The sequence below is a fragment of the Dromiciops gliroides genome, chromosome 2, assembly GCF_019393635.1.
Source record: "Dromiciops gliroides isolate mDroGli1 chromosome 2, mDroGli1.pri, whole genome shotgun sequence".
NCBI classification, from domain to species: Eukaryota; Metazoa; Chordata; class Mammalia; order Microbiotheria; family Microbiotheriidae; genus Dromiciops; species Dromiciops gliroides.
In genome coordinates, this window is record NC_057862.1 from 205,804,044 (window position 1) to 205,876,132 (window position 72,089).

The 72,089-nt window shown below is 35.7% G+C and overlaps 1 pseudogene; it reads right to left on the minus strand.

The window, feature by feature from the left end:
• Positions 1-2,868: 2,868 nt before the first annotated feature.
• Positions 2,869-50,077, minus strand: LOC122738580 (annotated as a pseudogene).
• Between the last annotated feature and the right edge of the window lie 22,012 nt (positions 50,078-72,089).

The following is a 72,089-nucleotide window of genomic DNA, read 5'->3' on the forward strand; positions in this document are numbered from 1 at the left end:
CATTTTTTGAGCAATGATGTGACATTGTCAAATCTATGTTTTAGCAGTATAGATTTCACAGCTATGTAGAGAAGGATGAATTGGGGAATGGATGATGGGAGCCATGGAGATCAATTGGATGATTATTACAACAATCCAGATGAAAGTTAAATGGGTCCTAAAGCTATGTGACCTGGGAGAAATTATTTAACCTCCCTGGGTCTCCATTTCCTCATCTGTAAAATGTGAGCTGTGACCTTTGGTGAGTGATTTACTCCCACTGGTTCTCAGTTTCCTCATTTGCAAAATGAGATGATTTAATTAGATGAACTATCAGCTAGTGTACAGAAACATATTCAAAATAATAGACATTATGACCAACGTGTCATCATAGAGTTATAAAATTAGTAGAATTAATCATATAACTAACAAATACAGGAAGTTCTTGGAGTTGGGTTTTTCATTTTTTATTCCTTATTGTTATGAATTTGATTTTTGTATTGGCACATACCTTTTGTTTCTTTATTATAGGGCACTTCTGTTGAAAAGAATTTCTTCATGCAATATAGATCAGAAACTGTTCTGTAATTTATAACCTTAGAGAGATGTCTGGGACACTAAATTTTTCTTCATTTATTTAAGGTCATACAGACAATGCATATCAGAGGTGGGATTTGAATCCTGGTATTTCTAATTATAAGACTGACTCTCATTCCCCATGCCACACTGCCTTGCTAAAATATTTTATAGGAGAGAAAAAGTCATGACATCATGAAAAGTATCTTTCAAAGACTCCTGACAACTTAAAAAAGTATTTATTTTGAGATACCATTTTAATATCTTTGATATTTAATCTTTCATTTCAAAAAAGTTTTAAATATTAAAGGATTTGTCAAAATCGGGCTAACAATAAAATGTGTTATTGTTTATTTTAAAATTGCTTATTATTAAACATTAATAATGCTTAATGAAGTTCATTTCTCTATTAGTTGTATTCTCTAGTCTCTCTGCAATGCCTCCAGACCATATTAGTCATTATACTTTTCCTTTATGCCCTTCCAGATATTCTCTTTAGAGGGGGTATCCTCTTGCAATCTGGGGCAATGAAAAGAACATTGGATTTGGACTCAGAAAAGCAAGACTTGCATCCTGGCTTTGCCACTGACTAGTTCTGTGACATTGGGCAAGTCTCTTCCCTTCCCTGCCTCCTCGGTCTGAAAATGAAAGTTGTGGATAAGATATCTAAGGTCCCTTCTAGCACAAATAAATCCTGTAAGTCAATTGAATATATGTTCCTCAGATATTATGTTCCTATAATGAAATTGTCATATCATTCTTAGGCAGTACAAGACTGATAGTTGATAGTATTCTCTTGATAGCTCAATTTCCCTAGCCAAGCATCAAAGGATAAAATCTCCAGACTTGTCTCCACTAGCAGTAGTAGCATGCAAAACTCCAACTACAGAACATGTTGCCAATGACCTCAAAGCATCAGAAGAAAAGGCAATTATTATAGGCAAGAATGTATTAGGTTGCGCATCTGGATACTAGGATTTTAGTCCTTCCTCTGCCACTTATAAGCTAAGGGAACCTGAACTAAGATTCATCTCTAGGCCTCAATTTTCTCCAATGTAAAATGAGATATTTAGGTTCCATGACCCTTTTCCTTCAGATTCACAGAATTTAAATTCTGAAATTACTTCATCAACTATGTAATCCAACTGTAAGATATCTGTTAAGTGATTATCCAGCTTCTTCTAAGACCTCCAAGCATAGATGAAAGTCTTTTAATGTGCTTAATTTGACCCAGAGGACATACTATCCATTAAAAAAACAAGGTCACTGGGGCAAGATATTTTACATTTATTTATTTTATTTAATTACAAAAAGCATGTCCAGAGGAAATACCTTTGGGAAAATTGATAATTTTGCTTGCTCAAATTAGCTACTAGTATTATTTATAAAGGGGTCACATTTAAAAATTTTGCAACACGTATACCTCTAAAGGAAAATTGTCCCTTTTTACTGCTTTGCAGATGTCTAAAAGTGCTATTTGTAGGAATGAGCAAAAAATCAAAATTAAATCTATACTAATCTACAAATAGGAGACAAAATATTTTATTATCTTCTTGATTTATTTAGAAAGCCTAAAATAATCATCAAATAACAAAAATGTGACAAGTCATATTCTAACAAAGTAGCAGGAGAAAAAAACTACAAAAAAGTAAAATGCAAAGGTGATGCTAATCAAAAAAGGATTTGAGACAAATATAATTCTTTTTCAAAATAACTAAAAAAACCCCATGAATTCTCTGGGAGTTATATATCAAAGATACCTAGATATCTTCAGGACTAGATTAAAAATTATTACAAAATACTTTACAAATAAAAGGAAGAAAAATGATATACTCATTGTTATACTTAGATTGAGCAACATAATGAAAATGGTCATTCTAATGAAACCAATTTAAAGATAATGTTTAATGTAATAACAAGGTTATTTTAATTAAGAGTAACAACAATTTTAGGCATCTCATTACTTTGGCCACAGTTCATTAAAATGAGCAAAATGGGAAGAGGAATTTAAGGACTAAAGACTGGAATACTAACACCTAAACAAAATTAAGAGCTGCTAGATCATTGCAAACTTTAGCAAGACATTTAGAAATACTACCACAAACTTCTTCTTCTTCTTCTTCTTCTTCTTCTTCTTCTTCTTCTTCTTCTTCTTCTTCTTCTTCTTCTTCTTCTTCTTCTTCTTCTTCTTCTTCTTCTTTTAGTTTTCAGATTTCAATGGTTTTGAAAAAAATCAAGGAAAAAGAAAGATGCAAAGCAAGCAAGAAGGCAGATAGGCTGACATTTTCATGTTAGAAGTGGGCTTTAGGAGAATCAAGCAATGCTGCTGACATTAGATGCAATCCTGGGCCACAAGTCAGCACAGTCCTTGGCAACAGGCCCAGTGATGGCTGAACCTTTTGTCTCACCTTTATTGTTTACTATGATCCCTACATTATCTTCAAAGTATAGGAACACACCATGTTTTCTCCAATATGACTTCCATTGCCTTATTACCACTGCTGGATGAACCTTCTTCCGGAGCTCTGGTTTCCCCTTTTTGACTATGGCTATTACCATGTCTCCCACAGCAGCTGCAGGAAGCCCATTCAATCTTCACTTAATTGCCTTCACAGAGATTATGTACAGGTACTCAGCACCTGTATTATCAGCACAATTGATGACAGCTCCCACTGGGAGACCCAATGAAATTTGGAACTTGGCTCCAGAAGACCCACCACATCCTCGCTTAGATATCTTGGCTCCTGGGAAGGAAAAAAGAACAAAATTATTATTCTTAATCAATAAAGGGAGAATGATAAGAAGTTCATCTAGAAAGGCTAGCAAAATGGGACCACTATAACATTCATCAATACGTGAAAAAAGCAACCTTTAAGAATAAAAGGACTCAAAGACATAAGAGGAGACATAAACTGATGTTTTTGAAAAAGGAGCCAGCGAGGAAGACAATTAATATTACAATGAAGAAAGATATTTCTGTTAAAGAATGATAAGAAAAGTCAAACATGATAGTGGAGGAGAAATAAATTATATTGAAAATGAAATTGTTTGAGAAGAAAGAAAAAGAAGATATTAATATGCAGTTTCAAATGAATTGAGTTGAAAGTATAATTTTCTTTAAGAATTATTTAATTCTAATTATTCCCTTGTCCCATGATTGAAACAAGAAACCTGACCAGAAAAAAAAAATGGATGGGGAGAAATTTAAAAATAGAGAAAAGGAAAAAAATAGACACAAAGAGTAAAAATGAAAAAAAAAGGTATTTCTAGCAATTAGGAGCCACTTAGCATAGGAACAAACAGATATTGAAGGAATAACCATTTGATAGTCTTGCTATATAACTCATATTCATAATTATTATTGCTGAGTCAAGAACAAGGCTGCTTAAATTATCTCAATCTCTAGTTCTCTGACAAGGTAGTTTACTGATTAAAGCCTATTAAAATAATTTCCACCAAAAATGGTTACTTAAAAAAAATGTTCAAACTAAATGGAATGAGCTTCAGCTTTATGAAAAAAAAAATCACTTAAGTAGAAAATCTCACTTCCCATGAGGTCTGAGAAGCACAGACATTAATTCATCTGGAAAATGTCAGGACAGAGACTAATGTTAACTTACTGATCCCACTAAAGCTATTTCTATTCCAATGGCTGTACTTACTGATTGGGTAATTTACTACACAGTAAAAAATTGTAGTGGGAAAATATATTTATGTACACACACATGTGTATACATATATACATATATATGCATGTATGCACACACACATATATATATATGTATATATATATATATATATATATATATGGAAACAAATGAATAGAATGAATACATGAATAAAGAAAGATTCAGGAACTATATTATTCTTAACATATTCCTAACCCAATGCACCATTTGAAAGAAGCATCAATCTGGATAATGAAAAGTTATGGCCCCAACAATAACAACCCTGAAAACATCCTAAAATATTATGATATTAAAATGAATCAATATGCATTTTTGAAAATGTATAATCCAGAAGAGGCACAAACCTGGCATAGTAGATAAAGGATTGCTCTTGAAATCAGGAAGATATGAGTTTATATCTTGCCTCTGACATATACTAGCTATCTGGTTAAAGAGAAATCATTGAACCTCTTAGTGCTTCCAAGCAGCTACCTAATATTATAAGTTATATGTGACTTGCACATCTGCATTAATGGTCAGTACTTTCACACTGGGAGTTCACTCCAATGAAGAAAAGTGAGGCCTGAACAGAAGAAAAAAATTAATTGTTCCATCTTGACATGCCCTCATTGTCAACATCTTGAATTTGAAATTTGAAAAATAATATACTCTCATAGTTCAGGCATATTCCTGTGTTGCTTATCACAGAGTAATGATGAAATCTTTCTTATATATTCTATGCTTTTCTTTCATTGCAAATTTAGAATTTAGAAGTATTTATTAGAAACAATAACAATAAAAATTATTCTTCCCACAAGGTTAAATATTTGTTTTATAAACAGGCTCTACATGTTCTTTCCTTGGCTTACATAATCCAAATACTCTGTTTGAAACATTTACATTTTATAAACCAACTAAAAGCTCAATTTATTTATTTTAAAATGAAGAAGGAAATATTGAGATGTCATTGTAGGCTTGTCTCTCTAATATCTGGGTATAACAACTATCCACCACAACCTGGTTCTTTAGTGACTATTTCAGTCAAGCCATGATGTTGCAGTTTTTGTGTATTTCAAATATTAAAATACGAGCCATCTCCAGGAAGAATTTGCATCTTGATATATGAGCATTAAACTGTTTTAATGAAACTAGTGTGCTACAATTTTTATTAACTGCATAAAATGCCAAATGCTTACTAAATATCATTTATATTGCTCTGTTAATCTTAATAAATAATGATTGCATTAGAGTATCAGCACTTTTTAAGAGAATATGAGATCTGCAGGGCCCTTAATTTAGCTAGAAAAAGATTGCAAAATCATTAGATGTTTTGAAAATATAACTGGAATCTTACTTTAAAGACACATAGGAAAAATATTTGAATAGACACTAGTGACTTCTCTGTTCATTAGCTTCAAAATAAAGTAGGAAATTCACATGGGGTAGGCACCATGGAATAATGGAGCAAAAAGAGAATACAAACATAATTCATAGAAAAGGAATTAAAACCAAAAAGAAGACCATTATCCTTCTCCTTAATAGTCACTTGTAAGTCTATAGCTTCCTCAAAGTTCTAGGAATAAATTTAAACTGGTTTAAATGTACATAAGCAATCATTGGTAGTGTTTAAACTTTATTTTTTTCTCCTTTGCATATTGAATTAAGGTCTCTATTTTCTCTATTTCCCTGTCTTTCTGTCTGTCTGTCTCTCTCATAGAGCCCAATCTCTAGAACATAAGTCTGAACTTTATAAATAAAACACATTATTCTGGATAGGGATAACATAACATGATGGTGAAAACCTGAATTTATAGACCCTGAATTATGACTTTGAATTATAATTTGAATGTTGTTTATCCTAGGCCATTAATTTTATATTGCATTAATATTGGTTTATCAGGTAGTCAGCATAAATTAAAGACTGGAAAGAGTTATTAAGCACAGGCATGTTATTCTAGGTGCAATAGTGGATGGTGTTAGCCCTGGAGTTAGGAAAACCTGAGTTCCAATCACACTCTATATGTCCTAGCTGACTGGCCCTGGGGAAATCACTTAAACATTTGTTGACTTAGGTCTAGGATTTAACTATTTAAAGTCAGAGAGCTTTTTGATCTGTATGGATGGTAACAACACACGTGCTAGAAACTCTCCAAGTTAATGAAATCAGAGATCCTTCACGCAAATTGTTTACATAGGTTATACTTTAGTTTATGTATAAAAATTTAAAAAGAAGATAGTAGTTACTCATTAAAATAACCACTTCTCATATCAACTATTAAAGCCAAAAGGGTTTTTTCAGTTTATGTGATCTAACAGTCACATTTTTCTGTTTAAGTTCAATCAACAAACTTTTTAAGCACTTAATGTGTGATAATCACTGTGCTAGGTATTGAGAATATAAAATAGAAAGAAATGAAAAGAATTAGTTCTTGGTTTTAAGGAAATTGAATTCTGCTTTGGGAATCAACATCTGTAGAGAAGAATAAATATGAAATATTTACAAATTTATATAGAATACACCCAGGAGGGTTAAAGTATTAAAATCCAGAGGATCAAGAAAATACATCAGTAGGAGATGGTGCAAAAGCTAGATATAAGCTACATATATCCATGTCTAAACCGACATTAACATTAACTCATATTAAAAGGAGGAAATTATAGGTCACTTTCCCATGTTTGCTCACTATTTCTTAGGCTCTTCGTTATTGTCTTTTTTTTTCCCTTTTATTGAAAACAAAGTAGAAATGAAATTATCTGAACTATACAGAGGCCTAGTTCAAATACAGTGTCCCAAAGGTCTCTCAGAATATTTAAGCCATTAAAGTCTAAACCTGATAAGATACCTTTAGGACATTGTGTATATAAAACTTAGTGTCATCCCCCAGTTGATAAATGTACAAGTATATGAATGCAAATTTAAAAATATCACAAATCAAACAACCATGTGAAAATTTGCCTAATAAAAAGAAAAAAAATGCAAGTTAAAACAACTGACCATTAACCTTACAACCAGCAAATTGACAAAGATGACAAACAATGGGAATGACTAGTTAATGCTGTAGGTGCTGTGAAAAGATGGGCCCATTCAAAATGTCTTGTTGGAACTGTGAATGAAATCCAAACCTTCTGGGAAATAATTTGGAATTGTGTGAAGGCTCTTTATTCAGAGATCACACTTTTAGACAGGGAGGATGGAGATAGAAAGGTTTCATATGCATAAAAAATTATCATAGTAATTTTTTCATCATAGCAAAGAGATACAAAAAAAAGTAGATGCACACTGATTGGGGACTAGCTAAACAAATGTTGGTACATAAATGTAATAAAATATAATTGTGCCTTCAGAAATTATGAATATGAAGAATGGCAAGAATATGGGAAGATATATGAACTAATATAAAGTCAATAGAAGCAGAAAACAATGATTACAATATTGTAAAATGAAAATAAAAGCCAACAAACAACCGAACTAAATAAAATGAAAACTATATGTAATTATAGTGAACAAGAGTGCTTTGGAGAAAAGAAGACAAGAGAATGTTTACTTCTCTTTGCAGATATGTTTTTGAGTATGAAACAATGAATATGTTGTCAGACAGAGTTGTTGTACTAGTTTTGTTGATTGCTTTTATTTTCATTTGTAAGAGGACTTTTGGTCATTCATCGATAACCTAAATTGGAATTAACTATGTGGGTGATTTCAGAGAACAGTTTCTGGGAGATAAGAGAACAGTAAACCAAGGACATATTATATTATCCTACCACTTGAAAACCGGAGTACAAACAGTCTCTTTTCATTGGATGGATGTGAACCAAGGTCTTCCTGACTTCAGGATCTGTGTCTTCCCCACTGTACCAACTAACATAGAATACAGTCTTGGGACCCTGGTTTCTCACAGCTTCAGTGTTGGGCTAGTGCCAATATCTAATCTGCAAGCCTATACTCCAAGGTCCCAAGACCTGCATTTCTGGGTCAGTGACCTTACTTCTTGCACCTAAACTAAAAAAGGTAAAACAAAAAAGACCAAAATCAAAAGCTCATTTCTCAGCTGAACTAGGGAATGGGGAAGGTTGTCCATAGGCCCATCCCCATATACTATGATATTTATTCAGAAAACTGCTGTGAATGAAGAAACTCTTCAGTCCTGGTATCTGCTAGAGAGAACAACTATAGCTCAGTTATGTAGCTTTAAAGACTTGGGCAATTCAGAATATATAGCCAATGGAAAGAGATTGCTTGTGCCCATCCAAGTGTTAGACCAGTGCTGAATGTCCATATCTTACCTAGTCTTCCAATCTTATAGAAGCAGGTCCCTAATATCTTGGTAAAATAATTATTTCCTTGAGCTTTATCTTGAGATGCTCCATTGGCCTAATCTACTTCAGGGTCCCATTGATCACTATGGTGTTATCTTTTGGCTAATTACTTAAGAGGAAAATGTGAAAGGCACAACTACATGGAAAAAAAAATCTGTGCAGTGAAATTCCTTTTCTCTAGGAATTAGATTTTTCCATTATGTTGTACTATTGTTTTGTTCAAATGTTTATAGTAATTTTAAAAAAATTCTCCAATATAAAAATTTTAAAAAAGAATCAGATTTGGGCAGCTAGATGGCGCAGTGGATAGAGCACCAGCCATGGAGTCAGGAGTACCTGAGTTCAAATCCGGCCTCAGACACTTAACACTTACTGGCTGTGTGACCCTGGGCAAGTCACTTAACCCCAATTGCCTCACAAAACAAAACAAAACTAAACAAAACAAAAACCAAAAAGGAATAAGATTTCTGTTTTTAAAATAACTAAGGTTCTGAAACCTTAATCATTGCTGATAGACTGAACAATATTTGAGATCATTTTTTCATTCAGCAACATATTTGCCTCAACAAATACACCTATAAATGTATGGAATAAGTAAGTTTTTATTTTAAGACTGATAGGTTTTTCTCAATTGCTTCTGTAAACTGAATCAATAAGCTGCCAATTAAGATAACTCACACCATTAAAAACTGCTTTTTCATCAAGTAAGGAGTTTGGGTCTGAATTATATGAACTACTACTTCAATTCTCTACTTCATTTTGCTTTTCAAAGTTTTTTTTTTCCAAACTCCCCAGAGTTCTCTTCCACTCCTTCATTACTTTCATAATATTAACAGCTACAGAAGAGAAATCTTTGCTATTATGCAGATCCATTTACTCTAAAGTTATCAATATCCTGCATACCCTTGAGTAGTAAGAATGAACCTTATACATGAGCAAGTCATAAGCAAATATCACTCAATAAACAAATGATGGTCAGAATACATATTTGGAGTAAAGGAAAATCATAGACAATTTGAGGTAGCTTCCCCAGGAGATAATAAGGCATTGGCAAGCCCATTTCAATCTCATGTCCATACTCTTACCATCCAGCCACTGGCTAACTGCTTTGATGTCTGTCTTCTGGTTTTGATTTCTTCTCCATTATTGTACAAAGTAGATCAAAATCAGACAATATGTCATTTGGAGTTATCAGGGTCAGCCTTATTCTATGTGGAAAAGATAACAGAAAACAATTGTCAATAATTTGGCAAAATGTGTAAAATTTTACATCTTTGATTGGATTTTAGCCATAGCAACATACCACCTCCACCACAGTGTTATAAAATTTGGAAACAGATATCTAACAGAAGGCTAACTGAGATTATGAAGAGACAACTGTTTGGCTCATTATAAAGTCAGATGTGTTCTTTGGCATTTGAGTGGACAGCAGAGACATTGACATTAACACATGGCTCATTAGGAGTGAATTTGAGCTTGGCCTTTTGCTGCACTTAAAACAAAATATCTAATATACAAAAGCATCTCCTTGAAAATGCCGATACGATCTCTTAAACATACAGAGCAGTGATTGAAAATGAAGTCACCGTACCTCTAGGCATTAGGCCATTAAAAGCCTAGTGCCTATCTTAAAACTCATAAGGAAAACAATGAAACAGCAAAAGATCATGTTCATTTTATCTTTCTTGTTCATGGTGACAAATACACTGACTTTTCTTGTCCCAGATAACTGTTTGTTATGTTCTAGGGCAGGTGGCCTTGTAGTGTCATTGTTGTGTCATGTTTCAAGTCTTCCATCGTAGTTAAGGGTTAGTAACCATTTCTATTATGTCTAGATTTTAAAACTCACTTGTTTCCATTTGCATCACATTGGAACTTGAGATATTAGGTAGTCACAATATTGTGCATGTTCAGCAGAACCCTCTTTGATGTTTAAAGCAGGATGACAATGTCTTTTGAAAGACATTAGTAAGCAATGACCACTTATTACCTAGAATGGCTTGTATAACTTAGAGTGTTAATCTCCTTTTCATTTTACTTGCTTGCTTGTTCAATTATGGGGAAAGTATTACTTTAGGCACACTAATTGGCTACTAATTGTATATGTGTTCATTTCAATTTTGACAGAAACTTAAGGCCAGAAAATTTAAGTGACTTCACCAAGTCAAAGAAGTAATTGGTTATAGAAGCCAAATTTGTTTTTTGGGGTTTTTTTTGTTTGTTTTGTGGGGCAATAAGGGTTAAAGGACTTGCCCAGGGTCACAAGCTAGTAAGTGTCAAATGTCTTCAGGTCAGATTTGAACTCAGGTCCTCCTGAATCCGTGGTTGGTTCTTTATCCACTGCACCACCTAGGTGCCCCCAGAAACCAAATTTGAATCTAAGTCCTCAGATTCCATATCCAGTACTATTTTTCTGCTATAGCAAACTGCCTCTCTATCAATCTGAATTATTTCCATTGACTTTAAATCGTTTCTATTTAGCACAGTTGAAGTCAAAGCCCTATTTAATTGATGCTACTATGAAATGGAAATGAAAAAAACAAGGACTAGTTAATAATTTAATTATATCCCAAACATATAACTTTTCAAAAAGTTAATTTACAGAAATCTATTTATCTTTCTTGACATTTACAATGCAGATTACTTATTTTATATATTTAGAGGTTTATATGTTAAGGCAAATAGATTTTTTTTAGTGAGGTAATTGGGGTTAAGTGACTTGCCCATGGTCACACAGCTAGTAAGTGTCAAGTGTGTGAGGCCGGATTTGAACTCAGGTCCTCCTGAATCCAGGGCCGGTGCTTTAACCACTGTGCCATCTAGCTGCCCCGATTTTAGAAGGAATCAGGACATCTATCAGACATTTCACAGTCAACCAGAAATGACTAAATAAGCCTTAATAGTCCCAGAAAGGGTATCCCAGAGTTGACTTTTTAAAATAATATTTTTTTAACTTTTAGATGATTAAAAAAGAAACCAATGACAATAAACATTTGAACAAAGCAACAACAACAGAATCATAAATAAATCAAATTCGTAGAAGCAAGAGAGTTCAGTGTTAAATTTGAAATGCTATATTTAATTCCCTTGGTGTTCAACACACTAGGTGTTTCTGAACAAGGAGTGATATTACATACTGCTTGTGATGCAACCCTAGGACAAAGGTAGGTTAACCAAGCATAGGATGGCATTTTTACTTCTCAAGTCACACAGTTAGTAGAGAATACTTTAAAATTAAGGCTAAATTTTCTTATTCTTTTGTTATGTTCCTGTTTCTAATGGCACATGTTGACATTAATTGAAAGAAACTAAATTGAGCCTAAAGGAAATCAGAAACAGTCCCCATTTGGTTTTTTTTGTTTCTTCCAGAAGACTTGTATTCCCAAAGTTCATATATGTCAGTAATTTGGAATTTCATATTCATTTTCCAATATAAATAGCATTACAGATAGTGGTTACTGTACCAAGTCAGTGCATAAAACCAATAATATCACTACTTAAGATTCATTCTAATGTTTCATTGTGGCAAGGTGACCTTGTGTTTTCAAAGACTATACAAGAAAAGTACACGTTTGGTCAGATCTTACCCAAGCTGGAAAGGCTTCAAGTACTGGCCCAGCAGGTAGACCCAGCAATGGATTCTGTGTCTGTTTGAGGAGGAGTACTCTAACAGGGTTTCAAGGGGATTATCACCAAAAGGTTGGCCACCAAATGATGATTTATTTCAGCCACAACTCATGAGGATTGTAGAATTGCTGTAATCTATACCTAAGGAAGAAATACCCATGTGGTGTCTCAGTTTCTCAATGTTTATTTTGATTCCCAGAATAAAAAAATCATAAACAGGCTTGCCTTGAAATCCCCAAAACATTTATTAGGGATAATATAAAAATGCATACACATGTAAAACTCAAATATGTGTTTATATATAATATTTGTATATCATATGTGTGTATATATGATGTGATATATGTATATATGATATGTGTATACTATTTATTAGGGATAATAAATTAATATACATGTGTATAGACAAATTTATACTATTATTAATAAATGTTTTATATATTAGATATGCATATATTCACATATTTCTGCATAGATACACTCATATATGTACACATGCACATGACAAAAACTTATAGGAGCATGTGTATGAATGCATGGATGTATAGATATTTGAAATAAATAGGTTTATAATACTCTGTCCATGTATTTTGAACTTGTTGATTCAACTTAATTGGATCAATGGGGGATTTGGAGAAAAGAATTTTCTTTCCTTCTTCATTGGTTGAGGCCTATCACTGAAAGTTTCATTTAACCAACTAATTTTGCCATTAGGTACAATAACTGAATGGGCCTATTATGTCTTTACAACAATGCAGATTGGCATTTTCTGTGGAACTTACAGTTTTTAAGAGCTATCCATAGCACTGAGAAGTGAAGTGACATATGCATTCAGAAAGGCAGTATGTGTCAGAGACTGAATTTGAATACAGATATTTTTTGCTCCCAAACCAGTTTTCTATACCTCACAGCACATAACTTCTCTATAATAATGGCATGAGTCATGTGAGCAAATGCTTATTGGTAAAACACAATGTATGAAAAGAATATTCAATGTTGCCAATGAACTTCAGGAAGGCTATTGGAATTCAGCTTCATAATGACTTGACAAAGGTGGGATCACTATTTTGCATGACACAAGATGTTTAGATTCACTGATATCAAACTGAATGTAACACCACAGAAAGATAAACTAGAATGGGAGGAACTTGCACAAATAAGGAATATCTGGGGGACTCCTTACTCTAGATGGAAGATGCAAGAGCATCAATTTTACCAGGTCACATGAGAAGTATAATTGTAATGCCATGAAAGATTCTTTATGTTGATTGAAAAGTTCATGGCTTTTCATTGAATCAATTTAAGAATTTATTAAGAGCCTACTATGTGGAAAAGACAGTGAACTCTCAAACTCATGACACAATTGCCTCAAAAACAACCAAATAATTCCATAGGAAAATGCCTGGAGCAGCAAAACTCACAGAAGAATGTGCTGAAATCATCTTCTAACCAAGAATGGCTTGGAAGGTCAGAAGAAGGAGGGAGCTGCTGTGCTGATACAGGAGTGGAGCCTAACCCCACAGTCACCCTGACACAGATCCAGTCCCAGGAAGGCCTCACCAGTGAAAGAAACCCCCACAGCCTCTGAATCAGCTGAAGCGCCAGGGTCATCTGGAACTGAGCTCACAGTCTGCTGAGAGGGCTGAGCCCTAGGCAGGAGGGAAACAACAGGGGTCTATGCTGGTGCTGAGGCAGAACTTGCGTTTTTCACCCCTGCTGGGAACCAGCACTGCTTGAGTAGTAGTGGCCCAGGTGGGGGAGGGGCACAGGCTCGTCAGAGCTAACAACCACAACACACAAAGGTGGTTGGTTAGCAAGTTGGTCTAGGGTCATCTTCTGACCAGGGAACAGGCCAGGAAAGTGAAGAACCTGATCCTCCTTTAATCATACCACCTGGGACTACTGAAGCTTGGAATACTGAATCCTGGAAACAGTGCCACACTTTAAGGAGCTAAAAGTCAAGTAAAAGTAAGGCAAGATGAGCAGACAGAGAAAGGTGAGGACCATAGGAAGTTTCTTCAGTAACAAAGAAGACCGAGGTACACACTCAGAGGAAGATGTTAACATCAGGGACCCTATATCTAAAGGTTCCAAGAAAAATATGAATTAGTCTTTGGCCATAGAGGCACTCAAAAAGGACTTTGAAGATAAAGATAGAGAAATAGAGGAAAAAATTGAAAGAGAAATGAGGGTGATGCAGGAAAGACATGAGAATAAAGTCAACAACTTGAAAAGCCAAATAGAAAAGTTCTCTGATGAAAATAATTGCCTAAGAATTAGGATTGAACAAATGGAAGCCAGCGACTTTATGAGAAACCAAGGCATGATAAAGCAAATACAAATGAATAAAAAAAAAAAAATAGAGGGCAATATGAAATATCTTCTGGGAAAAACTGGTCCAGGAGAGATAATTTGAAAATTATTGGTCTACCTAAAAACCATGATCAAGGAAAGAGCTTAGACATTGTAACAATTGGAATGACGCCACCTGCTGGAAACTTACTGTCGCAAAGTGCCACGATGAGGTGAAGGCCTCTGAGGGAAAGCCATGTGGTCAAGGTCCTTAGTGTCAGGAAGTGACCTTTGCTCGTGAGTACCGTCTATCAAGGCTACCAGCCAATCAACTTGAGGAGCCTCCCATTTCTGGGAGGAGGACATGAAGTAGGAAGCGGGTACTGGCAGAGGGGTTCTGTCTCTTTTGGTTCCTGACCTCGCCATGGTGGGTCAGATGATAGAGTCTGGTAGAAATAGTTAGATTTTTACCTTTCTCTCTGATCCTAATGCTCTTTAATAAATACTTAAACAATTAAATACTCTTGCTAAATCTTATAATTTATTGGTAACCACTCATTAGATTTTAGATAGATTAGCTAGAATTTTAGCCCCTTACAACATCATCTTCCAAGATATTCTTAGGGAAAATTGCCCTGAAATTCTAGAAGCAGAAGCTAAAATAGAAACTGAAATAATCCTCTGATCACCTCCAGAAAGAGATCCCAAAAGGAAAACTCCTAGGAATATTATAGCCAAATTCCAGAGCTCTCAGGTCAAGGAGAAAATATTGCAAGCTGCCAAAAAGAAAGAATTCAAGTACTGTGGAGCCCCAGTCAGGATAGCACAAGATCTAGCAGCTTCTACATTAAAGGACCGGAGGGCATGGAATATGATATTCCAAAGGGCAAAGGAAATGGGATTACAACCAAGAATAACCTACCCAGTAAAACTAATCTTAATCTTTCAGAGAACAAAAATGAGACTTTAATGAAAAAGAGGACTTTCAGATATTCATGATGAAAAGACTTGAACTGGATGGTAAATTTGACTTTCAAATACAAGACCCTAGAGAACCATAAAAAATTGGAGCTGGGGGACATACCTGGGATCTTACAGTGGGTGACTGTCTTGTGTCTGAGGCTGGGTTTTGGCTGGGATTCCCCCTGGGTCCAGGGGTCATGATTTGTCCACTGTGTCACTTAGCTAGGTGATGACATTTTTAGGGTTAAATTGAGGGGTGAAGGGAATTCACTGGGGGAGGGGGAAGGGCAGAGGTGAAATCCTACATGAAAGAAAAAGGAAAAAGCTTATGGAGTGGGTGAAGAGATGGGAGAGGAGCAGGGCAGTAAATGAATTTTAAACTCATCACAAAAGGCTCAAAGACCTTAAACTCATCAGAGCTGCCTCCAGGAGGGACTAACAGACACACCCAACTGGGTGGAGTAATCTATTTAATCTGGGCAGTAAATGAGCCTAGCACTCATCAGAATTGGCTCAAAGACCTCAATCTCATTAGAATTGGCTCAAGGAGGGAATAAAATACACACTCGATTGGGTGTAGTAATCTCTCTAACCTTGCAGAAAAATTGGAGGGGAAGGAGATAAAGAGAGAAGGGCAAAAGAAAGAAGGGCAGAGTGGGGGAGGGGAAAGACAGAAGCAAATCCCTTTTGAAGAGTGATAGAATGAAAGAATATGGATAAGAGGATAAATATCATGGGGAAGGGAATAGGATGGAAAGGAAACAGTTAACAATAGTAATCATGAAAAAGAGAAAATGGGGGAAAATTGTACAAAAATATTTATATCCGAATTAAGGGAATGTCCATCAATTGAGGAATGACTGAAGAAGTTATGGTATATGGTTGTGGTGGAATGGTCTTGTGCTATAGGAACTGACAAACAGGATGATCCCCCAAAAACCTGGAAAGTCTAATTAACATCAATGTATAGTGAAGTGAGCAGAGCTGGGAGGACATTGTGCATAGTGACAGCAGTATTGTTCAATGAGCAATTGTGAATGACTTAACTACTCTCAGCAATGCAATGATCAAAGACAATCCCAAGGAACTAATGAGGAAGCTTACTATCTACCCCCATGGAAAGAACTGATAAAAAGAACACTAGTGGATTGTACATATGTAACCTGGTTACAATCTTGTGGAGGGGGGAGGAAAGGGAGGGAGGGAGGGAGAAAAATTTGGAACTCTAAATCTTATGAAAATGAATGTTTAAAAGTACCCTTACATGTAACTGGAAAAAAATAAAATAAATGTTTATTGCTTTAAAAAAAAAGCCTACTATGTGCCAGTCACTCAGCTAGGCTCTGGGGATAAAAACATAAATAGTAAAACAATCCATTTATTCCTTAATGTAGTAGATTCTACTACTAATATAAGCCAGCAATTTTTTAAAAAACAATTAAAGGCCTTATTTGCCTAGAACGGCAGGAAGTTAAATGACTTGTCCATGATCACATAGTCTATATAAGTGAGAGGGAGAACTTGAACCAAGGTCTTCCTATTTTAAAGCCATCACTCAACAAGTGTGCACATATGTACACATGTGTGTTTATATATATTTGTGTGCACACACACATATACATGAACATACACTAGATATGTATATATGTTTGTGTATCTGTGTGTATATATACATATAAGTGTGTGTATACACATACACATATATATGTATATGTATATGTATATGTATATGTATATGTATATATATATATATATATAGAGAGAGAGAGAGAGAGAGAGAGAGAGAGAGAGAGAGACAGGATAAATACAAATAAAAATAGATAAACCTATAGTAGTTATAGTGTGTAAGGGAGGAATTGAGGGCATCAGGAACAATTTCGTGTAGAAGATGGTGGTAGAAGGAAGGGAGGGGTTGTATATGACTAACTCATGTGAGGAGGGAATGCATTCCAGAAATGAGGGAAATAACAATATAAAGGCAAAAAGAGATAGGATATAGAGTGTACAGTGTGCAAAGAAGAGAGAAAACCAATATGCCTAGTTCTGCAGAATATAGGTAAGTAATGTACTATGAGATTGAAAACACATGCTAAGGCTAGCTTGTAAATTATTTTTTTTTTTCAGGGAAATGAGGGTTAAGTGAGTTGCCCAGGGTCACACAGCTATCAAGTGTCTGAGGTTGGATTTAAACTCATGAATCCAGGGCCAGTGCTTTATCCACTGTGCCACCTAGCCGCCCATTCTAATTGCAATTGGCAACATAGGATTCGATCTCCAAGGAAAATCTGGAGCTAGTTGTATAGTTCTGTGAATAGAGATAATAATTAGAAGGAATAATTAAATTCAAAACAGTAAAGACTTCACCAAGAGAAAAAAGTGAATGAGAAGTGTTTAATAATTCTCTCTCTCTCTCTCTCTAACACTATAGCCCTACATGTGTACAATTACATGAGAAAATTATAAAAAATAAATTTATGGAGCAGCTAGGTGGTGCAGTGGATAAAGCACTGGCCTTGGATTCAGGAGGACCTGAGTTCAAATCCAGCCTCAGACACTTGACACTTCACTAGCTGTGTGACCCTGGGCAAGGCACTTAACCCTCATTGCCCTGCAAAAAAATAAAAGGGAAAAAAAAAAGAAATTTATGTTTCAAGTTTTTCATCCACATGTAGCAATGGGGTATCGTGTGGCTCACAGTGAAGCAGAATAGACATCTTTAGGTTTTTTGTTTTTTTTTTCCCCATATCCTTCTTCAAGGGAGACTTAATATCCTGTCAAGAGGAGAAACACAATGTTTGGGCCAGAAGTTTCACTACTCTGTTCTCCCAATTGTGGTAAAAAGTTTTAACAGTCGGTTAGATAATGGAGAGACGCCAGTTTTTTTTAGGACCACCCTTTTGGGGAGGAGACCAACAGCGTGAACTACACACACCAGTCCGCCTGCGACGCACGCCAGATTGCCTGCTGAGCACTTGACTTCCGGGGTGCGAGCTTAAAAGGCAAGGAGAGAACAGAAGTGGGGCCTTTTTTCCTGCTCCGCTGGTCTCCTGGCTGCGCTGCACAGACAGACACGGACTGGAGTTTGACTCGGCCCGGCTCTCGGTTAACAGCACACGCTTGACTCGGTCTCTCTCCCCAAAGGTGGCCTTCCGCTTTTGGTGAGTTTTATACGGAATATAGACTAAGCCTAGACTTAAGACGATTTGTATTGTATTTCTACTTTCCTATCCTTCTAATCAACATCACCTTGTGACTACCATACAATAAAAGCTCTATCTAGAAAACCAGAAGCTTCTTCCATTTACTAGTCTGGGAGATAAATTAAGGGAAAGGTTAAGTAGGGTAGATTTATGATCTAATATCCAATTTTAATCTCACACAAGAAAGAATGGGGTGCTGGGCTAAAATTATATCTACCTGTTTCCTTGAATGTTATTAATCTAGAGATGTAAATTTTAGTTCAGTCTAAATGCATTAACTCTGGGGAAAAGAGGACCCCATGCTAAGTATTCAAGTCTTGACTTTCTTCCCATGGAACACTAGTTTCACAATAAATACACATATAAGTGTTCAGTTATCCAACTTGGTAGTAAAACAGAAAGCAGATAAATTCTACAAACAAACAAACAAACAAAAAAACAACAAAAGTCAGCTCTCTAAGAAACTTAACATTCTAATGGGTAAGCCAACATGTAAATAATCAAATAGATGCACATTACTTATAAAGTTGATGGAAGGTAAACTTGTAGGGTTAGTCAGTCAGTGAACAAGCATCCCTTAAGCAAGACATGGAATCTAAAAATTGGAAGGGAAGAGGTAGAGCTTTCAAGCAGGAAACACTGCCAGTGTAAAGGGAAAGGAATAGGAGATAGAGTATGTAGTACAATCAATAACAAGTAGGCTATTATGGCTAGATTGTACAGTGCATAGAGAGGAATTAAGAAGTCTGGGTAGGTAGTGGGAAATCAGGTTGTGAAGGACTTTGAACATGCAGCAAAAAGGGGTGGAGCCAAGATGATGGAGGAAAGGCAATAATTTCTTGGAGCTCCCCACACAATCATGAAAAAACCTCTAACTAATGTCATAAGACAATTCCTTTAGCAGCAGAACCCAAAAACGGATTGCGTGAGATCATTTTCCTGCCAAATACAGATTAAAAGGTCAGCAAAAAAGTTCTGTTTTTCTGGGGTGGGAGTGGAGCTCAGCCCTCTGGCAATGCCATGCATATCCAGCCCTTTGATGGCATAGACAAAGATCCAGCCCCAGGCAAGCCTCATCAGAGAAACAGACCCCTAGAGCCTCTAAATAGATTGCAGTGGAGGCATCTTCTGTAACTAAGCTCATGGTCTAGTGAGAAAGCTAAGAAAAGAGGCTAGATTACAGCTGTCTCTGCTGTCGCTGAGGTGGAACTCGATTGTTTTGCCTGTGCTGGGAATCAGGAAACAGTCTTGAGTGGTGGCCCAGGCAGGGGAGGGACGTAGTCTCCCCTGAGCTAGCAACCACAGTGAAATAGATTTTTTTGTTTCCTTATTAAAGAACAAGGAGGCCTGGCATTACTTACAGACCAGAGCACAGGCCTGGTGAATTACATAACGTGCCTCTCCTTAAATCATACCACCTAGGACCCCCTGAAGCTTGGGAGATTGCATTCTGGAAGTAGAGCCCCACTTTAACAAGGAGTTAAAAGTCAAGATATAAGCTAGCAAAATGAACAGACAGAAAAGGATGTGGACCATAGAAAGTATTTTTGGTAGTGTAAAAAAAAATTAACTTAACTCTAATCTGTAAATTTTATAACTGTGGGCTACTGAAAAATTATATGTATATGAAAATCATATGTACATGAAAAATTATAAATGGGCTGTAAGTCCTGCCATGGCCCATTAAAATGTAAAAATATTTTAACTAAATGGTGGACTTTTGACTGGCTATTTGACTGCATTTAGCTGGTAAAGCTATAGCTGGCTATTAGCTGCCTAAGCCAGTCTGCAAGGGCCTGTTCCTTCCCCCACAGACTGATAAGAAAAAAAAAAAAAGGATTAAAATGCCTATTTTAATTAAAGCAAATATGGGGTTTATTTAGGTGAATAAACTTAGAGCTAAATGTAGAAACAAGGATGACAAAAGTAAAATACGACCTGTCAACCTTTCTGTCACCTCTCACCTATGGGTGTGCTGGCCGCTGCCTCTGTGGCCTGCAGCCACACCTTGCTCAGACAGGTTTTCCTTCAGTCCTCTCCAACTTTCTCAGTCCCATGCTTCTTTTAACTCAAAAGCCCCTGCTTCACTGCTCCACTCCTTTCTTCTAACTCCAAGCCCCCTTCTCTTTGTTGACCCCCCCTTTACGTCTTCTCTACTTGCTCTCTCAGTCCCCCTTTTTCCTTCTCTCCTCTCCACTGTGGCGACCCCCTTCTTCTGGCATCTCTCTGCCTTCTCACTAGCACTTTCTCCATCCCCTCTTTCTGTCCTGTCACGACCCCGAGCATCTCTCTTCTTCTCTCACCCACCGCCCAGTATCTCTACTTCCCAGGTTATATATATATATATATATATATATATATATATATATATATATATATATATATATATATATATATATATATATATCCCTTCTCTGCCCTCAAACCTTGGGCTCCCTACACCGCCACACACACCAAGCCAATTTACTGGCTGCTTAGTGCTGCACTGGGGGTTCAAGTGAGCCTTGCGTACCATACCCAGGGCTCAAAGGACCCTTACCCTCCTGCTCTTCACCCTGGACCTCAGAACAGGACATGCCCAGGGCCGCTGCAGGTGCTAGCTAAGCATTTCTGGGGTAGGTGCCCTCAGGGCGGAGTGTGTTGGGACTTTCCCCAGCCGCCTGGGGGGCTTCTCAGCTCAGACCGCTAAAGCAGAGCCGGAGGGGCACCAACCCATCTTACACAGAGAAAAACCCTGAGGGCCTAAGGCTTTTTAATCTCACCCCAAAGGCAGGGTCTCCAGATCACAATAAATTCCCACAGTAGCAAGGAAGATCAAAATACACCCTCAGGAATAGGAAACACAGTCAAAATTCCTATATCCAAAGTTTCCAAGAAAAAGATTAATTGGTCTTAGGTCATAAAGGTTTTTTGTGTGCTATGTTTTGTACAACTGCACACTTGTAACTTACATTGAATTACTTGAGTCTGAAGTGGGGCATAGGGAGGTAGGAACAGAATTTGGAACACATTTTAGAAATCGATGTTAACAATTTGTTTTTACATGTAAGGTACAGAAAATTCTAAATAAATAAGTAATAAAAGTTAAAAGATTTTAAAAAGTACAGCAAAGAAACTTATATTTGATTCTGTGGGATACAGGGAGACAACTGAAGTTATTAAGTCAGGAGGTGACATGGTCAGACCTCCGCTTTAGAAAAATCACTTTGGCAGATGTGTGGAAAATTGATTAGAGTTGTGAGAGACTTGAGGCAAGAAGACCAACTGGATGAAAATTATAACAGTTCTGATGAGAGTTAATGGCCTGAATAAAAGAGGTATTTTGAAGGTAGAAACAATTTTGGTTACTAGTTATCTATGAGGGGAACATATTAGAAAAGAGTTGAAGATTGTCAAGGTTGCCAATCTGAGGGACTGGGAGAATAGTGGCAACCTTGACAGTGATAGGTAAGTTGTAAAGGAAATAGAGGGGAAGGTGTAAAGGTATTCTTTTCTTTCTTGGTCAAAGTTGTTCAATATTATGAAATGCATGATCAGTTTCTATCCTTCATAGATGCAGAAACTCACAACTATTTTTAAATTTAAATTAAAAACATTTATTAATAATCATCTTGAACAGTCCAGCAAACTGCATTACTGGCCTTGCCCCACAGCATCTCCTGCCAAGGGCCAGTGAGAAACAGAAGTATTCATTTAAGAAACATCTTCCCCCAAAGCTGGGGGAAAGGTAGGGAGATGCAGGTGAGAGGGACCCAATACCCTCTCCTAATATTGAGAAGAACAGGCTTCCGTTGGGACACTTCATCTACCAGAGCAACTCCTTTCCCTTCCCTTGGAACTTAAGGTCACCTCAGAATGATGGAACCCTGGGAGACTGGTGTCTAGTACAGCAGGTGGAGCAACATCCAGGATGGGGTAAGCATGAATGTGCAGGTCTCTGAGAGCTCTAGCTGTGAGCATATCTACATCAAACTATGCACCGGGAAGCTGGGCATTGCCATGAAGGTGTCAGGTGGAATCATGTTCTGGATCATCTTCATCATCGGCTAAGTCACCGACTACTATATCCACCAGTGCAAGTATCACTTGTCTGAATTTGCTGGATACCTTTACCAGGAGCCCTCCATCTACCCAGAGACCTCTTATTTCCTGGCTCAGACGACCAGGCCAGGCTGGCCCCTTTGGGGTACAGAAACCTATAGATGTAGATATACACACACACACAGAGGCAGGGACAGTCTTTTTTCAGGGAAAGAGAGAGACACATACCTAGAGTGACAGACACACAGGCACATGCTGCAACAGGCACTGTACAAAGAGATAGCCATACATGGAGACATAGACTGACACAGAAAAAGACAGACACTAACACAGACTCCCACACACTTCTCCCCTACCCCAGGATAGAATTCCCAACTAAACTTTCCACATCTCAGACTTCCCCTGCCATATTCCACCTGCAGGGAGAGTTACTGAAGCGCAGGACTGCATCTCCCACCCAGCTCCACATTGGTCACCCTGATCAGATGACCTCTCCTTTGGATTTGTGGCTTGACAAAGGTCTGAGAAAGATAGGAGAGGCCAGGACACAGTTCATTAATCACTGCAGCTTCTAGGGTTCCATTTCACCCCAGCCCTGCTCCAGTAACAAGTGGTAGGGGTAAAATCTACCTCCCATAGGCTGTGACCTCTCCCCCGCTCCCTGCCCTGCCCTGCCCCTTGCCATCAATTCTGATTTCAACAGAAATTTGTTGAGGGAGATAAAGGCAGTGGACCACTTATTTCCAACAAATTTTTAACAGTCTTTTTTATCTTCAGGTTTATCAATTTCTCCTCTAATTTTTTGTGGGGGCGGGACAGGGCAATGAGGGTTAAGTGACTTTCCCAAGGTCACACAGCTAGCAAGTGTCAAGTGTCTGAGGCCGGATTTGAACTCAGGTCCTCCTGAATCCAGAGTCAGTGCTTTATCCACTGTGCCACCTAGCTGCCTCTGCAATTTTTTTTTTTAAAGAGGAAGCATCATGTATGAGAAAGAGGTACTTGGTTCAAGTCCTGACTATCCTATTTATGTTGTGTAAACATGGGAAAGTTAGGAAAGTCACTTACAATCTCTGGCCCTCAGTTTCCTCAAATGTAAAATGAGACTAGATGATTTTGAAGGTCCCTTCAATCTCTAAATCCTTGCTTCTATGACAATTGTTCAACATGGAATCCTAGCAAAGCCAAAAATTTCTCATGGTCCCTGGGGGTCAGTGGGGAAATTTATAGCCTTAACCCACAGCCCTCTAGGGTCCAGGGTCTTCTCCTAGACTCACAGGTCTACAGATGTGTGCCTTTCATGTGTGTGAGGGGGTCTCAGACCTTTAGCTCTGGAGCTACTTTCAGAGGTATCCCCTCTAAAGTTAGTCCTTTGCCCCTTCCCCTGGATTTGCCTTCAATTGCTGCACAAAATCCCAGGGAATATTATCCCCTGGCCTGCCCTGAAGGAAAAAAGCCCCAGTGAATCTGAATTGGGGCCCTGATATTTCCAATGGCCCCTGGACACAGGGGCCACAAAGACTATCAGAGCCAGGAGAAAGCAGCTGAGGAGCCATCCCTCCTGATCTGTAACCTCGCAAAGAGGCAAAGACTGAGCCATGAAGGACTGGGGTGTTCTGGGGGTTGAGGCCTAGCCTCTATGCTCCCCATTCTCATGTCTTTCCAGACAGGCAGAATGATATAAATGAAAATAAGGAAAACAAGTCCTAGACTGGAAGGATTCTGTAACAATTGGAATGACGCCACCTTCTGGAGACTTACTGTAGGAAAGTTCTGCCATGAGGAGAAGATGTCTGAGGGCAAGCCATGTGGCTTTTCTTTGGCATCAGGAAGTGATATTTCTTGTGGGAGGAAGAGGGGATGAAGCTGGCTTTCTCACTCTTTTTCGCTAGGTCTCTTGTAGAGAACGGAGCAGAAGAACTGTAGCTCCCTGAGATAGCTAGATGAATCTAGGCCTTTCTCTCTCTTCACACACACACACACACACACACACACACACACACACACACACACACACACACACAGATGAGAATATATAATAATTTCAGGGGCAGCTAGGTGGCGCAGTGGATAGAGCACCAGCCCTGGAGTCAGGAGTACCTGAGTTCAAATCCGGCCTTAGACACTTAACACTTACTAGCTGGGCAAGTCACTTAACCTCAATTGCCTCTCTTAAAAAAAAATACAATATATAATAATTTCAAAAGGGGATTTAAAAATAACAGCTAGTAAAATGTAGTCACCTTTTAAGATTTATACATTTTTCCTTGATTTTTTTGACTGAATTGAAATAGAACATTGCTTTTAGTTTTGTTTTTAATAGAAGAAAGCATTAAGACCTACTCGCATACATTATAGTTAGATAAACTTTTTTGTTTTCCTTTATCTTCATTAAATGAAAATAGGTTTAGGCTAAAAGAATGAACAAGCAGTTTTTAAAAATTTAATCAGAACAAAGAATCAAATTTTCCTATGTAATTATTTTCTTTATGGGTCTCTGTATGTAATGTAGAAACTAATAGTAAATAGATATACAAATATATGTGTTTGGGTATTTTTATGTGTTTGTATGCATACTTATTAATCTGTTCTCTAAACATATTAGAAAGGGGTTAGAAGGTGTTTCTCAGTTCCATAAAAGCAGTGTTATAAATGTGAGATGAAGATTGTCTATAGATCAGTCAACAAGTATTTAATAGCTATTCAATATATGCCAGCACTGTGAGATGTGCTGAAGATACAAGGAAAAATGTAAAATACTCACTGCCCTCATTAAGTCTACTTTCTAATGGGGAAGATGAAATGTAAAGAAGTAGATATATAACAGATTCAGAGTACACAAAGGGTAAAATCAGAGGGCTAGGTATTAAAATTGAATCTTGAAGGAATAAAGGGAACGCAAGAGACAAAGGTAAAGATTTTCAGTCCCATGCCTACTCTCCCTTCAGACATGAAAGACAGTGTGGAAATTTATTTTGATTTGGGGACCCTACCTTTAGGCTGAGATTAGAAAGCCTTAGGCACTCAGGGTCTCTCCCTCTCCTCCTCAGCTTTAGCTGAGTGGAAAAAGCCCCGTGGGCTATACAAGACACCAGGTCAGACAGCTGGGGGGCAAAAATCCCCCAGCTCCCTCCGACCTGAGGGGAGCTATCTAAAAGATAGCCTGTGCTGAGGTATGGGAAGTGGGAGTACCCCCCCCCAACCAGCTGCAGAGCTGGCAGGAGGATTAGCTTGGTGTGTGGGGGCGAAGGAAGCCCCGAGATTTGAGTGGAGAGAAGAAAAGGTATATATAGACCTGGGAGTGAGACAGGAGGGAGGAGACAGACTAGATAGACAAGATTGAGGAGGGGCTGACTAGAGGGGAGCACGGACAAGGACAAGGACGGAGGAGAGTTCGGTTTGGAAAAGGAAAGATGGGGCTGACAAGGTTAAAGGCCTTAATACAAACCAGGGAAAGTGTAATGTGCCCTGAGGCCGGACGGCTAAGGAAGGCCCTTATTGTATTCAAGAAGTTTGAAGCGCAACAGGTGGGAAAGAGACCACAGGAAAGCAGTCAGGTTGTACATTTTATTTCCCTGTATTCCTAATTTGAAATAGTATCTCATAAAAAAAAACTCTGCTTTGATTATTTAGTAAAGAAGCTTCTTAATACTTTGCTTATTAACTTGGGAATGGAGCAGTATGGTGGAACTTTATAAACAGCCTACATTAAATTAACGAAGTCAGATAGCCAAATAGTCAACAGTCCCCAGGTTAGTCATCCATACCATCAGTCCCCCAAAATTAGCCCTAGTCATCAAAAATTTTTCACAACAGGCAGTACAAAGGCATGAAGATGGAGACATACTATCAGGTCAGAGGAACAACCATTAATCCAGTATGGTTGGATGGCAGACTTCATAAGGATTCCAATATTATATACATAAATATACATATACATATACATATACATACACATACACATACACATACACATACACATATGCATACACATAAATATACATATGTAAAATATAAAATATATAAAAGAGTGAAATTATCTGAATGGTCCAGTTTGTGAAGAACTTCAAATGACAAACAAAGGATTTCCTATTTAAATTCACATGGCAATAGGGAGCCATTGGAATTTATTAAGTAGGAGAGCAGAGGGTGGTAGCAGTAGAGAGTTATTATATCAGACATTCAATTTAGAAAAAAAATCACTTTTGCAACTGACTGGGAGAGGGATTATTGTGGAAAGAGATATGAGGCAGGAAAAACACTTATTAGGCTATTTCAATAGTCTAGGTGAGATTTTTAAGAAGCCTAAACTAGGAAGTTAGCTTATGTAAATGGTGACATAGGAACATATTCAAAAGATGGAAGAAAAAAGAAAAGATCTGACAATTGCTTGGGTATGTGGGGTGGCTGACTGTGAAGAATCAAAAGCAATTCTGTTGTAGAGAACCTGACTGGAAAAATATTGGTGCCTTGGGGAATTATAGGAAAGTTAAGAAGATGAGTAAGTGAAAAAGAGATAATCGGTTATATTTTGGGCATTCTAATTTTGAAATGTTTATTGGGTATCCAATTAAAAATTTCCCATAGCCAAGAAGTGATAGAGAACTCAGATTGGATTGGACTGACTCTCTGTAAGTCATATGATAAAAGTTGGTTATAATGTGTTTGAAATGATGTTGATATACACACTTCTACAAATCCATATTTTATATTTGCATGCTCTGTATAAATGTATGTATATGGGGTGGAACTTCTATGAAACTTCTGGAAAATAGGGACAATGGTAGTCCAGGATGAGAAATATGTTGTGAACTGTGAATTCCCACAGTGATAAGAAAATGGATCAATTGAAGCATTAGAATATTTATTAAGTGTTAAATATTTTCACTCAAATACTACACTTGAGTTCTCATGATTCTTCAGGATTTTACATACAAAGTACAAACTCTAGCAGGTGATAACAACATAGAAATACTTCAAGTATCAGTGTAATTTCTGTATTTTTCTTTTGAAGATTAGCGTAAGTACTTTAGGGAGGCTCATAATCCAAATTTTTCCACCAAATGATGAAAACTGCTATCCTCAGTCACTCATAAAGGGTCCTAGATCTGTAAAACCACAGCAATGTATGTAAGACAAGCATCCACACTGATGAAGTATTTACAGAAGCAACTGTCTAACACTCTAAGTGAAAGACAAGGTAGCATATGCATTGGTAAAATTTCCTTGCCTGAGAGTTGTCTGTCATAGGCCCAGTCAACTCTCTCTCTCTCTCTCTCTCTCTCTCTCTCTCTGATTTAAACCTCTTATTAATCATGGTTAAAAATCCAAGTGGGAAAACAACTTCTTCCTTCCCTTTCTACCAGTGAAAAATCAGAATCTGTTCTACAACCTCATATTGTTAGAGAAATACCAGAAATATCTCACTAAGATGTTTGTTTTGAATAGCTATTATCAGTGAGATTGAAAACCCAGGTCATGCTGACTCTGACATCAGGTACCTTTATATATTTTGCTATATGGTATAGTATGTCTGTGTACACTTGGGTGTGTGCATGCATGTATTGGTATAGCAACCTGGATCTATGATTTAATGATGTAGAGGAAATCTTATTGTGACTCAGTCTTCAAGAGTTGATTTGAATATTAAGTGTTTCATCAATTTGCTCAGGTTCTCACCTGTTTCAGAATCAGAATTTAGGACCAGACCTTCCTGTCTCCTTGTTCAGCCCCTCTATCTTTTGTCACACTGCTTTACATACACATGATGTTGCTCAATTGCATCTAACTCTTCATTGCTCTTCTTGGGGCTTTCTTAACAAAGATATTAGAATGGTTTGCCATTTCATTCTCCAGCTCATTTTATAGATGAGGAAACTGAGGCAAACAGGGCTAAGTGACTTACCCAGAGTCACATAGCTACAAAGTTTCTGAGGCTGAATTTTAACTGAGGTCTTCTTGACTCCAGGCCTGGCACTCTATCCACTGAGCCACCTAACTGCCCCTTACATACATATATTGATGGGCAAAAGATTTATGAACTGTAACTGGCATTTCAAGTGTAAGACAAATGTGGTGAAATAAACAAAATGCTGCCACTTACTAGGAGGCAATTGACAGTCACTGACATGATAGGAAGGAAAATAAAATAATTTTGTGGAAAGTATCTGCTGAAATGGTACAAAATAGGAAAAATGGAATCAAATGAGTTTAGTTATTGATAAATGTAAAAGCATTTGAATTATCATACAAAAGTGGCAAATGGCACTCATTTATGCTTTTGAAATTTTGTTCATGATTAGTGTATTATGACTCTTTCCATTTTCACACTCTGAGTAATTAAACAAGTGGCTTTAAAAATGACCCTGTAATGAACATTTTAGGAAGACTTAGGTTTTTTTTTTGTTTTTGTTTTTTTTGTTTTTAGGCAATGGGGGTTAAGTGACTTGCCCATGGTCACACAGCTAGTAAGTGTCAAGTGTCTGAGGCCGGATTTGAACTCAGGTACTCCTGAATACAGGGCCGGTGCTTTAACCACTGCGCCATCTAGCTGTCCCAACTTAGGTTTTTTTAAAAAACATCATAAATTTTTTGTTGTTATTGTTATTGTAATTATTATGATTTCTTTGTTTTAACAGGCTGAGCAAGAGACTAAAGAATCAAGACAGAGTTGGGGAGGAAAACAATATAAAGAAAAAGGATATGTACTATAATCCTCACTTTATTATAATAATACTTCATATTAATGTAGTACCTTCATAGTGTGGAAAACACTTTTTCTATGACAGATATGCTGTGTAACCTTGGCAACAACAATTCCTAGGACACTCTTTACACATCTGTAAAATGGAAACAATAATGTCCCAAAATATCTGTGAAAGTGAAAGAATCATGAAACCAGAATTAGTAGAGAATAAGTCAAACTGGCAAATAGGGCAAACTGAACATCAAGGTATTAAAATATAACTCAACCTCTGCTTTTAAAAAAGTCACCTGCTGCTTCAGAAGCTGTTCATCTATAGGCCCCAATATACCGTGGCATTTGAGGGACTGAATTTAGGATGGGGGAGGGCATCTTTCATGTTTTTCATTTGCCTTGGGCAAGAATGGAACAGAACAGATATTTCTGCCTCTTAGCACGAAACAGTAGCAGAAGACTCTGCTCCTTGAGAGACAGGACACTTGCAGAACAGATTTAGCAGTCATGACCAAAGGAGAGAACAATATTTCTCTTTCTCCTTCCTGCCCCAACTAAATGGGTGAATTTTTACATGTTTGACCAGACAACCTTCACCAACACCGAGATATGCTAGGATCTACTGGATTTATAAGCTACAATTAAATTTGTCAGAAAGAAGTTTAAACTTCAAACATTCCATTGTAAACTATTCAATCACTGTATGCCCTATAGCAGACATTTTGTCCAAGCACCCCAAGTTTGAAGAGGCGCAGGTCCAGACTGGCTGGAGTAATTTTTTTTTGTTGTTGTTGGGGATGGCAACTGTTGAAGATCAACAGCCATATCATAAAAAGGATGAAATCTGTATCAGTGGAGGGAGTACCTACAACAGTGAAATGATAAATTCTTTTTTCTTCTTAATCTTCCATTTATTTTATTTTGTTCTAGTTACATGTAAAGGTAGTTTTCAACGTTCATTTTTTTTTTGTGCGGCAATTGGGGTTAAGTGACTTGCCTAGGGTCACACAGCTAGCAAGTGTTAAGTGTCTGAGGCTAGATTTTAACTCAGGTCCTGCTGACTCCAGGGCCAGTGCTCTATTGACTGTGCCACCTAGCTGCACCTTCAACATTCATTTTCATAAGATTTAGAGTTCCAAATTTTTCTCCCTCCCTCCATTTCCTTCCCACTCCAAAAGACAGCCACCAATCTGACATAGCTTGTATATGTACAATCCACTAACACTTTTTTTTTTTAGCCTGTGTTCAGTTAATATGAGTTCTTCCTCTGGGAGTAGATAGCATGCTTTATCATTAGTCCCTTGGGATTGTCTTGGATTGCTGAAAGTAGTCAAGTCATGCACAATTGCTCATAGAACAATACTGCTGTCACTGAGAATAGTGTTCTCCCATTTCTGCAAACTTCACTATACATCAGTTCATGTGAGTCTTTCCAGATTTTTCTGAAATCATCCTGCTTCTCATTTCTTATACCACAATAATATTCCATTACAATCATATACCACTGCTTGTCCAGTCATTCCCCAACTGATAGACATCCCTTTGATTTCCAATTCTTAGCCACCACAAAGAGTTGATGTAAATAATTTTTGTACAATTTTCCCCCCTTTTCTCTTTTTCACAATTAGTATTGTGAACTGTTTCCCTTCATCCTATTCCCTTCTTCATGATATTTACTATAATTTCTATCTTCTTTCACCCTATCCCTCTTCAAAATGGATTTGCTTCTGACTGCCCCCTCCCCCATCTGCCCTCCCTTCTTTTGCCTCTCCCTCTTTATCCCCTTCCCCTACAATTTTCCTGCAGGGTTAGATAGATTACTCCACCCAATTGAGTGTGTATGTTATTACCTCTCTGAGCCAATTCCGATGCATGTCAGGCTCATTTACTGCACTGTTTAAATACATTAATACACCCAATTGGGTATGTGTGTTAATCCCTCCTTTAGTCAACTCTGATGAGATTAAGGTCTTTGAACCTATTCTGATTAGTGTGAACTTCATTTACTGCCCTGTTCTTTCCCCATCTCTTCCCCCACTCCATAAACCCTTTCTCTCATCCTCACTTTAACCCTAAAGATGCCATCATGGGGGAACTATGTGACACAATGCACAAAGCATCCACCCTGAACCCAGGAGCACCCCAGCCCCAATCTGGCCTCAGACACAAGACAGCCACCCACTTCATGACTCCAGGCATGTCACCTAACTACAACTTTATATGGTTCTTTAGTTTCTTGTATTTGAAAGTCAAATTTTCCATTCAGTTTAGGTCTTTTGATCACAAATGCCTGAAAGTCCTCTCCTTTTCTTGTTAAAATGAATGTTGAAAAACTACCTTTACATGTAACTGGAAAAAATAAAATAAATCTTTGTTGCAAGAAAATAAAAGAATCTCCATTTGTTTTTGCTGCTGTTGTCCATTTTAAGTTCTCCAAAATTACTGATGACATCAAGAGGATGATAAATTGACTTGTAACTGAATTGGGTTTAAGTGAGGAAGAGCTGTGCAAAGTTATAAGTCTCACTCTTTCTTTCAAAGTCATTAAAGTCTAGTGGCAAGACATAGGTCAGGACCACTGGTGATGGCCCAGGATGCAGTTGGAATCCTTGGTCTTTTTAAGCTAAGGTCTGTCCTAGGTCTCAGTTTATCTGAGGCAACATCCACTCAGTAATTAAAAACTAGGTAAGAATGGAGGCAAAAGGTTAAGGTGTCTCAATGCATCGTGGGCTATAATTGATTGTCTTAACTTTTGTCCTGCCCCTGAACGCCAAATAAGAGAGTAAGGCTGAAGACATTGCCCAGCAATACCTCACTTTAATCCAATTCACTTGCAAGTGAAGCCATCCTCCTCCTGATGTCACTGGTCCTCTTTCAGAAGGACTAGCAAACAGCAATTTGTGAGTAGTAGTAAGAATATCAATTTGGTATCTCTGTGGAGGATTGTTTGGGGAATGGAGGGCCACATGTTATGAACTCAATGGAATAACCTAGGAAAATTTGTGATTACTAGAAGTAGGGTTGAATTTATGTGAATTTAGAGAAGGAGTTATAACTCAGGAATGTCCTAAAAGTAGAATTGAAAAGACTTGGAGGTTGATTGTTTTTGGGGGGAAGCGCATAATGAAAGAAAGAGAAACATCAAGGGTACTTAAAGAAAAAATTGATTGGTGGTGACTATCCTCAGTTTCCTTTTGAGGTGGAGATATAGGATAATTAACTGGAATTATCCAATGGTTTAGAAATGCAGAACAAGCTTCAATAGGAAATAAATTAGATCCTGATATTTACAACAGCATTTAAATTTGGATGTCATATTTAAAATGTAGGGAAAACATGAAAGCAGGAGTTTGCTAATCACATTTATCCATATTTAGTCAGGGATATCAGGCTTTGTTATGCATTTTTCTCTGGACCATCCACATATTTTGTTGTTGAGTCATTTACAGTCATGTCTGACTCTTTGTCATCCCGTTTGAAGTTACCTTGACAAAGATACTTGAATGGATCGTCATTTTCTTCTCCAGGTCATTTTAAAGATGAAGAAACTGAAAGTAACAAGGTTAAGTGACTTGCCCAGAGCCACATAGTTAATAAGTGACTGAGTCTGGGTTTGAACTCATAAAGATGAATCTTCCTGCTTCTAAGCCCAGTGCTCAATATATCACTGTGCCTCCTAGCTGCCTAGACAACCCATATACTCTCTCAACAAAGAAAAAAAACGGAAGAAGAAAATAATATTTACATTCAAACACAGGAGACAATTTTAGCAGTCATAATGATGGACCAAAATCCATCAAGGCAAATGCTTCAGAAGACTAATATAGCAGACCTAGGACCAGAAGATAGTTATCCCATAAGAAGAGAAATTTTGCCCTATTAACTTTTCATTTGCTCTTCAATAGATCCACAACTATACTTCTGCATCAATAACAAAGAAAGGTATGAATAGAACCATAGGTAATGATTGTTTAACTGACCTAATTGATGGGGAAAATTCTCCTGCTTGAAAGTAGTTTGAGTTAATTTCATTCAATAATGAAAATATTGCCCTAGACACATTCCAGGGAATGAGCAAGGAATTTTGCTGTGTACTCAAGATAAATAGATGAAGAATGACACCGTCCTTATCTTCAAGGAGCCTTCTGTGTAATATATTTTATTGATCAGTTTATTTTCACAACACGAATTTCCCATTGTATCCTTCACCCTACCCATCACCCAGATAGCCATCCTTTATAACAAATATACATACATACATATATATGTATATATATATATATATATATAAATGAAGAAAAATTTTTAAATGAAGAAAAAGGAAAAGGAAGAAGAAAAAAAATCATTAAACCAAAAATGCATTGAATACAACCATGGACATCTGTGAAGGAATGACAGAAGCAATCTCCTTATATTTTTCTGTGGAGACTTTTTTTTTATTTGATTGATTGTTTTGATTTGGTTTTGTAATTTTGCAATATTTATTTTCAGTTGTTTTGTACTTTTTGTTCTTTTTGTTTATATCACAATCATTTTACATACTGTTCTTCTCGCCCTGATTGCTTTTGTTCATGTAAGCCTTATGATACATCTCCGTATTCATTATATTTATAATTTCTTACAACCCAGTAATTTTCTACTATGTTTACATACCACAAGTTGGGTTTTGGCTTATTTTTATTTTGTTTTCTTTGTTTTAATCTATTCTTTCATTTATGTGGGAATTTATTTATCTATCTTATTTCTGGTGGAAAAAATAATATGTATATATATATATATATATATGTGCATTTATGTAAGAAATGTACATACCAATCTTGGTGTATAGAGAATGTTTCTTTTTTATCAGCTTTTATGGACATATGGCTAACAAATGAATCACTGGGTTAATGGATATAGACATATCTAACTACTTTTTTGGGGGCATTATTCCCAGTTGTTTTCCTGTAGGCTTGTGCTAAGTCACAACTCCACCACCGCTACATTGGTGTTACTGTGTTTCTATAATGCTTCTAAATTGCCTATTTCATTCTTTTGTCATCTTCATTTTTCTGAGTATGAAATGAAATCTCATGATAGCTTTGATTTGCATTTCTTTTTTTTTCTTTTTAGGTATTTATTGAATTTTATTTTTGCCCCAATCATATATAAAAACTTCTATTTTTAAAACTCTGTTCTAAATACTCTTCCTCCATTCCTGTCTACCCACCACCCTTAAGAACACAAGCAATTCAATATAAGTTATACATGTGTTGCCATGAAAAACATTTCCACATTAGTTAGGTTGTGAATGAAAACAGACCAAAAAAATGTAAGAAAAAGAAACTAAAAATATATGCTTCATTCTGTATTCAGACACCATCATTTCTTTCTTTGGAAGTGGGTTGCATTTTCCTAAGTCTTTCAGAATTCTCTTGGATCACTGCATTGCCTAGAATATTCAGGTCATTTACAACTGGTTATCTTGCAATATTGCTGCTACTTTGTATACAGTACATTTCACTTTTCATCAGCTCATATAAATCTTGCCAGTTTTTTCTGAGAGCATCCTACTCATCATTTCTTATAGAATAATAGTGTTCCATCGTAATCTCCTCCCACAATTTGTTCAGTCATTTCCCAATTGATGGACATCTCAATTTTGAATTCTTCACAACAGAAAAGGGCTGCCATAAATATTTTTTGTACATATAGGTTTTTATCTCTTTTTGGATTTTGACATAGTAGTGGCATTACTAGGTCAAGAGTATGCAGGATTTTATAGCCCTTTGACCATAGTTCCAAATTGCTCTATAGAATGTTTGAATCAATTTAAATCTCCAACAATGGTACATTTTCCCCATATCCCCTTCAACATTTTTCATATTCCTCTGCTGCCCTATTATCCAATAGGTATGAGGTAGTACCCCAGAATTGTTTTGACTTCCACCTTTTTTTGTGGGGCAGTTAGGGTTAAGTGACTTGCCCAAGATCACACACGTAGTATCAAGTGTCTGAGGCTGGATTTGAATCAAGGTCCTCCTGAATCCAGGGCTGGTTCTTTATCCACTATGCCACCTAGCTGCCCCCCCCCTTCCATCCTTCTAATCAATAGAGAGTTAGAGCATTATTTTCAAATGGATATGGGTAGCTTTGATTATTTTGTCTGAAAACTTCATATCTTTTGGTCATTTATCAATTGCGGAATGACTCTTATTTTACTAAATTTGACTCAGTTCTCTAAGTGATTAAGAAATGGGGTCTTTGTCACCAAACTTGCTTCAAAATTTTTTCACAGTTCACTGAATTTCTCCCCATCCTACTCCCTCCTCATGTAATTTATTCTATTAACTATCTCCTTTCAACCTTTCCCTCTTTAGAGGTGTTTTACTTCTGACTGTTCCCTCCCCCCATTTATCTCCCTTCTATCACAACCCCCCCCCCTTTCCTGCAGGGTAAGATAGATTTATATACCCAATTGAGTATGTATGTTATTCCCTCTTTGAGCCAATTCCGATGAGAGAAAGGTTGACTCACTTACCAGCACCTCCCCCATCATGCCTTCCACTGTATAAGTTTTTTCTTGCTTCTTTTATGTGAGATACTCTACCCCATTCCATCTCTCCCTTTCCCTTTCTCCCAGTGCATACCTCTCTCACCCCTTGATTTTATTTTTTAAAGATATCATCCCTTCATAATCAACTCACACTTGTGCCCTCTAACTATACTACAGCCACCTGCCCTAATAATTAGAAAGTTCTTAGGAGTTACAAATATTGTCTTCCCATGTAGGAATGTAAACAATTTAAACTTTTAATATCTCTTATGATCTGTTTACCTTTTTATGCTTCTCTAGGGTCTTGTATTTGAAAGTCAAATTTTCTATTTAAGGGCAGCTAGGTGGCGCAGTGGATAGAACACCAGCCCTGAAGTCAGGAGTACCTGAGTTCAAATCCAGCCTCAGACACTTAACACTTACTACCTGTGTGACCCTGGGCAAGTCACTTAACCCCAATTGCCTCACCAAAAAAAAAAAATTCTATTTACCTCAGGTATTTTAATCAAGAGTGCCTGAAAATCCCACTTTCATTAAATGACCATTTTCCCCACTGAAGGCTTTTACTCAGTTTTGCTGATTGTAATCCCAGTTCCTTTGTCCTCCAGAATATCATATTGAGAGCCCTCTCATTCTTTAATGTAGAAGCTGAAAAATCTTGTCTTATACTAATTGTGGTTCCATAGGCCTTCAATTGTTACTTTCTGGCTACTTGCAATATTTTCTTCTTGACCTGGGAGCTTTGAAATTTGGCTATAATATATCTGGGAGTTTGCACTTTAGGATCTTTTACAGGAGGTGATCTGTGGATGCTTTCTATGTCTATTTTACCTTCAGGTTCTAGAATATCAGGGAAATTTTCTCTGACAATTTCTTGGAAGATGATGTCTAAAATCCTTTTTCTTTTTTATCATGGGTTTCAGGTAGTCCAATAATTTTCTGGATCTATTTTCCCGGGTCACTTGTTTTTCCACTGAGATATTTCACTTTGACTTCTATTTTTTCATGCTTTTGGTTTTCTTTCATGCTTTGTTTTTTCTCATAAAGTCATTAGCTTCCATTTGCTCAATCCTAACTTTTATTTTGCTTTCTTTTTTGTTTGTTTGTTTGCAGGGCAAAGAGAGTTAAGTGACTTGCCTAGAGTCACACAGATGGTAAGCATCAAGTGTCTGAGGCTGGATTTAAATTCAGGTCCTTCTGAAACCAGGGCTGGTGCTTTATCCACTGTGCCACCTACCTGCCCTAATCCTAACTTTTAAGGTGTCATTTTCTTCAGATAATTTTTATACCTACTTTTCCATTTGGCCAATTCAAATTTTCAAGGCATTCTTTTCTTCAATGGCTTTTTGTACTTCTTTTCCCTTTTGGCTTAGTCTTTTTGTTTAAAGGTGTTATTTTCTTCAGAATTTTTTTGTGTCTCCTTTACCAAGCTGTTGACTTTTTTCCCCATGATTTTCTTGCATCACTCTCATTTCTCATTCCATTTTTTCTTCTACCTCTTTTATTTTATTTTCAAAGTTGTTTTTGAGTGCTTCTATGGCCTGAGTCCAATACATATTTTTCTTAGAAGCTTTGGATGTAGGAGCTTTGACTTTGTTATATTCTTTGGAGGGTTTGTTTGATCTTCCTTTTCACCATAGAAACTGTCTAGGATCAGCAATTTTTTTTTCTGTTTTCTAATTTTCCCAGCCTATTTCTAGACTATTAACTCTTTGTTAAAGTGGGGCACATCTTCCAGGGTGGAGGGTGTACTGTCCCAAGATTAAGGGACAGTTGTTTTCAGAGATACTTCTAGGAATGTGTATGATTTTAGTTTCTCCAACATTGTATTATTTAAGGAGAGGTATGTCTACTACTCTCCTGTCCTGTGCTCTGGTCTGCAGCAACCACAAGCCTGCTTTTCTCTCCTGGAACTAAGAACATAATCTTCCTCCTTTATGACTACAAACTTTTTTTGTTCTTGTGCTCCACCCCCCATCTGGGACCACTGACCAAGACTGTGACCTGAGTATGGGTAAAACAACAGAGTCTTCCCTCAGTGCTGGCAAAGAAATGCCTGTCATCTCCTTCTGGCCAGTTGTTCAACGCCCTTATGTCTGTGGGATGAGTTCCAGAATGCTTACAGCTGCAGCTGATTCAAAGGTCCCTGAGGCCTGCTCCTAGTTTGCTGAGACTGGGGCTAGGTCTGCCCTGGCACAACTGTGTGGATTGCAATCCACTTACCACAGTAGAAGAGACCTTTTCTGCTAACCTTCTAAGTTGTTTTTGGCTAGAAAATTATTTCACTCTTTTTGTTGTGGGTTCTGCTGCTCCAGGATTGTCTTATGGCATTATTTGAAGGTATTTGGGGAGGTCTTAAGGAGAGCTCAGGCAAGTCACTCCCTTTCCTTAGCCATCTTGTCTCTGTCCTCCTGCATTTCTTTTAATATTACTAATTTTGAGTGCTCTTAAATATAGTTTTTAATAGTTTGCAGTTCTTCTCTTTATGACCCATTTGTTTATATCCTTTGACTTCTTACCTATTAGAAAATCAAAATTGATTTCTTCTTGGTCTATTCTAATTTTTAAGAAATATACTACTTAGTGTTTACTACCTTCTATTCTAAGCTATTTATTCTGCTTGCAATTGATTCCTCCATAGATTTTATTTCATTTTTTAATCTCTTGATTTATTTCTTTATAATATGTATGTAGTCTTTATGAATTTTTATCCTTTTTAGGATCTGCTTGCAATTATTATGATATTGCTCTCTCATTTTATCTTGGATTTGGGGGCATTTATCATTCTATAAAAATTGTTTATATGGTCTACATATTCTTTGTATTATACATCTCTCCAGACTTAATTCCTGAATTGGAGCTTTGTGCCATAGCAATGCTCTCCTTTCCTACTACTGTGTTTTCCTTCTATGTAGAATGGCTGGCCTTGCTTTGTGTCTTGACATAGGTTAGCTGGTTTCCTGTGCTGATATTAATATCCTGGAGTTAGGCTATTATGTATTTTTGAGATTCAGCACTGAATTTCTGGGCCTTCTGTGTTACCTCAGGACAAAAAATGGGAACTTTAGTGTTACCGGCTCCAGGGTGTCACTATATGATTTATTCTGAGTCCATAGTGTTTGTTGCTATGTCTGGTGGTTTTCTAAGATGTTTAATGTGGGTTTCTGACTAACTTGGCAATTTCTTTTTCTTTATTTCTTTCTTTTTTTTTTAGCAATTTCTTATATAAGCCTTTCATTCTTACTGGCTCTATATTCAGAGCATCAGAGGCTAGAAGTGTCTCATTTTGATTGAAGTTTTCTGGCTTATTTGTCTAGACAGTTTTCTAGTTGGTACCCTTTCATACTGTCCCTGGGTTTCTGGCTGATATTTTGTTCAGGTATAGTGCAAAGAAAGTCATTTTAAAATTATTTCCTACTGCGTTACTTTATTTTATTCTGTATTGTTAGATTGTTAGATTTTTACTAAAGTAGGTGTATGGGAGCTAGATTGTTTGCCATAATAAAACAAAGTTTATAGTGTTAGAAAAGAATGTTAGGAAAACCACTATAATGTTGGATGGAATCTCTGTAGGAAACTCACAGAAGGGCATGAGCAAGACTCTCAAAGAATAGGTGGGCAGAGATTTGTGGTAAGCTATACTGTTTGAGGGAATACTCACATCTATAAGATCATGGAATTTGAAACTTAAAAGTTAATTTGTTAACTTTCAAAGGGACACATTCCCAGAGAGTTAAAGGGAATAATTTTATTCATATCCAAATGCAGGACTAGGGTTTCAGTAATCTTAAATTATTCATTTTTAAGTCTCTATAGGATATGAAAACACATTCCCCATGTTTCTCTGGTTCTCCAATGTAAATATGTAAACATCACCATTTTTTAAAGAACCACCTTTCAAAGGTGTAGTTTATCTTTTTACTGAAGCAAATAGCATCCCCTATGCATCTTAGTTGAGTGTCTGTGACTTGCAGCAGATTAATAAAATCATCTTCTAAGCAGCCTTTATGTAAATAATATTCTCATTCAACAGATACAGATCAAAACCTCTTCAGCAATGTACAACTTGTAAAATTTATATTATCTCTATTCAGAGAAAGAATTGATAAAAAGATATATAGAATGATTTATTTACATAGGTATGTGTGTTTATATTATATATACATAATGTATAAATGTATTATGTGCACATGTGTATAAAGTTATATTTATACACACACACACATATACATGTTTGTGCCTAATGGTATCCATATTGTTATGGAAATGCTTGATTTATTCTATAAGTTAAAAAAATAAAACTTAGAAAAATAACTTATGTTGCATTGGCATAGTCTTCCAGAACTCAGGGGCATGTTCATATTTCGATAAAGAACCAGATAAGTTTTTCTTGGAGACAACTCTAGAACTGTGTGATTTTTAAAATGTTATTTAATTTTTCATTCATTTGAATGCCACCTACTCCAATTATGCATTGGTTCTATATAAAACAAACAAACAAACAAAAAACCCCATCACTGCTTTCCTTTCTCTTCCTAATCAATCCTAGCTATTTCTGTTTCTCAAACTATGATATGGTTTGAAAACCAAGGATCTATTTGTATCAAATACATTTAGAATGGGGGCAGCTAGGTGGGGCAGTGAATAAAGCACTGGCCCTGGATTCAGGAGGACCTGAGTTCAAATCCAGCATCAGACACTTGACACTAACTAGCTGTATGACCCTGGGCAAGTCACTTAACCTTCATTGCCCCACAAAAAAGAAAAGAAATATATTGAGAACATTCTCTTCAATGAAGACCTGCACAGCACTCAAGTTGAACGTGAATTGTGTGATCAGAGGGACTTTACGACTCTATAGTTCATTAAGTTTGATCCTTCATTTTTCAGATAAGTAAATTGAATACTAGATGTGAAGTGACCTCTGCAAGGTCATAAGGGTAGTAAGTATCATTCCTAGGATTTGAGAGAGTCTTGCTTTTCATTAAAGTGGTCATGGATTCTTTTAGATCTTTGATTCAAGGACTAGTAGTTTTTGTTGCTATGGCTACTAAACCTCCCACCACTCCTCTTACTAAGTCCTGTCTCTGCTTCCTATTACATAGATTTAAATATGAGGAGAAAATACTTTATTCCTTATATGTGCACAATAATACAATTAATTTTTAGTATTCTATAATACTCTGATGCATGTAGAGTCAGATAGTGGTGTATTAGAGCTATCCAGTACTGGCTCAGAATTACTAATTGTTAAATCTTCAGCGTGAGCATTTTAACTTCAGGAATCAGCAAACACTATAAATCATGGTTTAATTTATTGATTTCTTTTCTAGTCATAGAAAGTGATGAAGAAATGTTGGTAATTAAGCTTATACTTAAAATTGTGTCATATTTATATTTCTTCCCCCAGAAGAGTTGGTTGTTAAACATTTACTAGCACACCACTGTAGTAGAAAGAACTGTCAGTTGAGTCAAAGACTGTAGGTTAGAATCACAGCTTAACCACTTTGTAAACTTAGGCAGATAACATAATGTATTATTTCCTTGCCATCCTCATCTAGAATATCAATTCATATTCCTTTGGACTAGATGATCTCTAAAGTCTATTTTAACTCTAAAGGTATGCAGTCTATGAACTTTACAAAGGCCTAAGAGACAAAGTCTTTTCCAAATGAAATTAAAAATCTCTTAGGGATATGTCTCTGTTGTCCTTGACCAGACTTTTAGGACTGGCTGAGAATCTTCATGATCCAAGGAGAATATTATCCCTACTGGCATAATAATTCTATCAAATTGCCATTTATCCCAAATGGTGCCTCCCTGCTGCCTATATTTCACCTCCATTGTGAGATTACAAGTCATTTCTTATAAGATCTCTTAATGCATAGCTCCCCAAATTATTATTTTTATTGGAAATAATGTACTAAACAATAGTAAAGCATTATAAAATGTAAAAGTGCATTAACATCTTTGTGTATTATTAGGATAATATCTTGTATAAGACAGAATATTGTCAGCTAAAGCTTATTTCAGTTCAATAGGTGATATTTGAAACCCCTCAGGCCCAGTAACTTTTTTGAAAGTGAAAACAAAGACAAAGGTCCTTAGTATAAGGTAGAGAAACTACCAGAAAAGGAGTCAAAATATGACCCATATTTATAATGGGAAGGATGCTTAGAGGCCAGCTCATCAAGCCTTTCTCATTTCACTGATGAGAAATCTGAGCCTCACAGAGATTACATGACTTGTCCAATGCCACACAGTGGTCAGGTTGGGATAAAAACCCAGGTCTGTCTCATTATAGATCCAGCAATCCTTCTAATGTATTACAGTTAGTTATGGTTATTCCTCATGTAAATAAAACATACTGAATTCCTTGTATATGATAGTATTGAAATGAAGCAATAAACTTTTCCTCAATAGATATTTTTCTAGAATTATGAAGGCAGCAAAACTGATTCCTGAACATATGTCTAAGAAATCCATTTACAAGAGAAAACTAGGCCTCTGGGCAGAGAACTGGCTTGAATTTCATTTCAGAACGTGTCATGATTTGTTTGATTGATTTGTTCTTTCTGCTCTTAAGTTGCTTGATTATTAATATGGAAATAACCACTACTAATCTTTCTACTGTAAAAGACCAAAAGAAAAGGAACATGGTGTATATATATATATATATATATATATATATATATATATATATATATATATATATATATATGAACTTCTTAACTTGTGGTCTCTGGTCCCCAAGAGATCCATGAATAGATTTCAGTGGATCTATGAACTTGAATTTGTATGGGGGGGGATCAATATTTGTTTTCACTCGTCTCTAACTGATATTGACCATTTCTTTCAACTATTTTAAAACATTTCTGAGAAGGGGTTAATATATTTCACCCCAAGGGGCTCATGATACAACATTAATTGAGATACCTAGGTGTGGAGGAAAGAATGTTTATTACACTTTTGGTTATAGGAAATACATTCAGATCCTTGATCTGGCACTTACTGTTTATTTGGTGTTGGACAAATTGTTTAACAATCTGAATCTCAGTTTTCTCATCTACAAAAGGGAAGATGGCATCTGTACTATTTACTTTTTTTTTTTGGTGGGACAATGAGGGTTAAGTGACTTGCCCAGGGTCAGACAGCTAGTTAATGTCAAGTGTCTGAGGCCAGATTTGAACTGTACTATTTACTTTTTAAGATTGTCATGAAGGGGACGCTATTAGTTACATTTGTGAAAAGCTCAGAAAATTCTAAAGGAAACATAATATATAATCAAAATTCTTGAAACACTGGGAGCTGATTAGACAGTATCTGTACTTTCTGGCTCTATATTCTCTTTTTGAAAACCTTTTCCCACTATGGGGATATTTCACCTCTAATTTCTCCTTCATTTAAGAAGTAAAGATATGGTAGAATAATAAGGCAACTTTGCCCCCTTCCTAAGAATTCTGATAAAAATTCACAATAACAATTTTACTTATAAATTTATATTATTAATATTCTGTCCTTAATTACCATAGATAAGTGGTTTTTAATCTAAGGTGTAAGAAATGGTTATTTTATTTAAAAATATTTTATACTATATTTTACTAAAGTTTCCCATGTTATTTCATACATTCAAATATGTGATACTGAGAAAGTGAACCACAGGCTTCACAAACACACACACACGTCACACACACAAACACATTAAAAACCATTTTATAGATGATAGGTAATTATTTATATAAAATATTACTAATATTACTGTTTGTTTTTATTAAAAATGTATATTTCTAATACCTAATTACATGGATCTTTGATGAATCACTTTTCCTTAGTTTCATCAATTCACTTCAGTTAATTATTTTACTAGTAAGATATAAATTGTTCTTTGGATGTCATCATTACTCAAAAGAGATCCAACTTCAAAATGCAAACTTTCCATCCCCACAATTCAAACACACTGACTATAATCTTCTTACTTTATACCAATTCCATTCCCTCACATGTTTTAGGCTTTTTCTTTTTCTATATCAAGACCTTCAGTTAATAGAATTTATACCTTGAAAGGACCTTTGAAATCAAATAGTCCTACCTCCTCATTTTGTCAAGAGGAAATTAAGGCCAAATGACTTGTTTAAGGACACAAAGGTTAAGTAATAGAGATAGGACTAAAACATAGGGCCTTTCACTCAAGATCCATTATATAATGTGAACTCCACTCAGGGGTAGCCTAATAAATGTTTAACAACCACCAGCTCTCTGAAAAACAAAGTGCATGACACACCTTTAAGTATAATTCCCATTATTACCATTTTTGCTAACTTTTTTTTTTTAATCTAGAAAATGAACAAAACAATTGATCAATCCTTCATTTGTAATATGTGATGATTTTGAAGGTATAAGTATTCATACTGAAAATTTAACAATGGGCTAATGGTATAATGACATCAGCTGGCTTCAGCACACCTCTATACTCATGCTATTCATTGCAGATATAATTCTTAGAAACAAAATAAACTAAAAAATAATTCTTCCCTTATGTTGACATGAAATCTACTTCCTATAACTTCTACACATTGATTCTAGTTTTATCCTCCCTATTTATACAGAATCATTGCAATTATTCTCTAATATAAGAGCCCTTTAAATATTCCAAAATAGGTCAGAATGGTAGAAATTATCACAAAAAACTGGAGTCAGTGAGATGAAGGAAAATGGTAAAGAGCAAGTCCTCAAGAGTATTCTAAAATGTGTGTCCAGTTTGTTATTATAAAGAAGGAGGGCTGATAAATTATCATTTACCCATCCTTCAGAAAATCTAGTGTTGTATCAGTGGTCTCCAAACAGTTGTTCACATCCTATAATCTCATCTACTTGTTTGGAGAACTTTTCAGTTTGGTCAGGGACAATGATCTCCAGGCTGTATTTATCAGGTTCTGGTTGATCAGTTACTACCCTGAACTATTTCACATATGTGAATATAGCCGATGCCCAAAATGTTTAAGGTTTTCATCTAATTAATAAAAAATTGGAAGGGGGAGCAGTTGGTGGTACAGTGGATAAGGCACCGGCCCTGAATTCAGGAGGATCTGAGTTCAAATTCAGCCTCAGACACTTGACATTTACTAGCTGTTTGACCCTGAACAAGTCTCTTAACCCTCAGTGCCCCTGAAAAACAAAACAAAACAAAAAACAAAAAAAAAAATTGGACAGTAATTGAAGAATGGCTGAATAAATTGTGGTATATGAATGTGATAGAATATTTTTGTGTTATAACAAATGAGGACTTAAATTATTTCAAAGGACATAAGAAGACTTAAAGAAACAGAAGAAGATTAAAATGAGTAGAACCAGGGCAAAAATTATATTTAACAAGACCATAAAATCAAAACTTTGAAAGCTAGAGGAAATATATAACAAAATGGTATGACTCCAGAGGACCAATGATGAAACCTAATTCATTACAGAGAGCTAATTGATTTAGGATGTAGAATAAGACATATAAACACACAAACACATATAAATATATACATTAAACACACACACACACACATATATACTTAGAACTTATATATGCGTACATATACATGCACATGTTTTACATACAGTCATTAAAGAAATTAATTTTGCTTCACTATACACATTTGTTGCCGAAATATTGTTTTATGTTTTTTTCTCCCTTCCTCCCACCATGGGGATAGGGAGATGAGAGAAGAAAATTTCTATTAATTAAAAAACAATAGAATAATGGGAAGAATTTAAATGTTGCATTCACTTTCACAAAGTGAGAGTAATATGGATATCTATGTATAGTATAAATAATCTCTTTAAATATATGTCATAATATTGATAATAGATATTTCCTAGTCAGGATTTTTTTTTTCTTCCTGGGAAGATAATTAGGTTCATTTATTTAGTGGTTTGAATCTCTTCAAAGAAGTTGTGCAATATTCTAAAGCTTGATACTTAAGAACAACACATAATGTCACATGTAAACAGGGACATTTGGGGCCCTTTTCCAGATATATATGAGTGAGGACTCATAAGTAACTTAACAAGATTAAAATTTTTATTGTATTATATAAGATAATAAGTTTAACCCTTTAAACCTTTTTTATCACCAGTGATAATACAGTCTAGGTAGAAAGAGGTCCTGGGTGAGCTTCTGTTTTATCTAAATGATCACAAAAGAAGAACCAAATGGTTGGAGAAAGAAAATAGGCTGGATGCAGAGGGAAGGGAGAGGAAGAATGGGAAAAACTATCTCATATAAATGGGCTTCACAAAGAGGAGTTTATATAACAAAGAGGAGATAGTAGGGGAAGCTGCCCATCCTTAAACCTTACCATCATCTGAACTGGTTAAAAAAGCAAGGAATAAAGACCTATTGATACAAAAATACTTATAACAGCTCTTTTTGTGGTGGCAAAAATTTAGAAATCAAAGGAATGCTCATCAACTGGGGCATATTACTGTGCAGTAAGAAATGACAAACAGGATGATTTCAAATCATCCTGGAAAGACGTATGAAATGATGTATTGGGAAGTAAGGAGAAACAAGAGTACATGCTACACAGAAATAACAATATTGTTCCATGAAGAGCTGTGAATCACTCGACTATTCTCAACAATACCTTAATCCAAGACAATCCCCCCCAAATATTGATAAAATATACTATCTACCTCCAAAGAAAGAACTGATATTGATGGAACAGTTTGAAGCATGCTATTTTTCACATTATTTCATTAAATGAAAAATATGGTGATATTTTGCATGATCATATATGTATGACCCATATTGTATTGTTTGCCACCTTGGGGAGGGGCAAGGGGAGGGACGGAAGGAGGGATAGAGATTGGAACAGAAAAATCTAAACAAAAATGTTTAATCTGGGAATTTTTTTTAAAGGTGGTAGAGGGGTGTGCTAGGAAGGGTTCGGATATATATATATATATATATATATATATATATATATATATATATATATATATATATACATGTATATGTGTATGTATATATTTATATTTACACACACAAATATATATATTGCATATATATTAGTTATTTAGGTGTTATTTACATGGTAATTATATTTAAACAAATTTTTCATACATATTTATTTAAATTGATATGTATATGTTATATGTAAAACAGTTATGTTAAGATTTAAAATACTAAGTTATATGTATTAGAATGTATCTAGGTATATTTAAATGCAATAATGTAGAAAATTTTCCTTATATATGTCATATATGTAGATATATATTATATATATGTTTGAGATACATAAAAATATAATTATATATCACACATAAAAATAAAAATTCTTCTTTAAAAAGCAAGGAATACACATATACACAGTTGGGTTTGGAAAGAAATCTCACCCAACTGGAAAATAAATAAAGGACTTAAGAGTAAGGGAGGGAATAATTAATTATAATAATAATAATTAATAATCCATAATTAATGGAGGTGTTAGTCAGAAATAAAACAGACTCTAAAAGAGGCAGATGGGGCAAAAAGAAAGATAAGTATAAGAGAATTAAATAGAGGAAAATACACAGTTAAAAATCATAATTATGAATGGGAATGGGAAAAATTCACCTATAAAACAGAAGAACATAACAGAATGGATTAGAAACATGCATCTAATGATACATTGATTAAAAAAAACACACGAAACTGAAACACAAATAGATTTAAAGTAAACTGCTAGAATAGAATCTTGCATGTCTCAGATTAATTTTTAAAAAAAAAGAAAATCAGGGTTCATAATGATAATCTCAGACAAAGTAAAATGATATATTGACCTAATAAAAAGAGACAAACAGAGAAACAACATTTTGTTAAAAGACACTATAGATAATTAATTAAAATCGGTATTAAACACATGGAAAAACAATATAGAACCTTAATTCTTAAAGGAAAAGTAAAATAAATTACAGGAAGAAATGGACAATAAAACAATAATTGTGGGATACATCACTTTATTCCTCTTAGATATAGGATAATTTATACCAAAAATAAACAAGAAAGAAGTTAAGAATTTGAATAGAATTTAAGTAAACCGTGATATGCTACATCTCTGGATACCAGTGAATTGTAATAGAAAGAATTATTTCTTTTTCTCTCCATATCAATTTCAAAAATCTGACCATATATTAGGCCATAAAACCTTGTAAAATACAGAAAAGCAGAAATATATATATATATATATATATATATATATATATATATATATATATATATATATATATATATATATATATATATATATATATATATATATATATATATATATATATATATATATATATATATATATATATAACCATAAGGCAATAAAATCACATTCAAGGCCTTTGAAGCAAAGACCAAGTTCTATAGAAGGGATAAATCAAGGAACAAATTATAGAATCAATAATTTCATTAACCATAATGACAACAATGAGACATCAGACCAAAATTATTGAGATGTAGCCAAAGCAGTAATTAGGGAAAATATATATCTATGATCTTTATCATCACTAAAAGAGAGAAAGAATAGAACAATATGTTGGGCATGCAAACAACAAGCAAAAAGGAGAAAAGCAGCACATTAAACCAGACAATTAAATACTAATATAGAAATCCTTGAAAACCAAAGGAAAGATCACAGAAATGAAATAATAGTAGTGGATTAAAAAACAAAAAAACAACTAGGAGCTATTTTTAAAATCTAATTAATGTTCACCTAAAATTAGAAGCTTTAGCACCAGTCTTTGGGCATTAAGGATTTATTAAAATATATTAGGGGTTAGCCAAGAGAGAGAGAGAGCAAAAGCCACCTTCACCTAACTAAGAGAGAGAATATGTCTCCTGCTGCCTAAAGCTGGTTCCCAAACCAAAAGGCAGATCCTTAGCCTCTTCTCCCAGAAGCCCCCTGTGAAATAGGAAGGAAGGCTGTCCTCACACACAGCTCCAAGCTAATTGGCTGGTAGCACTGATTGACATGACTAACAGGAGGTAACTTCTGGATGCCAGGCAGCTTCTGGGCGATAAGTCACATGTTTTCTTTTTAGGGCGGAGCTGCCCTGGTTCTCACAGTGTCACTCTCAGCAGGGGGTGGCACTCGGATTTTCACACTCCACCCTGTGCTTCATGTGAAGAAACAGTGGTTCTTTATATGAAGCAATCACATTACAGATACTTATGACTAATAAAGTTAAGGGAATGGAAAGAGAAAAAGAAATTGAGCTATGCATTAACAAAGGCTAAAGGGGGCACTCCCCTTTTAGCTGGTGGACATTACAGAGAAAAACTAAAGAGGGCACTCCCCTTTAGTAGGTGGATATTATAAACAATTTATACAATGTGGAAAAGGAAAACAGGAAAATGTCCATTTAAGTCTTTGGAAGTCTTTTCTCAGATGATTCTTGGCATGTCCTCTGGGTGTAGTTGCGGAATGTCTTTTGGGTGTTTCAGATACTGGTAATCAGCTGGGAAATTTTCCTACAAAATTGAACTTAAAATAACTTTAAATAGCTTTGTGAATAATAAAATCAAACAATGAGAGTTCTCGATATCATGTCTAAGGAAATTCAGAATCTTAGCTGTTACACATGAAAAATATAATAAAAACAAAAATTTAAACATTCTCTAAAACATAATATCATTACACTCTCCCCTGTGGAGAATAAATTGAGAATAAAATTGTGTTATTAATTTAGAAAATAATTTTTATCTTTGTTTCATCACTTTTTGCATCATCTGCCTAATCATCCTCATGCCATTATGAGAAATTAAAGAATCTAATGTAATTGGTAGCAGATTTCAATGCCAAATCCAACAGTGTATTCATCATGACACCTTAGATAATTATGGGGGCCACCACAAAAGAACAGAGAAGAAACTAAGTCAGCCTTAATCAGAATGCACAGGATTAAGATGTCCATGACATCAGGCATATAGGAGGGCGAATTGAATTCAGGAGTTGATTGAGATGGTATAGCCCGGACACCTGGTGCCATGTGGAGGAAAATTAAACCAAGAAAATCTAACTTGACTCTTACCAATAGCCATTTTCCAGCTTTTCCCAAGGCAGTGCAGTATCTGGACTTCATGCATGTCTCCCCTTTTGAGACAGTTCAATGTCAGCTCTCGTATGTATTTCTCTTGTGATTGGTTGGCATCTTGGCCAACTGGCATCTGGTAACTCAGAATGAAGGCAATTAATGTCTTAAATGATAAATTCCCATAATCCAAGTCTCATATGGATTTAAAACTTGAGGATAATAATGATTGCAAAAAATGTGAATGTGCCTTGATGCAGAATATAATATATAATTATGCAATAATTCCAAGTAATAAGTTTTTTTTACTAAATATACAATTACCTTTGTGAAAAATCAGAACATATTTTAATACAAGTTAAAACACAATCTTAAAAGAATGAAATCTCTATGAAAATAAGCCCATACTATTGAGTTTGAAATATAATTGGAATAGCATAAAAAAGCCCTTATGTAACATTTGAATTGACTTTTCTTAGTAAGCCTAGAACATTTCTTATTTCTATATTCAAAATCCCCAAATCACATTTTATCATATTATTAATTTGTAAAATATGTCCCTATTTATGGCAATAATAAATTTGAATACATGAATATGAAAAAAAAACTTTTGCAAATGTTCCCCTCTTTTTTATGCTTATCAAAAATAATACTTCTAGAATTAATTTACACTTGACATGGCAACCAATTTGCCAGGGAAATGCCTTACGGACTTTGATCAGGTAATCAGTTGGAAAAAACCCAACAATTTAGAATATGGGAGCACAATAATTCTAGAATTAATATTGTATTGTGAAGTCAAAACCATCTTGCAATGGTTCAAAATTGGAAAGATAGATGAATAGAAGAAAATACATATGGAAGTATAAGAGACAATGAAACTCAATGGTCTACGTATAACGGTACCTGTTTTACATGGGAGCAATGTATCTATGAGTACTTCTCTCTGATTTTGATGGCAGTTGGAGTTGTTAGCAATACTTGGAAAGGACCTTCCCAAGCTGGCTGGGTCTCACTAGTCCACTGAAAATTTTTGATATATACACTGTCTCCTGGTCTCAAATCATGTAAGGAAAAGTATCACCCTGTACTGCTGCTCCTGCCTCTTGGAGTTCACATAGCCTCGCTTGTAATGCTGTATATAGGAAGCAACAGAGGTATCTCCCCTCACCAATGATGTATATACTTGGGAAAAAGGTTTTGCTTGGATAGGAGGATGGCCAAAAAGCATCTCATAAGGTGATATATGTAGTTCTCCTCTTGGCCTGCTGCACAGATAAAACAGTGCCAAGGGTAGAACATCAGGCCACTTCAAATGAGTTTCAGTTTACAATTTGCCAATCATGCTCTTAAGTTCTTTATTCATACATTCCACCTGGCCTGCTCTTTGTGGGTAATAGGGTGTATAGAACTTTGGAGTTACTCCCAGGAAAGAGTAAATTTGGGATAAAACAGAATCAGTAAAATGTGTGCCTTTGTCAGAATCAATGCAGGCTGGTGGGCCAAAGTGAGGGACTATTTTTTAAGGAGGGTTTTGGCAACAAAATCAGCTATGGCTCAGGAATATGAAAAAGCTTCTACCCACTGAGTGAGTTGATCAACTGTAAGAAGATGAAACTTATAACATCCTGCCTTAGGCATTGTGATATAATCAATTTGTACATGCTCAAAAGGTGTATATGCTAAAGGACATCTTCCCTAAGCTTTAGCCTGGAAAGCATGTTGATTATAAGTCTGACAGACAAAACAAGAAGCAGAAAACCTAGAGGTCACATTAGTAACTCCAGGGGCAATTCAAACCCTTTTTATTGAGTCCAAAATTCCTTGTGTGCCAAAATTACCTTTTCTGTGGATAGGCATACCTAATGATAGAAGGTCCAGGGGAGAAGCGGCTTCCCCATTGAAGTCACCCAGACCGCATTGACTTCTTTAGCCTTGAATTTCATTTTCTGCTTCCCTACTTCAGACTTATAATAAGAGACATGGAAACATCATCATCAGAAGAAAGATTAAATACATGTTCAGGGGCTTCCAAAGCATCAAACTTAGCAGCAGCAGCAGCTCATTCATTCCCTTTTGAAACAGGGTCACTTTTTCCAGTATGAGCAGGACAATGAACAATAGCTAAGGCAGATGGGAGTTTTAAGGCAGATATGAGATCTTTAATAAATTCTCCAGGGGCAGCTAGATGGCGCAGTGGTTAAAGCGCTGGCCCTGGATTCAGGAGTACCTGAGTTCAAATCCAGCCTCAGACACTTAACACTTACTAGCTGTGTGACCCTGGGCAAGTCACTTAACCCCCATTGCCCCACAAAAAAAAATAAATAAAAAAAATAAATTCTCCAATAGCAATAGCTTTGCCTGCAGAGGTTAAAAATCCTCTTTGCATGCAAAACATCCCTACAGTATGGCAGACCCTAAACACATATGTAGAATCAATATAAATGATAGTACTTTTTCCTCTGGCTAGAGAACAGGCTTGTGTGAGAGCCATAAGTTCAGCAGCCTGTGCACTAAGATGTGAAGGCAGAAAGCTGCCCAGATAGTATCATAATCAGAAACTACAGCAGCACCTGTATAACAGATACCCTCACGCATAAAAGATGAACCGTCAGTACAGAAGATAAAATCAGGGTTCTCTACGGGTGTGTCAAGAAGATCATCATGATGTTTCTCAGCTATGTCAATTAGGAAGGTGCAGTCATGCAAAGACTCCCTTGAGGGTGTCAGATAAGGGAGTCATGTTGCTGGGTTAAGGCCTGTACAATGCTTTAAAGTGATTTTTTCATTTCCTAGCAGGGTTACTTCATATCTAGTGAGCCTTTGATCTGAAAAAGCCTGTGTCCTATGACATAGTAAGAGAGCCTCAACTTCATGAGAGCACTGAACAATTACAGGGTTACCTAAGACCAGATCAGAGGCTTTTTCTAACAAAAGGGCAGCAGCTGCCACTGCCCTAAGGCAAGGTGGTGCCCCAGCAGCTATCGAATAAAGTTGAGTGGAAAGTAAGCTATTGGGTGTTAGGTCCTAAATTTTGAGTCAGGACCCCAGAAGCCACTTCCTTCTGTTCATGTACAAAAAGAGTAAAATACTTACTGTAGTCTGGGAGTCCTAGTGCAGGTGCTGATAACGGGGCCATTTTAATTCTGTTATAGCTGAAAGATGCTGGGAATCCAGCTGTAAAGTTTCTGGGACAGAATTTTTGGTTAGAGATGTAATAGGCTTAATAATTTCACCAAAAGAGGTTATCCATTGTCTGCAATATCCATCTGCTCCCAGAACAGTCCTTAGCTGCTTCTTAGTAGAGGAAGCAGAGAGTTGTTGAATGGTTTGGACATGCTTAGGAGAGATGGATTGAGTGCCAGTAGTCAAAACAAAACCCAAATATTCCACCTGAGGTAGACACCATTGTACTTTAGACTTAGAGACCTTATGACCCTGTTTGTGCAGCTCTCATAACAGGTGGCTGCTATCTTCCTGGCAAATCTCAGCATTAGGTGCAGCCATGAGTAAGTCACCTACATATTGGACTAAAATTGAACCTTTAAAGGTAATGCAGGTTAAATCTTGCTGCAAAATTTGAGAGAATAGTGTGGGACTGTCAAGAAACCCCTGTGGGAGTCTGGTCCAAGTCCACTGTCTATTCTTCTAGATAAAGGCAAACAAGTATTGGGAGTCCTGATGTACTGGTATTGAAAAGAAAGCAGAGTATAGATCTACCACGGTGAAGCATGTTGCTTCAGATGGGATTGAGGAAATGATAGTAGCAGGGTTAGGTACTATCAGATGTCTAGATATAACAGGAATTACTTACTTGCAGATCTTGTAAAAAATGGTAAACAGGCTTGGCATCTGCCCAGGTTTGGGTTTTTTAACTGGAAAAATAGGACTATTGCACAAGGAATAAGAGTATGGGACAATTTTGCCTTTTTTGTCAAAGCCTCAATTATAGAAGAAATTCCCTCAATGCCTTCTCTAGATAAGGGATATTGTGGAATGGATGGTGCTGGGCCATCTTTGGTCTTAATGGTAAAAGGCATAGCAGATTTAAGGAGACCTACATTAGTACAGGAGGAAGCCCATAGGGACTCAGGAATATCAGAAGGGATTTCAAAGGTATCGCCCACTTTTTCCTGAGGGTTTGAGATCAAAAGTGGCACTAAGTGGATAGTATCCTCTGGCAATTCTGTTTACCTTTTTAAACTTCTCTTGAGTCTTATATGTTGAGATCGAATTTTCTATTCAGTTCTGGTCTTTTCACCAGGAAAGATTGAAAGTCCCCAATGTCATTAAATGTCCATCTTTTCCCCTGAAAGAAAATGCACATTTTTGCTGGGTAATAGATTCTCGGCTGCAATCCAAGCTCCTTTGCCTTCCGGAATATCATATTCCAAGCCTTGCGGTCCTTTAATGTTGAAACTGCCAGGTCCTGAGCAATCCTGACTGTGGCTCCATGATATTTAAATTGCTTCTTTCTGGCTGCTTGGAGTATTTTCTCCTTTACCTGATAATTCTGGAATTTGGCTACAATATTCCTTGGAGTTTTCCTTTTGGGGTCTCTTTCAGGAGGTGATCGGTGGATTCTTTCAATGATGATTTTATCCTCTGATTCTATGATATCAGAGCAGTTCTCCTTAATAATTTCCTGGAATATGGTGTCTAGATTCTTTTTCTGGTCATGGCTTTCAGGCAGTCCAATGATTCTCAAATTGTCTCTCCTCGATCTGTTTTCCAGATCAGTTGTCTTTCCAATGAGGTATTTCACATTTTCTTCTATTTTTTCAATTTTTTTATTCTGTTTGACTGATTCCTGGTGTCTCATGGATTCCTTATCTTCCAACTGTCCCACTTTAATTTTTAAGGCATTGTTTTCTTCAGTGAGATTATGCACCTTTTTTTCCATCTGGCCAAGTGAATTTTTTAAAGCATTGTTTACTTCAATGAGATTATGCACCTTTTTTTCCATTTGGCCAGATGAATTTTTTAAGGTATTGTTTTCTTCAGTGAGATTATGTACCTTTTTTTCCATTTGGCCAAATGAATTTTTTAAGGCTTTGTTTTCTTCAGTGAAATTATGTGCTTCCTTTTCTAAGCTGCTGATTTTTTTTCATAGTTTTCTTGTTTTGCTTTCATTTCTCTCCCCATTTTTTCTTCTACCTCTCGCATGTGATTTTTAAAATCCTTTTTGAGCTCTTCCAGGAAGGCTTTTTGTTCTTGAGACCAATTCACCTTCCCTCCTGAGGCTTCAGATGTAGGCAATTTGAGGCTATTGTCCTCATCTGAGTTTGTGTTGGCTTCTTCCCTATTGATACAGAAGCTCTCAATGGAGAGGGCTCTTTTTTGCTTCTTACTCATTATTGCAGCTTATTTATTTATTTTTTAAGTTGAGGTCTGCTCTGGGGGCACCAGGGTCCCTGTTTTGGGCTTCTTGTGCAGGGGTATAGGTGCTGTGTGTCCAGGTTTTTACTCTGAGGCCTTTATGGTTTGTGGAGATCCCCCACCCTGCACTTCCTGTCTGATTGTGCTTGGCCAGCCAGGCGCCAGACCCTGGCGTCTGATCCCGCCTGACCAGTTCATGGCCTTCTTGGCCGGTGCAGGTAGGTTTTTGCACTGTCCTTCTTGGCCACCAGATTTTTTAACCAGTTTCCAGGGGCCTCCGTTGTTCAGCTGTGGCCCGCAGCTCCTACTGACTTGCCCCGACCCCCTCGGCGCTGGGTTGCTTCCCTGCGCTGGGCTTCCCTTTTGCCCGAGTCAGACCGACCTTTTCCTGAAGTCTTCTAAATTATCTCTGTTTGGAGAACTGTGTCTCTCTGTCTCTTTGCAGGTTCTGTAGCTTCAGAATCCGTCCAGAGGCTTGATTTAATGTTTGTTTTGAGGGAACAGAAGGAGAGCTCAGGCAGCTTGCTGCTTCCTCTCTGCCATCTTGGCTCCGCCCCAGGATAGCTATTTTTAAATGATTAGATGCAAAATCATTTTTTTTTATTTTTTGCTCACTATTCATATTTTTTTAACTTTCTGTAGTAGGTGAAATTATTGAGCTGCCACTTCTCCTAAATTGCCTTTCCTCTCTGAGCTTTAGTTATGTTCCTATTTAGCTCCAAAATAATACTATTGTTATTATTATCATTGTCACCAACATGATGATTACACCATCACTCTCCTAATTTTCTTTCTACATGAATGACCATGCTTTATTCTCATTCAGTGGATCTCCATCCTTGGGCTTTTACTAAACAATTAGTAGTTCATAAACCTCTTATTATTGCTTTTCTTCTACCTCTTTCTATATTCTTCCTTGGTTATTTTATAAATTACCATAGGTTTAATGACCATCTATCTGCACATGATTCACAGATGTATGCATATTGCCCTTGTCTTTCTCCTGGGCCCAATCAAGTATCACCAATTCTTAGTTGGGCATATCCAATTGGATATTCTGTTTGCATCTAAATTTCAACCTGTCTAAAACAGAGCTCAATATATTCCCTGAGAAAACCACCTTGCTCATCTAAGTTTCTCTATTTCTGTTAAGGATATCCTTAAAATCACCTCGGTTAGAAACTTCAATCACTCTCTACTCTTCCAACTTCTTTACTCCTTATATTTAATTGGTTTCCAAGTCTTTTTAATGCTATTTCTATAATATTTTGTACTATCATAATAAACCTATATATTATAGATATAAAAGCCACAGGCTGAATGAGATTAATCAATGGAAATGATCTAGCCAATGGATAAACCTTCTCAAGATGATTTCACAGTATTTTCTAATTAGGTCATATCATTTCTGATATGTGAATGATAATCGTCATTGCTGTAATTTTGGGAAACAACAGAATTTGATGTATCATCTCATCAGTTATATTTTTTATTAGAATACAATCATTATACTATAGTGCCTGCATGTAGGACTTGTGGATTTAAACTCCAATGTTTTTGCAGTTTTATTTGCAGTTGGGAAAAATGGAGAACCATTTAATCTTCCTTATTTGTCCTCCTTAGTTGTGTACATTAACAGAGGGTAAGGTTAATTAATTCATGTTTGCCAAGGGCTTTGAGATTCCAGACTGAAAGGAGATGCTTAAGAAGCCTAAGTTCTAGGTATTATTTTGGTTATAATTTTAAAAAGTGTCTGTTGCTTTGTTCTCCATTATTTGATATAGAGTCAGTGGTTGGTGTGAATTATATTACTTTAGCCACAAAATCATTGGAATTGTCATAATTCTTTGTAATTGTGATAATACTTTCATTTGCTTCAAGCACTCTCATATTTTCTGTGTCCAACTTTGGGAACTGTTAACTCTTAAAGCTATTTTACAACCTTTTTCACACTAAAGTGTGGAATGATTAGAAGACAAATTTTAGGTCTCTATTCCTAGAAACATATGTATTCCTGAAATGAATTTGGATGTTCTAGTACAAAAGTCTATGTGATATTAAGATATTTCTTGTCCATTTTTGTTAGCATATTGTCAGATGTTTAATTAGGAATAAATTTTAAATTCCCTTGCCTCAGTTTTATGAAGTTTGTAAGTGATTTCACAGCTTCTGGATAATTAATTCTACTATTATTCTTTGATCTTTAATCAACATTTCACATTTTGCTGTTTACTTTTAATAGTGCCCTGCAGCTTTTAAATTTACTATGTTCCCACCTTATTTTCAAGGCATGAAAACAAAGCACATAATATCCTAGGTTAAACAACAGGAAGAAACACATTTTTTTAAAATTTTATCAACAAAACAAAGTTCCCTAGGTCTTAGGAAATTAAAAAAAACCATAACAGTATAGTATTCTACTTATTATTCATAATAGAAAATATATACCATATATATTTTGAAGATATGAAAATGAAAACAGAAAATATCCTAATATTTTGAAAAATATATATATCGAAATGCATTTAACCAACCCACAATAACAAAGAAATAGTGAGCTCTATTGAACATTAAAATATTATAAGTATGTCATCCAAAATAACCTGAAAACTCTTAAAAAGAGACTAGATTTCATCGATAGAACCTGGATGGGATCCAGGAAGTCCAGGGTTCAAATCCTGCCTCAGACCAACAATCTTTCTTAGAACATTTGAACTAATTAGTCAGTTACCCTCTATTTGATTCTCTTTCTTCATCTGTAAAATGAAGGGGATTGACTAGATAATCTCTAACATTGACTTGAGGAATCTGTTAACTGAATTTTTATTGAATCAAATAAGATTTTATTCCTTTTCTCTTTATATGGAGTTTTTGGATAAAGATCCCAAACAAGTTTATAAATATTAATTCAATTAATATTATCTCTAATTTAGGCATAATATATACATAATTACCTTTAATTTTGAGATGAGGAAGACTTGAAGGTGATAGATCTCATCCAAAAAGTAGTTTCAGGGTTGTTAAACCTCTAATTTATAAGAACTAGGTTGCTCTTTGCATTTATGGTGCATTACATCATTGTAAGTTTAAAGTTATTGTTTATGGAATTGAAATGACTTATTTTCAAGGTCACAAAAATAAGCAAAACATGTTACAAAAATAAACTCAACCAGCTAGAAACATGGATATGATTTTTAAATTCTGATGCTAAGGGAGATGAGATCTTTCAGTATTTTAACCACTGTGCTATACATAAATTAGAGTGATGATGATGGAAGGGAAAAATCAAAGAGAAACTGCTGGGCTGATAACCATGACAAAAAGAAGTAAAAAATGGAATCATTTTATCCAAAATCACAGTTCTTTTGCCATATAATAATATTTAATATAAATTTGAATGTGGGAGAGGAAGTGGTTTGTACCATTAATATATCATACATGCTCCATACCTGGAGTTCATTTTTCTCTCATAGTAAATCCTACCAAAAAGACCACCTCATTTAGTTGATAGTGTTAGACATGTGGTCAAGTAGACCTTGAACTAAAACTTGCTTCTGACACTTACTAGCTATATGACACTTGGCGAGTGATTTAGCCTTTCTGTGCCTCCTTCAACTTGCCAAGTCTGCTGCTAATATCTATCTATAGCTATCTATCTCTATCTCTATCTCTTTCTCTATATCTATCTATCTATCTATCTATCTATCTATCTATCTATCTATCTATCTATCTATCTATCTATCTATCTATCTATCTATCTATGGGTTGCTGTTTTTTGGTGAAGTCACATGTGGGCCCTTCCAAGAAAACCTACAGTATTTCTTTTAATATTCAATATCAAGAAATATTCACTTTGATAGTTAAAATACATGTTTAGCTCCACCACTCAGCCTGACCCAAAAAGTGGGAGATGGAGTTGACTGAATTAAACAAAAGACAATGTAATGGTTTAGTAATTGCCATGTAAACACCCTATCATTACACTGTGAATATGTGATTGCCTCTTTCCTACTAAAGGAGAATTCAGTTTATATGGTATTTACTTTTGGAATTATTAAGTGTAATTATAGGGTATCTTTCAGGAGGATGGCAACACAGTGAAATTTGGCTTCAAGGATCTTTGTGCCCTTAGAGCCAACAGTTACTTTTGAAAAGTCATTCATTGTAGATATTAATGCATTTGCCTGTCAGTTTCTCATTTTGCTCAAGTAATGGAAGCTCATCTAATGAGGATCAGATGAGGAATTTATTTTTTCTTGGATTTCCTAAGTTACTTAAAAATCTAATAAAACCATAGTCACCTTGACTGTAGATGAACAAAATTGCAGTTGAGATCATGACAATTATGAACAGAGGTAGACCTTAAGAAATCTAAATCACAATTTTTATCAAAATCATACCACAAAATACAAAAAATTATATTTATTATGAAATACATAAGCAGATACTTTTTAATGAGTCATAATACTTAAAACTTTTATATAATCAAATATTACAGTGAATTCTGACCCTTGTTATAGTAACATACTATCTATATTAATTGCTGTTCTTTATCATTTAGAAATAATATGATATAATGAATAGTTAGATGGTTGGCTAAATCCTAGTTCAAGACCTGACTTTGACACATGCTATGGTTACTGTGTGTCCAGGAATAAGTTACTTGACTATTCCCAGGCAATTCTATAATATTTTAAGTAACAGAGTTGTGACCTACATAGGTAAATTAATAAGGAGCTTCTCTACTGTGTGTGTGTGTGTGTGTGTGTGTGTGTGTGTTTGTATGTGTGCATGTGGTTTTCTGTATAGGCAGTTAGATGACAGTGGATAGATCATTGGACCTTGAGTGAGGAAGATGAGTTCAAATTGACCTTCAGACATTTATTAGCTGAATGACCTTGGCCAAGTTACTTTCTTCAGTTTCCTCTACTGTAAACAAAGGGATCATACTAGTACCTGCCTCTCAAGGCTTTTGTAAGGATCAAATGAGATATTTGCAAAGAGTTTACAACAGTGCTTGTCACATAATAGATGTTTGATAAATGATTGGTTCCTTCATATAGTAGGAGTTTAATAAATGCTTATTTCCTATTCTCCTTTCTATAAAATAGGCCCACATCTCTTTCCCAAAAACAAAAACAACAACAACAACAACAAAACAACCATTGATGGTGATGATGACAAGAAAAAAAAAGATGAAAAATAATTGGGACCTATGATTTAAATTATGAGTCTTATAGTAGCAGTGGGATCAAATACTAATATTTGACATTGTTTTCAATAAAAATAGGGGTATGCATATGTTATAGATAGTATTGTTAAGTCTGTTAAATTGCATGGAGTTACATAGGGTGAAATTTGATCTTTCAGATTCATGTCCATATCCATATATCTCATTTACTATAAGTCTTGTGCTTCTACACTGGCCAAGATTCAAGCCTAAGAACTATGTGGTTATGATTAATATTCTTAACTTTGGAAAATTTAAGGGACTTTGATGCCAACAACCAAACTTGTTGCTCATTGAATTAAAGACCAACACTGGTGGCCTGACCACTGGCTCTTTAGCTCCAGATATATTTAATAGATAAACCATTTAGACCATCCGTATTGATTTTGGGGTTTCTACCTTGCTTAGGTTCAGTATGTTTCCAACGTTCTGTCCATTTTCTTCTATGAGTTAGTCAGTCACAGCAGTAAAGAAGTCTGCTTCTCAAAAGTTGACCTTATTGGCCACTTCTAGCTGTCTAGCCAATCACCATGTCAGTCCATGATAGAATCCATTTGCTTCAGTGCACCAGGGATGTTACTACTTAACAGTAAATGGATCCAAATTCTAAAACTTTGTCTAGGCAATAGTCAGAAGGGAGACCTTCTGGTAAAATTAATAGCCTATGTGTGCTTTTTTTTCCTAATGTTTTATTGAAATAGTGTTCTTTCAAGGTTACACAGCTGCTTTAATGCTGATTATGTTTTAAGCCAGGCTGCATAATTAAATCAGATAGAAATGAGTGTAGGGTTATTCATGACAGCAAAGATGCCAAGAACAGTACAACAAAGGCCACTTACTGATAAAAGGAAAGAAGTAAAGATAAATGTAATGAAAAACTATTAGTTGTACACTTTCTTTGCTCATTTGCAGTGGGAATTAGTTTTGTTAAAATATATCATGTTCTTTCCTTTTCAGTTTTACATATTAAAAACAAATATATTCACATTCTAATCCTATGGTTTCCACACTGGCTATGTAGCAATTAGAAAAAAAAATGGCAAATTACTAGTATTGTTTTGGTTTTATGTGTTTCTTCATATATGTGTTAATTAAATCAACCAATATATTTCTAGCTATTCTTTAAGTTCATGTTCAATCACACTTAATAAAGTGTCACTTTCCTACTCAAAAAATTCTAGTGGCTCGATATTGCTTCTAAGATAAACTCACAACTCCTTTTTTTTTTTTTAGTGAGGCAATTGGGGTTAAGTGACTTGCCCAGAGTCACACAGCTAGTAAGTGTTAAGTGTCTGAGGCCAGATTAGAACTCAGGTACTCCTGACTCCAGGGCCGGTGCTCTATACACTGCTCCACCTAGCTGCCCCACAACTCCTTTTTCTAATCTTAAATTCTCTAATGATATTGGTTTCATCATTTCTCTCCAGGTTTTTTTGATATTGCTATCATCCATGCATTATTTTTTCAAGGTAACCTGGCCTACTTGTTTCTGGGACATGACATTTCATCTCCTCTCCAAAATTTTGCACCAAATGTTCCCTATGGCTGGAATGTACTCTGTTACATCCTTCACCTTTTAGAATCTTTAGCTTTTCTAAGCTTCCTTTAAATCTTGGCTCAGAGGGGCAGCTAGGTGGCACAGTGACATTTACTAGCTGTGTGACCCTGGGCAAGTGATTTAACCCTTAATGCCCCACCCCTCCCCCCCAAAAAAAAATCTTGGCTTATGTGATGTTAAGTCCAGTACAAAGCCTTTCCTGATCATCTCAGTAATTACAATTATTCTTTCCCTTTCTTATGATTGTTTTGTAATTACTTGTTAATTATGAGTTGTATTTCTACCTTCCCAAGAATAAAAGATCCTTGATGGTAGAAATGGTTTCTGATATATTTTTTTTTCCCTTTTCATCCTTAACAATTAACTCAGTGAATGACATAGCAGGTACTTACTAATCTGCTTGAATAAAAGAACGAATAAGTAAATCTTTGAGATCACAATGAAATAATAAAACACCAATGAAAAGGCTAAGGAATATTACCCATCTATAGTAACATTCACAAATGTTCCCCTAAACATACTGAACCATCAGTCTTTTGAATGACATTAAATTTCATTTTTGAATGTTTTCATACTTTATTAGCACTTGATTTCCTTTATCATGCTTTTCTGTTGATGCTATAATAATATTAATCATTTAAGTATTGATGTTTTCCCCCCCTTGTGTAAGATTATGAAGAATTACTAAATTCTCTGGTCAGCCCTCTTCAGAAATCAATAATAAATTAATTTTATGCTTTCCCTAGGCCTTTCTTTCTTATTTTACATAGCTATTTTGCAATGATTTTGGATATTTCTTAATGTCATAGGATTGTAGAGTTATAAATAACCACCAAATCATCTAGTTCAAGCTCTTCATTTTAGAGATCAGTAAACAGAAGCCCAGTGGGGGAAAAGTGACTACTCCAATCTCAAATACAAAACAAATAGAACCATGATTTAAATGCAGGTCGTCTAACACCTAATAAAGTGCTTTCATGCCTGTGTCATGTTAAGATGTCCTACAGTGCTTTACCTTTATCAGAAATTAAATAGATTTGTGATTTCACTGAGAAGTAAATCACACTGAAAAGTATATAGAAGCTGTCGGGAAGACCTGTGATCAAGTCTCAATTCAGAAGCTTGCTGTATGGTCATGTGCAAAGTCACTTAACCTTTCCAAGCATTAGGCAACTGAGATAAAAAGTTGTCCATGGGATTCAATGTATGGTCAATAGGCCATACCAGCAAACTCACAAGCCATTGATGTATTTGACTTTTTTTTGGGGGGGGGGTATGCAGGATGGACACCTTTGAACAGTTTAGTGCACTGTTGTGTTCAAATGACTTTACTTTTCCTTTTAGAAAGTGAATACTAATTCACTTGCATGCACATGCACAAAGGCAATCAACAGAAAATAGTGTGATAATATTTGTCTATAGTGAAATGACTGGAACTGAAAAATTAAAACCCCTGATGGTTCTAATAGGTATATTTAAAAACATTAATTTCTCCATCTGAATGGCTGCATACATAAACTTGGCATCACAAGCATAACTATCTGCCACCCTCTGTTAAGTGAATGTAAAACCGGGTAAGCAACGATGCATTTCAGTGAGCAGATTCAGAATGCACATTACATCAGATTAGGTGAGAGGTACTAGGAACAGGACATAAAATACCTTTCTAGTATGGAGAGAAGACAGAGGCCTGGGCTGGGAATTGCTCTTTTAAGGAAAGAATTATTTCTATAGCTTTTGTAATGGTTCAGAAGCAAAATTGGTTCTACAGTGTTTTGCTCAGCATCCCGCTGGTTGTTCAGTCTGTCACAATATATAAAATATCATGGCTTTGATATCACTGCACAAGCTTTTCTAAGATAATGCACACCAGACATAATTAAGAATAAACTAAAGCTTTCAGACTTGCTAGGGTGGTGGGTTTTTTTTTTGTTTGTTTGTTTGTTTTTACTTCAAAAACCTCTTTACAAAAGAATATTATATATGTATATATGTGTATGTACATATAAACATATGGATATACATATTTATTCCAACAGTTTGATTTGCCAAATTTCTCTAGAAACCAAATTTTATCTTTTTTTTTCAGTAAGGAAACTCATTTAAAAGAAAGATGTCAATTTTAAATTTTTTCAAATTTGCCTTATTAGCTCACATCTCTCTCATTCCCCCCTCCCCCCCCATCTGTCATTTCCTTAGAAAGCATTCAGGGACATTCCTATAATGCTTAAAGAGATTTGCAATGATAACCTCATTGGAAACCAAAATGGATAACCACAATATAGCTGCCCTTCAATCTTCTTATTGAGAATGATATTACTGGAGTTGTGTATCTTTTATCTGATGTATTTGAAGTAGGGAATTTCTCAGAGGCAGTATTTTAGGGATCAGTTAAAAGGGGAAACAGATGTTAAAGTAGGAACATAGAGAAGTGTTCTTTGAAAAATGATTCTCCTTTCTCCTTGGCAAAACTTACTTTTAGAGATAAGAGGACCCCATTATCTGATCCTGGTGAAGTGGGTGCAACAGAAGCCACTGAGAACAGGAAAGCTTACCTCTGTTGGTCTTTCTTGATCTCTAAGGCTGAAAGATTCAGGTGCCCCCAGAGAACTTCTTGATCATGTATAGTTGAGTCCTTATCTATGAGATGCCTGGGATAAGGCTCATTTAGTCATTGGCAATCAAGACAAAGAAAACAAAACACAACACAAAACTCAGTACCTGGTGGGGTGGGAGTGGGGTGTGACAAGAAACAAATAAGTATGTGTTTGTGACAGATCTGGGCACAGATGTGCTCTTTTTATCCTTCACATACTTTTTGGAACACCATGTTTAAGGCAGCTTGGTGGTAGCATGAGATAATCAGCAGAGGGTTGGACATGGAGTCAGGAAATCCTAAATCCAAATTCTGTCCCAGATGCTATTAAGCTGTGTCACCCTGGATTAGTCATTCAGTATCAATTTACTCATCTGTTCAATGGGGACAGTATATAGTACCTACATTCAAGTATTGTTATGAAGATCAAATGAGATAACATATCTAAAGCACATTTTAAACCTTAAAGTGCTTATATAAACACAACCTTTTATTACTGAGACAAATACATGAACCACTACCTAATTTGATACATGGTACATAAGTAATCATGTATTGTTTCATGCTACTCTTCTATACTAGTGATAGTATACTTATTTCCCATCATTTCATAATATACTTATAAAGGAAAAGTCATATATACCTCCCCTTTAAAATGATATATAAATATGTTAATTGTCAAAGAATGTGTATATATTTTTTCCATTTCTTAATGGCTCTGGGAAACAAGGCATAATATATGGAGAGCTGGTCTCTGAGTGAAAAAACAAAAACAAAAACATGAGCTTTAATCCCACAAATTATAGCTCCAGTTCAAAAGTGGAAAATATTTATGTTTATTCACTAATCACACTGAAGGTATGTGTAATTATGCCAGAGTGAGCTCTAAGTTTAAGTATGGGGGTAGGTGATCTTTTGTTATTATTATGCTATTACCAAACTGCTTTTGCTTTGACCTACACTTATCTTCTGGGCAGGAAACTGGTAAAAAACACACTCATTGGTGGGGAATGTCTGGCTATGATTTAGAGAAGTTTTTGAATCACAATGCTCCTAGAACCAAGGGTTATTTTCTGGAGTGTACACAAAGTGCAAGGGTGAGAGGGAGTATTTTCTAGGTTGATACATACAGAATTCTCATTGTAGGGTAAGGTTAGCTCTACATTTTTGGATATTCCTGTGACATGAGCATTTCAGTGACATCCAAACAACCATCTAGCAGGGAGAAAAAACTGATTTGGTGATTAATTACTTTTATTTTTATTTTTTTACTGAATTGACCTTCAGTTTTTTGTTTGACATAACTGACTGGTTGTTTCTTTTTAAAATGGCCAATCTGGTATACATTTAGTTATAACAATGGAGAAAATAAGACCTGGAATTTTTCATCTGGGTCAGGTGTGAATTACATATCTGTTCATTTTCAGTAATTAAATAATTACCTGGCTTAGCCCCTGAGTAATCATTCTTTGGCTATGTCTACATGACAGCAAACAAGCAGTTTGGCAGTGAACAAATTGACACACTGTACACACCATTGTGTAAATGGCAGGTTCTTGGAGTAGGCACTTTTTGTAGTTGGATTCACCTTCATTAATTTTTTTTTCTGGTTTTATCTGGAAATATTTTGAAAAAAGAAGTTCTTTCATTTGCTTTTAATGAATCAAAGTACTTTCAAATCAAATTTATAGATTAGTTAATGTTTCAGAATGTATCAAATACTGATAGTAGAGTCAGTTGGACATAGCTTCTAATCCTGCTTCAAGCATTTAAAAAGCTATGTGATTATGCCTGAATCAGTTAACCTCTTTGCTTTTCAGCTTCCTCATCTATAAAATGGGGATGATAATATCCATAATACTTAATCCACAATTTAGTTGTTAGGCTCAAAACTTAAAGCTTATGTTAATATCTGTTCTTATTGTTATGGGTTTATAGGCAGAATCATCCTTTGTAATCTGTTGTTGCTTTTACATGGTAGTTGGCATACATTTTAGGACACTTAATAATTATGTAGATTTAATTTTGTAAAAAAATATTTTTTGTCATGACTGTAAATGATTTATGCTAGATTTCACTCAGAATTTTTTTCCTGTCTGTTAGGTCATAATTCCCCCTTTCCTTCAACTGTTCAGATTATTCTTCAAACAAAGATGAACTGTGAACAAATAATCTGTGAACAAAATATAGAATAAATTTAGTAAAGTTTTTTTTTAGAATTGTTTCATCTTAAAAAAGATCCATTCCCTCCACCACCACTTCCTGAAAGCTGCTCAACATGTATCCAACCATCTCCACCAAACCTTAAACTTTGACTTTGCCTCTCTTCCTCTCCATAGGTGAACATTTTACTTTATTTTATTGTTGACTGAACTTCTATAGAACATCCTGCTGTTTCCTTGCCATTGCCCTGTAGAAGTATGCCACCCCTATCAGAGGGCTATACGTACCTTTTTTTGTATTATCTTCCATTATTACAATATTGGGGCAGCTAAGTGAGACATTGGATAAAGTGCCAGGTCAGGAATCAGGAAGACTCATCTTCCTCAGTTTAAATCTAACATCAGGCACTTACTAAGTATGTGACCCTGGGTCACTTAACCCTTTTTGCCTCGGTTTCCACATCCATCAAAAAAAGCTGGAGAAGGAAATGGCAAACCACTCCAGTATGTTTGTAAAGAAAACCTCAAATGGGATCATGAAGAGAAGGACACAAGTGAAAAATGAGTAAAAAAAATATAGAATATTAGTTCCTTTAAAGCAGGGACTGCCTTGTTTGTATGCCTTAGTATTCTTAGAGCTTAGTACAATCCTATCAATGTTTTTTCTCTCACCACATTTCTATGTCTGTTTCTCTGTTTCTGTTTCTGCCTCTTTTTGCTTTCTCTTTCTTTCTCTCCATGCCTTCCCTATCAAATTTAATCCCAAAATACTGCTTAATCAATCGAAGGACACAAAAGAACAACATAGCTTTCTAAGTGTTAAATTATATGCAAAAAGATACAGTTCCTTCCCTCTAGAAATTGATATTCCAAGGAAGCAAACAGGTACAAAACAGTTGGTTTGTAAGTTGTTTTCCAAGTACACAAGATGACCTAAGGTAGTGAGGTTGAACAGACTGTTCATGTTGGAGTTCATTTTTACCTCTTGTTTTTCTAGTAAATTGGGTGGAGGACAGGCATATGTTAGAAAGAGGTGTGCTGAAAACATGGACATTGATGAATAGGAAAGACAATAAAGAAAGTGAGATGGACTGATAAATAACAAAGGGAAAAAGAACAGAATGGCCTCTTAATACACACTGCCTTCCTAGAAACTATTTCCCTGTTTGGTATTATACAAAGATGACAATGACTTCAGTTGTTATTATGAGAAATTTAAAAAGTTTTCAAAGAACAATAGGATCTTGAAAAAGTCAATGTAGGTGAGACAGAAATGAGAAATATGCATTTTTCTTCTGTGAAGTCCTTAAATAATAATAATAATTTTCAAAATTTAATCCCTACATAAGAATGCTTTGTTAGTTGGCCTCTCACCTCCCCCTTCCAGTAACTAATGCCATATTAATGTAGTTAGTTGGAAATATCAGAAAATATAAAGTTCATTTAATATGTCTTCCTGCTACTCAAGAATATTATGGAAAGCATCCTAACATGAGGCTGAAATCTCAATGTACCCAAGCAGAGAAGCTAATCATTGTCATTACCATTTATACTTCATTCAGGTAACTCACTGAGTGCTGTCTCAGTAAATAATACATAGATAGATAGATAGATAGATAGATAGATAGATAGATAGATAGATAGATAGTAGATAGATAGATAGATAGATAGATAGATAGATAGATAGATAGATGCCCCAAGAGAGTAGAGCAGCTACAGTATAATATACCATATTCAATAGAAAACACCAAAGACAATGCCTAACCAATCAACTTCTGACTCAGGTTTAATGATATTTCACTTATAAAAAAGAGATGACAAAAGTAGACTATTTCATGCTGGTGAAAGCCTACCTGGATATTTCCATTCAATTCAACAAAATGTGTTTTGTGACTATTGTGTGAAAAGGAAATATGCACTAGTCAATCATCAAGGTTAGGTTTGGAAAGTCAATTAAAAAAAAATTAACAGGAATTTTTAAGTACCTAATATGTGTCAGATACTATGCTAAACTCTTTACAAATATTATCTCATTTTATCCTCCCAACAATTTTGGGAGGAAAATGATAAGAAGACCTAAGATTTGGGTTCAAGACCTGACTCTGATATATTCACTATGTGACTGAACAAGTCACCTAACTTCCTAAATTGCCCAGCAACTCTCTAAATTATTTGACAGAGTAGTATCTCATTCATGGTCAGCTTGGTCATGTAGTGGATAGAGTGCTGAGATTGAATCCTGAGTTCAAATACATATTCAAGACTACCTTTCTATGTGATCCTGGGCAAGTCACTTAACCCTCTTTGCCTCAGTTTTCTCATCAGTAAAATGAGTTGGCCAAGGAAACAACAAAAAAATTCAGTATCCCTGTGAAGAAAACCATAAATGGTTTTAAAAAGTCAGATAAAACTAAAAATGACTGAATTCCATCCACATTTTTGGAGGAAGTTCACACACACACACAAATGTATTTATACTACTGATGATATTGGATGTTTGAACCTTTTAATTCTAATTTGTAAGATATTGTGATTGCCACTGGAGTTTCAAAGGAAAAAAATGACATAGCCACTTCCCTTATATTAGTTGTATATAAGATTAATATAAAAAGTATGATATATCATAGAACAATGCAAATGCAAAAGATGAGGGGATGCAGGATAAAATGTTCTAAGAACACCAAATGACTAGTATTAAAAATAAAAGGGGTGAACTCATCACCAATGAAGAGCAAATTAAGACAATTATTAAGAACTATTTTTCCCAATTATATGACAATAAATTTGAAAACCTAAATGAAATAGATTAATATCTACCAAAAATAGAAATTACCCAGATTAACAGAAGAAGAATAAAATATTTACACTATCAAATTTTAGAAAAAGAAATTGAACAAGCAATCAATGTGTTTCCTAAGAAAAAATCCCAAGGACCAGATGCATTCACAAGCAAATTCTACCAAACATTTAAAGAACCATTAATCCCAGTACTATATAAATTATTTGAAAAAATAATTGGAGTCCTATGAAATTCCTTTTATGAGATAAATATGGTGCTAATACCCAAACCAGGAAGATCCAAAACAGCAAAAGAAAATTATAGACTAATCTTGCTAATGAATATTGATGCAAAAACTTTAAATAAAATATTAGCGGGGCAGCTAGGTGGCACAGTGGAGAGAGCACTGGCCTTGGAGTCAGGAGTACCTGAGTTCCAATCCGGCCTCAGACACTTAACACTTACTAGCTGTGTGACCCTGGGCAAGTCACTTAACCCCAATTGCCTCACTAATAAATAAATAAATAAATAAATATTAGCAAGAAAATTACAGCAATACATAACAAGGATCATACACTATGACCAGGTGGGATTTATTCCAGGAATGCAGAGCTGGTTCAATTTTTTTTTTTTGCAGGGCAATGGGGGTTAAGTGACTTGCCCAGGGTCACAAAGCTAGTAAGTGTCAAATGTCTGAGGTCAGATTTGAACTCAGATCCTCCTGAATCCAGGGCTAGTGCTTTATCCACTGCACCACCTAGCCACCCCTGCTGATTCAATTTTTGGAAAGCTATTAGCATAAATAACCATATAAATAACAAAACCAATAGAAATAATTTGATTTATACATAAAATATGATAGCATAAACAAATTAAGAGAGTATGGAATTATTTGCCAGATTTATGGGCAAAAGAAGAATTAGGAGCAAAGAAGATATAGAGAGTGTGAGATTTAAAATTAGATATATGAGCATTAAACTCCCCCTTTTAACTTTTCCTTTTTATATCTCCCAGACCACTAAGAAAAAGAGGCCTCTGAGCTTTAATCAGTGAGGGATTAGTTTTTATTGCTTGGGAACTAATTAGACAACAAAGGTGATACCAATTAGGGAAATAGAAAGTAGAAATATAAATGAATAATCTTAGATCTAAGCTTAGTCTATATTCCTTTATAAAACTCACCGAATCCCAAACTGCCCGCCAGGCTGAGAACCAGAGCCGAACACCAAACAAGTGTGCCACCACGGCTAGGCTGAAAAGCCAGAGAGAGAGAGAACTTCCGTTCCTCCATCAGTTTTAAGCTGGCGTGACAGAAGTTTGTTGCAGACTCCTCCCCAAAAGGGAGGTACTTCAAAAGCCGCTTCAGTAGCATGCGCTCAATTCTCAAGTGATTCAGCTAAAACTTCTGTTTTTTTACCACATTCCTCTCTTTGTTTCATTTGAAAAACAAATGAGTTTGCTCAATTAAACAGCCAAAAATAATATCCTATGCTAACTAATAATATGTTAATATCAATATAGAAAAAGGGAGAGAGAAAATTTTGTCCAGAGGGGCAGTCCCTCATGAATGTGATGCTTTGACATTGGTCTTCCAGAGGGAGGGCCTCTGCAGAGAGTACATGTTACAGATGGTATATAATAACAGAAGGAGATAATAAAAACTAACAAAACAAAACTGTTCATATAAAGTCTCTGAGTTCTCGTGTCTTGAAGTGGTAAGATGTCATCAGGAGGAAGCTGGATTCTGGTCTGGTAAACTGGGCTCTGGACTCTGGACTCTGATCTGGAAAACTGGATTCTGGACTCTGGTCTGGAAAGCTGGATTCTCTTCTTTAATTGTTTGAATTGCTGGATTTTTACTAAACCATAGCATAGCATTGTTAATGATCAAATTAATAAATTCCATCACATTCCCTCCTTTATATAATAGAGGGTTGAAGGAGTTATGCAATCTATAACACTTTTTACCAGCATGTGGTGGTCAAATTTAATATGTGTTCATGACACCTAAAAAATGTTATGGAAAGATTATCATACCATATCTCATGGTTTTGAAACAGCCAGTGATTGTGCTAGGCCACAGGTGATTAGACTGAGTGAGACAAAAAGAAAACAAATTCAGTTAAATTAGATTATATTAGGAGGGATAGAGGACAAAACTGGACTGTGTCTAGCAATTGTGCTCTACATAGTCACCATCATAAGAGTAAAATAAAATATAAAATAGATAACGTTGATTATATAAAATTTTAAAAAGTTTTGCTCAAACAAACCTGATGAAAATGTTATGGAAAGATTATCATACCATATCTCATGGTTTTGAAACAGCCAGTGATTGTGCTAGGCCACAGGTGATTAGACTGAGTGAGACAAAAAGAAAACAAATTCAGTTAAATTAGATTATATTAGGAGGGATAGAGGACAAAACTGGACTGTGTCTAGCA